The sequence below is a fragment of the Pyxicephalus adspersus genome, chromosome 2 (genome assembly GCF_032062135.1).
Source record: "Pyxicephalus adspersus chromosome 2, UCB_Pads_2.0, whole genome shotgun sequence".
NCBI lineage: Eukaryota > Metazoa > Chordata > Amphibia > Anura > Pyxicephalidae > Pyxicephalus > Pyxicephalus adspersus.
The window spans coordinates 95,483,585-95,555,673 of NC_092859.1; the positions used below are offsets into that span (position 1 = coordinate 95,483,585).

A 72,089-nucleotide genomic window follows, 5' to 3' on the forward strand; every position below is an offset into this window, starting at 1 on the left:
AAAGCTACTGAGCTACTCTGAGCTACTCAACGGAATCTTCCTAGTCAGACATGAAAGAGAACTGGTTAAGGGCTCTGCACTGCTAGTTCTGCATGAACAAATATCAAAGATATGGAAATAGAAAAACAGCTGGAAAATCTCCTCGGGGGAAACAAGGCCTATATTCATAAATAGATGTGACATATTAGTGGAATAGAATCCACAGATTAGAGATAATTATAATGCTGCTCTCCAAAGCTTGGTGTTTCAGATGACAATTATCCACAAATTAATACTTTATGCTATTTTAATCTGCAGTCATCCGTCAAAGGACATATCGATTATACAAATAAAAGGTGTAAAATGGAGATACTGCATGATGTGCAATTATCTTGTGCGTAGTGCAAGTAAGGGGAAACACAATGTACAATGTACATACTAACATTATCATCTAAATACAATACAAACAAACAAATGACTTGGTTAATTGGATTCCAGCTAGCTTGTGATATTTATTAATAAAGGCACTTTGATTTGCCTAATGTATGTAGAGTTACATAGTTAGTCTGCTGGTAATGCTTGTAAATGTTTATAGCCAGTAATATCCTTTGCCATTAGCATTGGATTCAGCTCTTTTTTGAAACAATCTACTGCGATGGCTAGAACCATTTTGTGAAAAATGAAAGTCCCAGACGGTCCTGGCCTAGTAGTTGGCTAGTAACAAAGTCGCACACTGTAGGGTCAATCACTTCCTGAACCAACAATAAATATTTTAACCAGTGGTGCTAAAAAAATCTAAAATGTTCCACTTCACTATAAATAGTCCAAATAAGACATCCAAAATGATTTAATTAAATATGAATGATACACTAACCCTATAATGATAAGGTCTGATCCACTATAAACATTTCAAATTGTGCTTCAAAAATTAATTAATTAAACATGAATGATGTACAGCCATATGGTGATAAGGTCCAGTCCTTCTAACTAATAAATATACTTGCACTATTTATTAAATGGAAATGGAACAATTAAATCTACAACAGAATCCCCATGTGAGTAAAGCCAACGTGTATCTTCCCATCAAAATATACCCTGCTGCCAAGAAGTTCTTTAAGTTTCTGCTTGCCCAATCAAGCTTGTTTATTTCTAGCTAAATCGCCAAATAAATGGCAAATCCAACTTCAACCATAAGCTTTTCTTTATTTATCCATCTTGTAAAGGATCCAGATAAATAAGGTATGATATAAAAATGTATCCAGCCCATAAATACCATATAAATATCAGATAGCCACAAATCCACATGCAACACTCCTAAAGAACTCCAATGATAGATCACGTGATTACGTGGTCACGCCTAAACTCTGCCCAAGCTCCGCCTTATGTGTTTCATCTAAAGAGACATCATTGGAGGTGCCACCTCTGATAACCTCTAAACTACATATTAATAATAAATATGTAAAAATATAAGAATCCCAACATTATCCTTGGGGTACAGCATGCAGAGTATGAATCTGCAATCAGTACTTTCTGAATATGCTTAACAAACCAGTTCTCTGTCTGTTCACAGATGGAATTCTCTACGCCTATTGTCATTACTATGTATAATAACTGTCAGTGGGGTACTGTGCCAAATCTTGCAAAGTCCAAGTATATATCTATAACTATCTTTATAGTTGATCTTGATAGTTAACATTGGTTGATCTATATATCAACTCATGTCTTCTATGTGGTTATTTATCAGACTCTTAATCTTCACAACTTTTAGTTGTAAAATGTAAAGGTAAATGTACAGGTCTGTAGTTAAGCGGTACAGACTTTGATACCAAAATGTTTACTAGTTAGCACTGACTGCATTATACAATTTGAATTGGTGCCAGAAATAGATTTAATTGCATGCTATAGGCTGCATGAAGTAAAACAATAGAATGGCATGCTTGCAAGCCTCAAAGAGAGAATGAATCCTTATATAAATAATAGTATACAAGGCTGTGTGTTTATACATGTAGAGATGGAATAGAACACCATTTTATTAATACCCATTCACCTTATTCAACTAAAAACACCATTTTACCTAAACCACCATAATTAAGGCTGAAGTATCATTTAGCCGATTTAGGCAGGAAAGTAAGACTACGTACACACGTGCAATAATTGTCGTTGGAAAAGATCTTTCACGACAAAAGACTTAATTATACGTATGGTGCTGTTCTTCTCTATGGAGAGGGGAGAGGGAGAATGACGAAGTGGCACCCCACTGCACTCTCTTCCCTTCACTTTAATTAAGATTGTTCCTCATTCATAGATCCGCCAGGATGGATCCATGAATGGCGAATGACGAGTGCTATACACACATCAGCAGGACTGCAGAAAGGGTCAGCCCCATCATTGTACACAGCAGGCGCTGAATAGTATTTAAAAGCTGCTACTGAGGTTTGGGATGTAAAGAGGAGGAATCCGATTTTAAGGTTGTAAAATAGAATGTGTACTATATGAAATTGTATAAAGGGGGTAACGCAGGATGTAGAAGAGTTTACAATCACAAACACATTGGAGCTTTACACATGGTAGAGGATCCAGTACATGTTGAGGGTCCATGGTTGCTTTCCTGCCTAGGGCCCTTAGCATTATCCAAATCTGGCTTTGGGCACCATGTAACAAGTACCTCCAGGTATGTGCATGTCTGGTCAGTTTTCATTTAAAATGCCAGAAATATTTTAAATCCCAGGGAACACTCGTATTCAAATATAGACCCTGCTCTTCTGGCTGACAACCAGGTCCTTCCCCTATCATGTCTTAAAATGTCACTATTGGCTCATCACTGTAATGTAAAAACCCACTAGCCAACAGCCAAAATAGATGTGCTTTGATGGCACTAGGCCAGGAAAGGGTTGGCACTTGCAAGTACTTTTAATTTTCCTTTAAGCTTAAGTTTTTCTAGATGTTTTATTCATCTTATATTATGGCTACTTCTTCAAATAAAAATCTACTAAACATTAATTAACCTTGGCTGAGGCATAGGAAGATGTCTATATAAAAAACTCCTCAAACCATCAACATATTTGTGCAGTGTTTTCATAGAAATAAGCTTAGTAATCAACAAATTGGTTTACATAATTTAAAATCAGCATTAAATAAGACCGTTTTGCCCTGAACTGGTAAGGTGGTCCCAAACACTGTTTATTTGGACCAAATAAAACCTTAGTAAATGAAAGAAAGAAGAGAGGCTGAGGCTAACTTTTACATACAAAAACAATTACCAGTCTATTTATTCCTGTATATACTGTACAAATATATAAATAAAAAACACCAACCCGAATATAATTGACAATATTGTTCTAAAAACTAGCACAGCTGCCTAACAAACTATTGGTGCCATTATGTAGAGTTTGTGTATGCTTGATAGTTTCATGTAACAGTCTGTATTCCACTTATATAGAAACAGAACCTTGACGTACATGTCAAAGAAGAGTGCATAGGCTGTTTGAAATGTACCATTCACATATCTTCCATAAATAAATGATGCCATACAGTGCAGTTACTGGAAGGAGATTTTCTTGACATGTTGCTTTATTTGGTTTTAATTGACAGAGATGAATTTAGTAGAGCTTTGGTTAACTGGCTCAAAACATCATTATTCTCTCATCAGCATCTGTCATGTAGTGTGTGCTTCAAGGGTGGTCTGACTCTCTATCAGCAGATAGCACATTATCCAATTTTCTTCTTATTTCTAATATTTACAGCAGATTACATCTGTCAGCAAATAACCATTTGATTCTTTCTTTGTCAAAGTATGTAATAAGTAATAATCACCTAGGTCAGTGTCAAGACTAAATAATGAATGAGCCTTTCACCCAAGGTCACTGACATGTGACACAGGGTTGGAGCTGTGCAGTCAGCCCTATAAAATGTTAACAGCCCAGCAGCGTTCCTACATTACACTCTCCATTCAAAGCAATGGAAAGCAATAACTTCATAATTATTTCCAGCAATCACAAGGGAGACCGATGATTACTGCCAGTCCCATAAGAGACTAATTGTTTCATTTATCCTATGAATCTTATTCTATTTCTGTAAATGGCTTTGTGTCCCTCATCTCATGTATTAACAGATATTACATGTTTTTTGCTTTGTTTTTAAAATTTAAAAGCAACAAAGTTTTAACGGTTTCCACTAATTTTAATAGGAGTAGAGAAAATAGAAGTGTTTTCAGCTGTCACTATGATGTTTAGATCAGTGGTCCCAAAACTATGGCCCTTTTATCCTGCTCACGGCATTGTTCCTACTGATACCATGGTAGGGGCAGAATTTCCCCCGCTAATACCAGTGGAGCACAACACCTCCTCCTGCTGTTATCAATAATTGGACACTATTCCTCTCTCATTGGGTCATTATTTCTCCCACTGAAATCTGGAGTTTATTTTTTTATTCCCAGTGACCACTAAACCTGCAGCATTACCTGAACCCCAAAATTTTAAGTATATTTTCTTTGTTGCATCCTCTAGAATCTTTGTTGCATTCACTAAGAACATTTGTTACTACAAAAACTATGCACCTGTTACTGTATTCTCAATGCCCAGAGTGTCACCTGTACTCTATGAAATAGCCAGCCCTAAATTTATGCAGATTTTTTAACTGTTGCAGAACCAGTGACTGAAATTAGGAGGAAATTAGGAGGAAGGTTTTTACAGTAGAAGACCAAGCAAGATCTCAGAGGTGATTAACTTTCACATTCACTCCATTTCACTTTCACGCCATTTCAAACTTGCAGCTGAACACTTGTACTCAGTTATGCTCCCATTCAAAATAATAGGAATGGTTGGGAACCACTTGCGCATACCTTTGCATGCGGATGTGGCCATTTATGGTGTAGTTCCTGAAAGCATCACGTTGCATATTAACTTGTCGCACCTCAACTGCACTCAACTGCATGACAAAGTGGTTGTCAAACTCTGCAGTTGACAGCATAGTATTTGGCAGCTGGGGGTGGCAAATAGCTGTGCTTTCCAACCGTAAGTCCGTAAAGATTGTAAGGGTCTATTATTAAAGAAGAATGGCTGTAGACTCCATCATTGGAGCCTGTCATATGACTGTAACAATGTCTGGTCTCACCTCCAATTATTAAGCTCTTTGCGACATTGAAAACATTCTGCAGGGCTTACTACCCCCCCCCCCCCCCATGGCAGCTTCAGAATGGTGCAGAGCAGCTTGTTTGTAAAGAACATTATTTACCTTTAAATTATTTTTGTGTGGCACATTAATGCCTCTGTGTTATAAATTAGTTCTTCCAAAAGTTTTTTACATTAAAAGAACCTGTGATAGCACAGTATTTTTATAAATATTTCTAAATAAATTATATTTTTATTTAGACTTTTATACTTGGTGACATAATTCTTTTTTTAAGGTAATTGGTTCCTAAGAATAGAATTACCCATGCTTACAGGTGTATAGCCTATTAGTATTTTCAGACAGGAGTTTTAATATTAAATGCTCCCAGCTGAAATCTGCTATAGCAGTGGAATTGTACAACCATCAGCATGTAGTCTTAGCAAATAGAAGTGTAAATGGCGCCACCCAGCGGTTAACAACTAAAAATGATGGGAGAAGAAATAGGATTTAGTATGAATTTTATTGAGACAAAAATTACCGGTATGTTTTATCCTTTTACTCCCGAACAACTGAATTTTTCAACTTTAAAAGTCATATATTATCAGGTGGTGACTAGGTAGGAAATGTACTATTATAGATGATCCTGATTTACTAAAGCTCTCCAAGACTTGAGAAAAGACTATTGTGGGTGAACTTGGGCAACTCAACAAGCCTGGAATGGATTACTAAAAATCATTTGCTATTACAGGTAGACAGCGGGTTACATACGAGTTATGGACTGTAGGTTTGTTCTTAAGTAGAATTTGTATGTAAGTTGGAACAGGTACATTATTTTAATAAATGCAATTAGGACAGATGTTTGTCCCAACATATTATTAGGCAGCATGGTGTCAGTTACTGTATAAAATCCTCACTGTGCGTTAACCCCCCTAGTGTTCTAATTCTGTCCGTATTTCCACGCAAAAAACGTTAAGCATTTTTTTGCATTGAAACTTAATTTAGGCCTAAAATTTTAGTCAGAACTCACTGAAATATGTCCAATATTTAATAAATTTAATAATAAACTTTAAAAAAAAAATCTGAAAAAAAAAAAATTTGAATCGTAATTTAACTGCACAGTAGCATGTATTATATATATATATATATATATATATATATATAAATATATTATAAGATTTCTTTGTGTTGGTCTCAATATAGCTATTTTGTATTGAATCCAATACAAAATTATTTGAATTTCCCGCCGCTACCACTGCCTGCACCGATGCCCCCGGGAAACCCCGAAGATGGTCTTTGCAGTTGCCGGCTGGAGATCAGAGGAAGAAGACGTGTCCGGAGGAGTTGCAGGGACCAGCAGGACGCCGGGGGACGCCAACGGAACAAGGTAAGTGCTTTTTTAAATGTTTTTAGCGACCCCGAGTGTGACCCTGGATTACCACTTTTTGCATGGTAAATCCACCCAGAGTCACACTTGGGAATACTGCTAGGGGGGTTAATCACAAACAAAGCAAAAAAAAACTTTATGAAGCCTTTATGCACAAAAAACAAAAAAACAGCAGAATTTGCCTTGGTCATTAACCTCCCTAGCGGTATTCCCGAGTGTGACTCGGGGTGGAAAAAATTGCAAAAAGCGGTAATCCCGAGTCACACTCGGGGTACCTTTGAGGGTCCCTCTTACCTTATCCCCGCGCTCCAGCGGCGATCTCACGATCCCGCTGTGATGGCGGGGCGCTTCTCCGTCGGGGGGCGTGGCTGGGCGGGAAATTTAAAAGCAGATTATGGAGTAATCTGCTTTTAAATACTGCCCGGGTCCCCACCACCCCGATGCACGCATCTGCAGTTAGATGCGATGCACCATGCAGGATTTCTGCTAATATAATAAATAAATATAATAATTATACCCGGGAGTTAATCCTAAGAATTACAGGCCCACAATATAAACAAAAATTTCTACGCAAAAAAAATAGGATCACTTTTTGCATCAAAAAATGACAGAATTAGAACGCTAGGGGGGTTAAAGTTACAAGAGGCTGCAGAAAGAGATCATCCCCTAAAATCCCCCACAACTTCAGCTGTGTTTAGCAAATGATTTCCTCTGCAAGTCATGCAAACTGCCCCTCCCCCTCTCAAGCCTTTATTCCTCTGCACAAAGCGAGCAGGGAAGACCAGTTTGTATCTAGGAGTCGTCTGTATTTCGGGTGTCCTTAACCTGGGGACTACCTGTTATTGGCACATATTTTCAATCCTGGACCAGATTCATTCTAGGTTTGCTGGATCACCCATGCTCTCCCAAAATAGTTTATCTTCTCCAGTCAGGGTCAGTGGGAAAACAGACTATGTGGTTAGGTACCTAAATGTTTATGGTCACTTAGAAAACCCAGACATGTGCACAGGAGACCAGATTTGTTTTCTTTTACTAAATTGAAAGCAGATGAAGGATTCCTAGACAGAAATACAATTATTATTATTTTTTATAATTAGCACACAGCTTGAAGTACAGTGTGAAGAAGGCAATGGGCGAGTACATTTGTTTTGTATCACACAGCTGCCTGCTTACAATTTATAATTCTCTTTTATCATGAAAGGCTTGGAATAGGTCTGGAGTGACTGGGCCCTGAAACTTTGCTCCCATTACTGAGATTCCTGTACAGAAATAATAAATCTGTCATTGCCTCTCCAGGAACAGATGATAATAAATTCATTAATAATTATCATTCTGCTGAGCACACAATATAATGGAATCAGAGCAGGAAGATTCCCTGCAATGCAGCAAGAATCCCATCCAGCGGCCATGAGCCCAGTGGGGTGACATTTCTACATTGGCTTCATAGTGTCTCAATTCACCTTGATATGAACATTTATTCACCTATGGAAATTATTTCACCAGTCAGCCTCATGATAATAAAGGCTGCAGGTGATAGCTGACATTGAGTGTTACTATGAAGTAACCCCTGACAACACTCCTATCTCTGTGTCATTAGGCGGGGCAGAGCGGAACATTCATATATCTGTATTCCTCCCTGCCATTTTTTTCTGTCCTTCAGCGCGGGCTACAGAAAAATGGCGCCCAGTTCCCGCATGACGTACGCCTGTCTGACGTCGTATGAACGTAGTCGCCAGGTGATGACGTATGAGAAGCGGCTCTGCAGCTGGCGCGTTTGTTTCTTTTACTGTGCGTTGCCTGAGACGGACTGCTGCGGAGCTGTACTATGGCGTCAGCTTTAGAAAATTATATCAACCGTATCCTGACCGGAGTATTGGGTGCTGGGATGGGGAGTGATGTTCTGTGTCCGGGGTTAGGCTTTTAATTTGAAGTATTTGTGGCTGCGTGCGTGATGAGCTGTGCACACAGCAGCCGGTCCGTAACATTGTGCAGAGCATGGTCCTCTTCCTGTGTAGTTTGTGCTGGGATTATGTGGTGAGAGGAGGATGCTGAACTCTGGCTTCAATGGTTTTATTCCTTTACCCAGGGCAGGCATGGGATCTGGTCACATCTGTAGCTAAATATTTTCTCTAGAAATCACTCTGACCTGAAGCTTGGTACCTGGGTCATGTGATCTCTGATAAGGGAGAGAGATTGGCCAATCTGATCACTTGTTCAGAAATCACATGACCAAATGCTTAGTTTTTTTTTTCAGGTTCCTGTACAATATCTAATGTAGGTGAGGTGCTTACTTAATATACAGGTAGTCCCGGGTTACATACGAGATAGGGACCGTAGGTTTGTTCTTAAAGCGTACCTGAACTCAAAAATTTCACTTTACATAAAAGGGGAGACAACCCTTTTATGTAAGGTAAAAGTTATGTTGTTTGTATTTTTTTTGCAGCACTGCCCCCTAATTCTTGATTGCCTGGGTAATTGAGAATGAATGGGAGCGCAAAGCCTCCCAGGACACCTACCTGACCTACAGAAGGCTCCTGGGTGCTTCTGCGCACATCTGAGCATCTCAGGCATGCGCAGAAGGAGCCTTTTCAAGAAAAGGAAAAAAATTGCCGAGCTCACACATGTACAGTGAGATCGGCAAGTTTTTTTTCTATCTACGTAACCCAAACTCGCGCCTGGGTCGGGTGACTTAGAAGGACCCGGAAGAAGAGAAGATGACGGAGCGCTGGCACGAAGACGGATGCCAGGACGAGATGGAGGACACCTCCGGACCAATCTAATGTGTTGCGCGATTGAAGGGAAGTGGAATTTTTTTTGTTTTGGGTACTTTTGAGTTTTGTTCCTCTTTAAGTTGAATTATTATGTAAGTTGGAAAAGGTACATTAATAAATAAATGTACATTTTAATAAATGTAATTAGATATTTGTCTCAACATAATATTAAGCAGCGTGGTGTAAAAATATGTATAAAAAATACTAAAAAAAACTGTATAAAATCCTCACTGTGAGTTATTCACAAACAAAGCAAAAAAAAAAAAAAAAAAAACTTTATGGAGCCTAGACATTCATTATCTTCTGGAGCAAGCTGTGCTTTGATATGCAAAAAGAAACAACTGCCGAGTTTGTCTTGGTCATTAAAGAGTTACCAGAGGCTGCAGATCTCACCCCCCTATGATCACCCACAACCTCAGCTGTGTTTAGTAAAAGATCTCCATATCTAGGTGGCATTGGTATGTTCAATGTCCTTAACGCGGGGACTACCTGTAGTGTGTTTGCAGGGGGCTGGCTCATTTATTGTCATTTACCGATAAACTTGTCTTCTAATTATCATGGCCAGACAACACTCTCTTTGATACGCCTATTCTAGAAGGCAGGCTCTTAACAAATCGCTGCACTGTATAAGACAAATAATCAGTCAATTAAAATCAACATCATTTTTAAGTTCTTTTTATAGTGGAGTTATTGATTTTAAGTATTTTGTTGATCTTTGCTAGACTCCTAACTGTGCCAAACTATATGAAGGCTGTACAGACATCTTTTCATCTTGGCATCCATAGTAAATAGAATACCAGAAATAAGACATGTTCCACCACCAAAGGAGATTCATGTTACTAACACCTAATATGGATCAACTTTATAAAATTTGCTGAGTGGTAATCAATACAGGGCTGTGACAAATTTTTATTTTATCATGAAATTGACACATCTATTAATTTTATAGCTGTGTGCTTTTTTCACTATATCACCATTATTTGTGACCATTGTTTATCTGATGTTTGCTTATTTAAATATGTTGGAGTGTCAACATTTCCATGAGTTGTTCCTACTTTATCTCATATTTACAAAAACCTGGCCAGATGATAAACACAGATCCCTAGCTGTGCATGTTTTATAATACATTTTCTTTTGAATGAAATGTTTTGTTGAAAATCCATTTACATCCTTAACAGACATTTTTCAGGAACGGTTGCTGTTATTACAGCTGATGGGAGGATGATTGTGGTAAGACTTTCTGTAAAGCCGCTCTCCACAAACCTGTGGGATAATCGGTGGGGAAGTGTTGGGCCACTGAGATTGTTTTTAGGGCTTGCTCACATCCCTGTATCTTCAACGCACACATTTTGAGTAAGCTTTGGGATTACATTGGGGTCTAACCTAATCATAAAATACAAACTTGAAGTATAGTAAATGTTGCCATTTCTTTTTTTGAACATCTTGCACTTACCCCTTTTATGAATAGAACAGGCCTTGGAAAAACTCCCATCTAAAATCCTTTTTGTAAAACAGGAAACGGTCAATGGGGGATATTGAATGGTAATGGTAATTCTAGGGTAATTTCCATTATCTTCTCATTGCTAAAATTATTAAATGTATCAAGACAGCCTTAATGGTTCCAGATTTGAAGATATGGTAGACACCGTTTGGGTTTGGTTAATTAGATTCATTAGACTGCATTGGAAAAGATAGACCAGGAAACTTTGAATGGATTTATTAAAAAATAACAAACTGATGAGAAATGTTTTCTATCCTGGACTAGATCTATTCCAGGTTTGCTAGATCACCCAGGTTGTCCGATCTTAGTCTGTTTTCTTCTCCAATCTTTGAGAGCTTTAAATTATTAAGGGCCAGAGCATTTGCACCACAGTAATCCCATTTCCTTATTGTAGAATAATATTAATAATAAACAGTATTTATATGGCGCCATCATATTACACAGCACTGTACATGAAATAGGTGTTGCAATTGACCGACAGATACAGACAGTGACACAGGAGGAGGATAGGACCCTGCTCAGAAGAGCTTACAATCTAAGGCTGCGTACACACGTGCAATGTTTGTACAGCTTGTGTACCACGCTCGTCGTCCGAACAACCATCCTGGCAGATCCACGGACGACAATCATAATGAAAGTGAAGGAGAGATTGCTGCGGGGCGCTGCTCCATCCTTCTCCCCCTTCCCTCTCCATAGAGCAGAACGGTGCTGTATGTACAGCGCTCATTCATGCATCGTGCAATCATTTGTCGTTGGAAAGGATTGTGAAAGATCCTTTGCAACTACAATTATTGCACGTGTGTACGCAGCCTAGAGATTATGAGAGAGGAGTAAGTAATACTTGCCTAATAACCCTCTAAGATTTTACCTCAAGTGTAAGTCAACCATACCAAATGTTTGCTTCCAGACACGGTTCTGATGTATTCACACAGAAACACATGCATCCCTCCACACAGTGAGTAGGAAGTTATCATTGCGTGTATCTGACTGCACTTCTGTAAGTGACGTGTCATCGTGCTGGCTCCAGACATTCACTGTTCTACTCGTTTACTTAAAAAGTTGTACAGCACATTCTCCTCTTCCTCTAGTGTGTGGTGAGAGGAATATGGTGGCTGCAGATGCTAAATGCAGTCCCTAACCCTGGCAAGCTGCACTACAGTACAAGTCCTGCTCGGGTCAGTATTTCACAAGCTGGAGCCTCAACCCTTTAAATCCAAGTTCCTTTCTTCATCAAATCCATATGCATCCAGTGAAATGATATGAATATTCAAGGCAATCTGTACTGAGAACTATGTAGGTGGACATTTCTAAGGGCTTCTTTTAAAAGAAATTGCCTGTCAGGCTGGTCTAGTGCCCTTAGTTCTTTTCATTCACTAACTTGGAACAAGAACACAGTAAAAAGATTTCACTTGCTACATTATTCTTTTGTGTGATTCATACTAATGACAGTTGTCAGAAATAGTAGCCTATGTATTTATTTGTGGATTGATGGAGATATTTCACTTTTTTTCCCAAGGGAACACTCAAGGGTTTTGATCAGACAATTAACCTAATTTTGGACGAGAGCCATGAGCGAGTATTCAGCTCTTCACAAGGAGTGGAGCAAGTTGTATTGGGACTATACATTGTACGAGGAGACAATGTGTATGTATTATTTACTGTTTATTACTATATAGTTTATACTATTTGAATCTTGAAACAAATTCTGTTGTTGTCTTTTATACTTACTCTGTTTTTATCTCTCTACAGAGCGGTCATTGGAGAAATAGATGAAGAGACAGACTCTGCACTGGACTTGGGGAACATCAGAGCAGAACCTTTAAACTCTGTTGTAAATTGACTCTTGTGTGTATATACATCAGCTGTACATGATTTTATTCACTATGTTTTCTTACAAGCTAATGCGTTTGGATAAAAATGACATGTAATATTGTTAACGTGTCTAGTTTATTGTGTATAATAAAAGGTTTGTACATTTTTATTTACTAAAAGACTGTTTCTTCATGTTACTATTGGCTGCAATTAAGCCATTTGTATTATAATCTAGTAAATGCACCAGAATTTGAAGATGATGTTCTTGCACAAGCTGGGTTGGAGTTCTTCCAGTTTAATTTTTATTTATTTTTTTTAAACAGCAATGCAGATATAACAGGTCCCTGTTTATTGGCAATAAATTAGAACCCCATGTACCTTTTAATATTTAAGCTACAGGCTATTTTTAGGTGCTTTTACCCAGGATTTTAATTTTTGCAATAGGAAAAGGTGACTTTTATATATTACCCGCTCTTCTTGGGATTTGGGACGAATTAGCACTCTGTACACTGCAGTAAGTTGTTACTGGAGAGGTATACACCTTCAATGGGGTTATTGGTTCCAAGGGCAACTAACGGCGATAAATTACCCCACTTTTTTTTTTTTTTTTTTTTGTCTCCCTTTACTTGCCGATGCAATGTGATATATAGTTGTATGTAAAAAAAAGAGGCTGTGTCATAAAAGGGCCAAACTAGACAATTTGTATAAACTGTTTATTTGGTGTCATCACAAAATTGGTATATTTCTTGTAACATAAAGTTTATAATCTTGCACAGTAAATACAAAGTCTTGTAACCATTTTGATGAAATGGACAAAGAATAGAAAAAGGTTTAATCCATTAAAAAAGTGTTATGTTTTAGCAACCAAGTACGGTTGCGCTGTACTAAAATGTACCTGTTTGGACTGCTTTTAACTTAAAATAACAGTCTCCATAAATATTGAGGCAGTCTAGACTAAGACAGTATGAGGCAGATTGTACCAAAGGTACACAGTACATTATATGCAAATATTCAGCAACTAAAGCAAAACTGTACCGTCTCCACATCAGTGTATTAATAGTTCTCTATAAAAATACATAGCAAATCTTTCTTGGCACTAACACTTTAGGTAAATACTGACACAGGATGAGCTAGATACACAATGCATAAATATTGGAATATACAAGGAATATATACAATAATATTCTGAAAACAAACTGCATTTTACCACATAAGAGAACATACATAGTTTGGTTTACATAAACTGCCACAGCCATGTTTGTGCAAATACACTTGCCATTAAAACCATTCTCCCATGTAGAAAAGCTAAAAATCAAGACAAGATGCATTGTTTACAGGTAATAGATTTGCAGAGACTCCCATGGTGTTGTATATTAGCTTTTTAAAGGCAAAGTATAATAAATATATTTTGTTCATGTACGCTCTGCTGAGAAATGACTGTGTGGTTCAAGGTCATTATTTTAAGTTCAAGAAAATACAATAATTTGGTACATTTTAAAAAATATATTAAAATAGATTCCCACAGTTAGTACCAGATTGAATTCATTTGATGTTTCTGTGAGTTGCCTATGCAATAATATATATGCCTTCCACAAAAATAATTCAACATTTGTTTTTAAAAGTCTTTACCTCCAATGATGAGAAAAAGGTGTATGTAGACATGAAACTTTTCACAATGCTAAGGTTGCCTTGTGCTAAAAGCCAGTTATTACTGCTAATTAGTCTGATGTACTAGTGTAAAAAGAAGTAAGTGTGCTAGAATTCCCTTCCAATCATCTGAAAAGCCAACTCCTTTCACCTTTGAATACCCAGACGTATGCAGAATATTTAGGTAAGCAATTTACTTAAGTAAGAAGTTTGCTTTTCACCTAATGAATAATTGAATACACAAAGTATTGCGTGAAGTTTTCAGCCTTATCTGCAAAACCTTTTAGAGAAAGTATGATGTATTTTCCATGAGCACCTATTTTAGGTTAATTCTGCATGTTTACTTGTAGTCATATTTTTAAATTGGGTACCAGGAGCAGCGTAGCCTAGATGTTGCAATAATTGCTAAACTGCTTAAAGTGACTCGTGGAAACTGAAAAATCAGAATAGGAGCTGTCCCTAGAAAGAAACTAAATAAAGTACTCATATTTACACAACTGTAACAACACAACTAACAACTTTATAGTACACTGTAGCAACATTTTGGGCTGGAAGGTAAACCCCTGAGCACAATGGATGACAAAGAGCTTGACACTACTGAGAGTCAGTTAATGCAAAGACTTCATGAGATGCTTTCTCTGCCATAAATGGAGATTTAAAGCTAAATATTTAGTTTCCTCTGCAGGAATGGCTTTTATACTGATTGATATATACAACATTTGCTTTAACAACTGCCAAGGGCATCCACCACAAAAGTATATTGTTTTTAATGTGTTGCTTAACTCAGACATGCAGCATATGAAAGATCACTAAAGCCAAATGCCACATTTTTTTACATGGTTAGGAAAGGGTTGGCCTCAAAATAATTAGCTTTGCATGTAAAAAGTTTTTACTGTAGTTGGGCTTTAAAGGAATGTTCATTAAATAGAATATGGAGGCTGCAATGATGACAAATTTACTTAAGTCGCAGACACCAAGGAAAAGGTTACATTAAAATAGAATCAATGAAATTATGAAGGCTTTTCTCACTGCCTTGCAGCATTACTTTAGCAAATATGGCTGCCTCAATTACATCTCTATAAACTACATGAATAGGAGGAGGTGCTTTTAAAGATTTTTTTTTTTTTTTACATATACATACTGACAACATCATAAAGTTGATCTCTTTACCAGGTGTACATAAAACCCATTGAAAAAATGATACAGTCCTTTTATTCTGGAGTGTCCACAAATGCTGCTCGTTGCCAAGTAAACATTCTAGACGGTGAATAGCAAGAAACCGTTGGAAAGTTTTTTGAACATTTCTTTAGATAGTGATGCTTACTAAATGTTGCTGTACCCTAGCACAACATCAACCACACTATTCGGAGTGGACATGTAGCCTATAACAGTGGCTCAATGGAAGGAATGGAGTAAAACATAATAAATATATAAATAAAAACAATTCATCACAGCTCCATTAACAGTCCCCATATTATGTGATTTGAGTGCAAGTGCAATGTGCATCTTTGCAAACCAGATGACTGGCTAAGACAGCATTAAGAATTTTCACATTAAGACTTAGATCAAAAAAAATTACTGTAAACAATTTCAAGTTTAAAATATTTTAGTGTTTAAATCTTGTAATTTTTCTTTAAAACCTCCAGATACTGCTGTCTTGCTTGGGAAACAAGATCCTGGTCATTGCTTAGGTTTCTCATGGAACCACCTGTTGAACCCACAGGAGAGACTCTGGCACACCCAGTATCCAGATCTGCATTTGCTGAAAATAAAAATTACAAATTTAAACATGCTATATGAAAAGAATGAATTAGGTACAACTCTCGTTTGGCCAACTAATTATATCACAATATTTAGTACAGATTCCTTTTCTAAAGCTGCGTACACACTGCCAATTTTTGTCGTTGGAAAGGATCTTTCACGATCCTTTCCAACGACAAGGGAGTGCACGATGCATGAACGGTGCTGTACATACAGCACCGTTCATGCTCTATGGAAAGGGGAGGGGGAGAGCGACGGAGCGGCACCCTGCTGCGCGCTCTCCCCTTCACTTTCATTACGATCGGCTGTCGTCCATCGTCCGTGGATCCGGCAGGTCGGTCGTCCGGACGATGGACGACACCGACTGTACACACGGCAGATTTTCGCCCGATAATTGGCCGATGCCGATTATCGGGCGATAAAAATCTGACGTGTGTACGTAGCTTTAGTGTTTACTGCTGATCTGAATAAATTTTCTTATCAGCAGCAGCTCTAAAAGTGCTCATCATTGCACTGAAATCTGTAACAAAGGAAATTCCTGGATTCTAAAAAAAGATAATTCTTTTACCCCCCCCCTCCTGTGATAGTGAAGTAAATAGATGTACATTGGACTAACATCATCCTCCCTAAAGGATTTCCAACATTACAAGCACAATAGGCAGCAGATCATCGTCATCATACCATGCGTCAACTGTTAGTCTGGGAATACTGTCACTAAAATCTACAGTAACAAACAGCCCTTTTAAACATTTTCAATGTTAAGTAGCAAAAGCAATAAACACTAGACCAAGAAAAACATTTCTCTCAACATTCTGCTCCCGTTATCCCATTCCAGATATACTATAAGTGATTTTAAAAGACGATAAAAAGTTAATGTATTACCAATATAAGCAACCTTTGTAAACTGGTTAAGTTACCCATCTCATTAGTACACCCTAGTAGTAGCATGTAATGCTGTCCTGTTTATAAGGAATCAAAAACATTTTGGCCAAAAGCAAATAATCTGTTAAAACAATGTTACAATGTGATGCCTTACCTTGGTCCAATTCTTTAGTGATATTCTTTTCCAGCTCCTGCTGCATCTGGAATACATATTTGCACTGCTGGTGAGTATAAACAATTTAAAATGCACATTGCATAGACAACGAGAGAATAAGGTTTACATTTATTACGATACATCAATTCAAACACATTTTGAACGTTAAAATGCTTCTTATTGATAAAAGGAGTTGAGAAAAAAGTCACATGGATGTTTTGCAAATATCACTTCTGCCTGTAGAGCTTCAAGCTAAATATTTCCTCATAGATGAAATATATATATAGCAGTAAGATAACATGCATGAGAGACGAATTATGCAGATATGCCTATGAACAGAATCTGTTCATACGGATCAGTTTCGAGGTAATCAATTACTATGTTTCTCTGTTTTTGATTTTTTTAAATCCTGCTCAGATCACACATACTTGATAAGAACTGTGACCTCGTGAACTGTGAAAAATCATTTACAAAAAAAAGAGAGCTGTAAGGTTGCCTATGAACACTAAAGAAAAATCAGATATGCTGGTATATAGATATAAATAGGACACTGGGGTAAGCAGGTGGTGCTTGCACAGGCTATTTTAGTAAGATGTACAACCTGTGTGATTGGCAGTAGATAGGCTTAGATCTGGATCTGGATATAAATCTAGAACAGCGGCTAACAGGTGTCTGCCTTAACCCTGTGGGTGATAGTATAAGATTTTTATTTGGAAATTCCTCTCTTCCATTACAAGAAGGGGGCTCAGATCACTAGATAAGTAACAGTGAAACAGTGAGACCAGTTAACTTGTCTAACCATGCAGTATGCTTATCAAGACTTATTTTTAATTTTTACTGTATCCTTACATTTGATGTAGTCATACAATGACTGCTGCCTGAATGGACACCTCTTGTAGTTTATAACAATTTAGATGGAAGTTTGGTCATCACTTTTTTAGGTTCAAATGAAAACACATAACAACTTACCTTTACAAAGTAAGCTCCCATTTCATTAGCAGTAAAACCACTACCAACTGGATTGAGAAAACTCCCTCCAAGTCCCAGACTTCGGCTTAGAGCTGGGGTACTGCCAAGACCTCCAAGTGTACTTGTATCCAAAAGCGGGTTTCCATTTAGACTTCCATTCAAAAAACTGCTTGCAAATAAAGATTTGCTCCTTTGCCGTTCATTAAGTAGCTTAGCATTGGCTTCTGTAAGCCTTTCATTTGCTCTGTAAAATGGTAAATAAGATTTTTTTTTGTTTTCTGCAGAAGTGGTTAAACATAGCTTTTACAGTTACAGTGCTGCATATGTTAATAAATGTTGCTCACCTTTCTAGTTTGGAAGCCAGTGATTTTCTCATTTTCTGCTCCTCTGCATGCAAGTCTTTGATTCTATTGAGCTCAGTCAGAGTGGAGTCTTTATGGCTCATATTTTCTTCCTGTTTATTCTTAATTTTGCTTAGTTCCGATTCTAATTCCTGAATTCTCTGTTCCATCTGATTCTTGGCTGTTGTATCATTTTCAGCTCTCAACTGTTCTAGCTTGTCTTTTGATGCAGCTTGTGTCTGGAAAAAATGTGCAGTTACTATCAATTGACCTTTTTAGTATTACATAATTGTAAGATTGCTCACATTCGCAAAATTAACATAAAATAAGTGAGCTCCAGTTCGTTAGTGTTGCAGCTTTAAAACAGCTTTCAGCTATTTGCAAAGCTGAAAGCTATTCTAGACTTCTGCACTGTCATATGTTTAAGACTTCTACATTGTTACATGTTGCAAATCTTCAGTCCCCTGAACAAAGTGCCAAGCTAAAACTGGACCATGGATTTAGTTTAGTTTACAATAAAGACAGCAGCAGGTGAGGTGATAGAGAATCTATACAAAGTTGTATACTGTAGGTAGTATACCAAATTATTATGAAAAGTATCAACTGGTATAATCTCTGCAAGTAATTCTTCACTGTATACCTGTAGAAATATATTGACCTCTTCCAGCTTTTGTCGTAACTCTTGCCTGCTTCTTTCATCAATTTCTCTTTTATACTGCTCCATGTAACTTTGATCTATTTTACTTGAACTGATGTGCCTTCTTAGCTCAGCCACTTCCTCTTCCATTTGCCTCTTGCTTCTTTCTAATCGTTCATGATTCTTGTGCAAAGTTTTCATTGAAGATAACTGTTCATGCAAGTCACGATTTGAAGCCTCTAGTTGAATGTATTTGCGGGATTCTCTTTCCAAATTTGCGGAAAGTTCTTCAATCTGAGAAAAGTAATAAACATGTTAGAAAATTACAAAACTAATTAAAAAGAGGTTGCTAAAACAGAAGAGATTTAAACAAGACTGTTAGGGTAGGTTCACATGTGACTCTACATTGCGTGACTGGCACCTCACCTTCTCTGTGTGCCCCTCTTCCCTGAGCTAAACTAACCCCCTCTTCCCCACCACAGATTTATAGTTACAGAGATAAGTCTAAAGGCTGTAATGGTAGGCACGGCAAAGGTGGTTCTAGATGTTGACAAACAGCAGAACCCGCCTGGAAAGGTTAGTATAGCTCAGGGGAAAGGGACACATGGGGATAACTGAACTGTGTTTACTACTATCTTACTGCAAAACACATGTGTATACACATGTGTATACACACACATACACACGTTATGTAAAAGGTGCCGACAACCATAGTAACAGAATAATGTTTAATTTTGAACATTTTGCATCTGACCCTTAACGAAGTATTATGTAACTTTCATCTGTGTTGTTGTTCTCTGAAACGCTGCTCAGTTTACATTGTCTTTCATAATGTCTAGAAATGCTTTCACAAAACCAGTAGAGGCAAGACAGAATCTGGCATTTATGATGTTTTAGCCTCTGTTGGGTTACATTCAAGTCACTTTGTCAGTATGAGAGCCACTAAAATTGGATGGCTAGTGGCTACCTGAATAGTAGTGCCTGCAACATTTACATCGGCCTAATTCAGTACTCCACAAATCTTTTTAGGTCTGATGTCCAGGGTTGGAGGATTTGAACTGCAGGTAAGTGATAACATTACCTTTTCCTTTAGTTTGAGGACTTCACTATCTGTTTCATGGTGTCTTCTGTTGGAACCTTCTTTCCGACTGGTTGACTGTTTTTCACTATTTTCATATTCCTTCAATTTTCTCTTAGTGGTCTTTAGGAGTTTCTTCAATCTAATGTGACATAATAATTACAATAGGCAGAAAAGTAAACAAACATAACAATACATAATATGAAATATTTGTAACTGCAGTCTTGTGAGTGGGCTCGCAATGTGACCCTGTGTTCTTGCACAATATAGCCAGATCCAAAAAATTTTCTAGCTACAGCAAAAGTCTTACAGTTCAACTCAAAGAAAAAAAGTGTGACCCAATTTCCTAATAAATGGTCAGTGCATCCTTACTTCAGTTTCCTTACTTCCTGACCATTATGTATATCTATTGATATCAGAATCCTGTGATGGTCTTCACAAAACACAATGGGGAGTAAAAAAGGATCTCTTAAAAGCTAAGGGATATTCCTTTAAAGACCTTTTTCACTTTTTCACCAAAACAGGTTTTCCCTTTGGAAGTTTCATCTCATAGTCTTTTTCTGTGACAATAAATTTTAGATATACATGGCGTTCTGTTCTGTAGACAATGATCGAAAAGACCAAGGTCACAAACAGGCACCTAGCAGAAGAAAAACTCAGGAAGTATAAGAAAGGTGTGGGTGCTGAATCTGTGCAGTAGGTGTTTTCTGTTAGTACGGAGGGAATAATTCCTTATGGAGTGTTCGCCAACTTGGCTCTTTATTTGAGTGGGGACTGGGTTTGGAAGGATGAACGTGCCAAAACATTTTATTTCTTATTGTAATAGATTTTTTTTATTCAGAATACCAATTTATAATGTCCCAATTTTAATGAGAGAACAATCTAAATAAAAATGAATTTGCACTATATACAATCTGCTTTTTGGTTCTAACCTTCTTGCACACACAGAAGTAAGAACCCAACCCTTCCCTATCATACATAAAACAAAACTAAAAAAGGTTCTGGCTGTACATGTACATTAAGTTAATAGTTAGGGATGTTTCAGTTAGAGTAAAAAGAGAAAAGGTGGTTCTGCAAGTATACCAATGCTGCAAAGGTGTGCATAAAATCCTAAAGTGTTTTATGATGAGTTTGGGAAAGGGAAGCCTAACTAATTTCACCCTTTTAAGTAAGCTAATGTATTTTTCAATATTACTATATTAATTGAATATACAAATGTATATTTTTAATTTATTGCATTATCCTTTAACAATTCGTTTATTGACGTACCCAGATATTTCATGCTGTAAGTCATTGTTTCTCTTCATTTCCTGATCAAATCGCTCCTCCATAGATTTCTTCTGATCGAACAATTTCCTTACTTTCTTTTTCTCATTTTGAACCTTGAACAATAAACAGAAGAAAAGAATAAAATCACGTGAATGATAAACGCCTAATATAAATTTTAACTAATGCCTCAAAGGTATATAATGCGAAATAAAAAACAGTTTAATAACTTTTATAACTGAGAAATAACTTTTGCTCCTGACAAAGATAATATGACCAAATACGTTCTGGACTGCTCTGCAATCAGTTGAAGGGCCTTTAAGAATCAAAATAAAATTCCTTCACCAACAATAGTATATAACCTACCTGTTCAACTAAATCTGCATTTGATCGATCAAGCTCTGCCAAGCGAACGCCTAATCGTGAACGTGACTTCAGCTCCTCTTCCCACAAATTTTGAGAGTCTTGTGCACTTTGAGACAGCACGGTTTGCTTATGCACCTAGAACATTGAATACATACAATATAAAGTGTCTTGTTTGGCAGAATGATATACTTAATATAGAATCAATATGAAAATATTACCTAAATGTGCTCAATGTCCTATAATACTATCTAAGTTCATGCGGGCGGTTTGGTGTGGATCAGTTACAGCTTCCCAATCCTAGCAGTACTTCCAAACATTTTACTAGCTTCAGACATTTATAACTTCCAACCCTTTTACCCTTTTATCATAACAGAAGTAAACTCACTCACTTTCTGTTTTCTTCCTACGTCACCCGATCCCGCGCTGCGCAGATGGGAATAAAGAATGCCGATCTCACTGTGCATGCGAGAGATTGGCATTTTTTTTAATCCCATTAAAGAAAAAGCTCTTTCTGCACATGCCCGAGAAGGAGCAGCCAGAAGCCTCCTGGGATCCATGACGTACGATCAAAACAGAAAGGGGCTTTACTGTTTTTTTTTTTTTTTTTTTTTTTATAAACCTCTTATAAAAACTTTTATAAAAAGAAGATCATTTTTATCTTATATAAAAGGGTTGTCTACCCTTTTATGTAAGCTAAAACATTTAGCTAAAACAACCATATCCAGCATCTAGGACTAATGGAACTGCCCTTTTAAACCAATATTTATATTACTTGAACCCATGCTCACATTTTTAGCTAAAGTTTATATACTAAAGTTCTAAACTGGACTCTACTTACCTGTTGGTTTATCTTCTCTTCCAAACCAATTTTTGAGGTTTGCAAACCAGTTACTAAATCTTCTAGCCGATTCCGAATCTGTCAAACATGTTGAGGATATTAGTGTACAAATATAGATCTACAACATGTGTATACAAATTAATATACTGTAAAATAGTGTACTAGTATATCAGAAATTTGCCATCTTGCCAAAATAAATGTTAGAACCTTCCACTGTAATATTGCAGAACATGGGGAAGTAGGAATCACACATCTACTTTCCTACAAAAGCAATACTCCTGGAAATATGATAGATTTAATTGAAGCTGTGGACTGATGTGGTCTAATGTTCTTCGTAAGTTCATCTGTGAGTTACTTACAGAAATGGATTCCTGAAGTTCTTTTTGAAGTGTGTCAATCTGTACAGACTGCTGTTTTGCAGTTGCTTCGATCTTGGCATTTTCAATTTCAAGCCTGGAAAAAAAGAACATACTGTGTGAAGAAGGATTGATTAGCCCTATCAGAGATTTTCTAATAATTCTCTGTAAAAAATAATGATCACTGTAGACCTGTGTTTCTTCAACTTTTTAACATTAAGGAACCCCTTGAAATGAGTTCAAGGTCTTCAGGGAACTAGTAATAAAATTCCTATATCCACAGCTCACAGTGCATTTGTGTGGTGGTCAGTGGGAAAAAAGCCTCTTACCGAAAGCCAAAAAGATCATTGGTATCGCTTAAACTTACCTGAGAAGCACAGACTGCTCATTGTTGAAGGAACCCCTAGCAACCTCAGGAGAACCCTAGGGGGCTGCCTAAAAAACACTGCTCTAGATATCAGACACTTTTAGAATTTTTAACTTAGAAAGCACAAATGGACTTGATCCTTATCCAAACATTGCACTGGACTATTGATTTGGGATGGAATAAGCCCATGTATAGCCATCCAAGATTACTGTAAAAGACAATGAAAAGATCCTAATAAGGTACTTTGCCACAAATTTTTCTCTGTCTATAGAAACATTTAACTACAAAATTAAAACACAAAACATGTACATATGCATTATACATGTATATATGTACATGTACATTATATACTCATTTTTAGTACTTTACTGCAACTAAGTAGAACAATACATTACAATTCCAGTAAAATTAGTAAACATACTTCTGTATGTGTTCCTCCAGTTGCTTAAATGACTTGTCACTGCCAGCTGTTGCAGCCGAGAGCTCCTGCACTTTTTGGAATGCTGCAATCACTTCCCTCTCTTTATCGTCTAATAAATTCTTTAACTGATGGTTACGTCTCTCTGACTGAAGGAATTGCTCTTCTAGATCCTGCACCTGCAAAAGGAAACACACAAATAATATTTAACTATCCCTATGTACTTAAAGGACCAAGAACCTTTTACATAACCTCCACTTAAAACAAAAGACTTTTTATATACCTTAGTCCTGAACCTTTCAAGTTCTTTGTGAAGGTGCTGTTTCTCTTCTTCTAGGTCATTCCGATAACGTGTTATAACTTCAAGTGATGCCTCAGACATTGACAACTTCTTCAAAGCATCAGCAAGCTCCTGTTGTAGCTGTCTTACAGAACTCTGAGAAAAAAAAATCTTTAGCTGACACCAATAGCATATGTTAGATGTTTCACCATTTCCCTAACTACACCTAATTGTATTGCACCATAGCCACCAATGCAGAATTTTAGGATGGGCATAACTTCCAGACAACTAAATTTCAGGAAGCCAACAATAGACATGATAAGGTAAAGCTACATACACACTTCCAATTATTATCGTTGGAAAACGAACGACGAACTTTCATGCACGATATATAGAACGATCGTATAGCACCGATCCTGCACATAGAGCTAACGACACGATCGTTCATAGATATTGTACACACAATAGATACGATCGTTTGAGCGATAGAGGAACTATGTGCACGACAGGAAAGTGAACGGACGTTCGTTCATCACGCATGCTCTGAACATGGACGATCAACGAACGACCGTACACACGAACGATGCTCAACGATCGTCGTCCAATCCGATCCGTCAGTCCGGTCGTTCGTTTCCAGCGACTTTCCTCGTTCGTCGGCGTCGTTGGTTACTTTTTTACCAACGATTTTTTGCCCAATCGATCGTTCGTCGTTCGATTGGAACGATAAAAATTGGAAGTGTGTACGCACCTTAAGACTGAACTCCAGACAGATATTAGGATAAAGTTTTGGGAGAGGTATCACTTGGGACCTATTGGGTGTCCTGCATTTAAATGTGCCGACAAGGAACATTCTGAAAGAAGGAAAAGCCTTGCAAGTTCTTTGCTGCCCCCTAATACTCCAATACATGCTACAGTGGGGAAGTGATCAGTCTGTGAAATGTCAGGTTACCAATTTGGTTCTGCTGTCTGACATGGCCCCAGGACTGAATGGCTATAAATACATATTCTCATGCAGAAAGAAAAACAACCATATGTGTGTTTTGTGTATTTGGCTTTTTTTTATGCCTGGAGTTGAACTTTAACCTAAACACATGATATGGAACTATATAATGGAATAATATAATCAGAACATACATAACATTATTAAAAAAAATGGTTACCTCCCGTTCAACTTTTTCGGTCTCCAGCCTATAAACTTGTTCTCGGAGCTCATTAGACTTATTGATTAAGTCCTTGTTTCTTTCTTCAACTATCTGAACTTGCCTCTCAGTGTCAGCTCGCAGCTTGCTGAAAATATCTGTAAACCTGTCTTGTACATCACTGACTGCTTTTTCCTTGATGATGCCTTTATTCTGGGCATCGTCTAACTGTTGGCGGAGCTGCATGTTTTCACTAGTAATTTGGGCCAGTCTTTCCTGCATCGTCTCCTGTTTTATACTGCTTTTGTTGGTCTGGTCTCTCTCTGCCTGAAGTGATCGTTCAAGCTCTTTTATTCTGCTCTGCGTTTCTTTCAGGTCTCTTAGAGAACTCTCTAGGAGGAGATTTTTTTCTTGTAGAGATAAGCCAGTTCTATGAAGGTCATTTTCAAGTGCATTTGATTTAGCTTCAACTCTGCTAAGCTGCTGGGACAGATTATTGTGGCTTTCACGCAGGCCAGAGAGATCATGATTCAATTTGTCTTTGGATCGTAACCAGTCATCACGCTCTCTTTGCAAGGTGCGCTCTGCTTCAGTTTTTGAAATCTGACTCCTTTCAAGATCTTGCAGGGCAGAGTTCAACCGGGAACGGACAGACTCTAGTTCAGTTTCCAGTCTTTCTTTGCTTTGCTTTTCATGCTCAAACTTTGAACACAGCATGTTTGTCTCGGTCTTTAATGCATTAAGCTGTCCATTGCACTGGATTACAGTTTGAGTTAAAGTTTCCTCATTTACTTTCAGATCTTTCCGTAGATCATCAATCTTTTCCCTCAAGGCTTCATTTTCATCTAAGTATCTACTCTCCTCTTCTTGATAACGAGATCGTACTTGCTCCAGTTCTTGTTTAAGCACATGGATTTCCTCTTGTATGGTTATGTTTTTCTGTGTTAATTCTTTCACCTTTACATTCGTTTCCGAGGGTTCACTTAGTACCTGCTAAAAAATTAGGAATGAGATCAGCTAGCCAGATGTTATGTCCTGCCAGCCAGAAAAGTAATGTGATTGCAATGCAATGTAAATGGCTCAAGATAAAGCTGGAGGAGGTGGGATTTGCAGACAAGGAATTCCCATCTAACATGAAATACCCCTGTATTGTATGATGGATCACTGTAGTCTATTCTTGTTATTACATAGAAATACCTTTTAACCATAATCATCAGAAAGCTTGAAAGAATTATAGAGAATAATTGAACCCTCCTTTAAAAAATTTGCCTTTCTGCTCTCTGCAGCAATACATGTTAGGAAATAAGAAATCCTATGGACCTTTTGTACATCAAAACAAGTAAATACCTACCCATAGCGTCAGAGGATAAAGGTCTGCAGTAGACTGCCTCACAGGGAGTACTGGCACAAAACACCCTTCTTGCCTTTTACTCCATCAATATTAAAAGGAAAGAGTTAGTAAATATTTTTGCAGCCCCTTTTTACACTATTTTGTTCAGTGTATTTTCTTCGTGTAGAGTAGCCATTTTTCCTTTTTTGTGTTAGACTCTCTAAATTAATGAGTATTAGTCTGATTTGCATACCTCAACACTTTTAGTAAGCAGTTTTTTGTTTTCTTCCTCTTCAGTTCTTCTCCTTAGGCTATTGAGAGCCTCTTCCTGAAGCAATCTTGCACTATGTTCTTGAGTATATAATCGCTGTGATTCATTGCGTTCTTCTTCAACCTGACAAAATAAACAGGGAGAATGGTTTTATAATACTTCTATTTAAGTGAAAAAAAACAACAACAATCTACACTAATAATGGGATTTCACAAGATAGATTATGAAGTCATCATATTTGTATAACACTTAGCAGAATGATATCCTAGCAGCTCTGCATACGTAGACGCAACTATGCCTACAGTGCTGTTAGGCACTCTGGGTACTGGAAGAAATCCTTAAAAAAAATAAAAACACTGTAATCACTATACGGTTGTAGTAATTGTGAAATAAGTGAAATTTTGCTTGACAAACACCTTGGGCCCGATTTATTAAAGCGCTCCAAGGCTGGAGAGGATACACTTTCTTCAGTGAAGCTGGGTGATCCAGCAAACCTGGAATAGATCTGGCCCAGGATTCAAAATATTTGCTAGGAAAAAGCAAATGATTTTGAAGAAATCTATTCCAGGTTTGCTGGATCACCCAGCTTCACTGAAGAAAGTGTATCCTCTCCAGCCTGGGAGTGCATTAAAAAAACAGGCCCCTTACCTCTAAATTCTCCTGCAGACTCTAGAAAAAAAATTTTCATCCCACACAACTGGGTTAAAATTACAATTAGAAAATAAAAAGTCACTATGCCAAGCTAACTGTTTTGCATACTAATAGCCTTTACTACATTTCCCTGGAATTGTACCAGTTTCATATTGTTCCTCAGGCTTCTCATTTCAAGTTCTAGGTTTCTTAGTGTCAGTTCCAGCTGTTGCTTCTCTTCTATTTCATGTCGGCACTGTTCCTCCTTCTTTCGGAGCTGCTCTTTACTCATATCTTGTAGCATTTCTGCACTCTTTCTCTTTTCTTCTTCTTGCTTGAGAGAAGATCTAACAACAGATACGGAAATACGGATATATGGAATACACTTTACAATGCTTACAGCAACAGAAAGCTATAATAAAATCAATATACTTATTTTAGGCCAAGTCAGGTTCTCTTTAAAATGTCCCTAAAAGGACATAGCTTTGATTACTTTTAGGTGTAGTGATACTCCGTAACGTACTCACCTTAAGCTGTTTACATCACTATCCCATTCCACTTTGTTGTACTCCATCAATGACTTTAGCTCTCGGTTTTTTTCTGACAATTGCTGCATTTCTTTTCGCTCTTCGCGCAGTTTTTTAACTTCTTGGGCAAGTAATGCATGTCGTCTGTTTTCTTTTTCTATTACTCGTTCATACTCATGAATAATATTTTGAATTTTTAACACATTTACTGAATCTAAGAAAAAAAATAATAAAGAAACATATGATATTCGCTCAGAAATACCTGACAACTGATGTATGAAATTATTTTCCATCCATTATTTAGCTTAAAATTATAGTCCAGAGCAGGGGTGTCAAACTCAAATACACAGAGGGTCGAAATTAAAATCTCAGACCAAGTAGGGGGCCAAACTTAAAATTTATTTAAATAAATAGGAAGTAATTCCTTCAAATTAAAAATAAAACATTTTTATATGGAACAAAGAGTTATTGCTTAACATGCAATCTGGAACAAGAAAATACTTGGCAATGCAATGTAAGCACTAATTGGCCCCTAGCTACAGTTCCTTAATAGATTTGAATAAAGATGGCATGAATGTTAATAATCAATTGACACCAAATAATGAAATGAATGTTACACATGTATAAATTATGCGCTCATATCGGATATCTACAAAACTCTTGTTAGAAAAGAAAAAGTAAGTTATTTACATAAGGGACAGAAAAGAGTGACATCTATTTTTGATGGTTTCACACATTTTACACAGATGATTACCTTGTACTTTTTTGTTTCCTGCAGAACTGAGTAATTCTTTTTCTCCTGCTGTGTGCTAGGAATAGCAACCGTTCTCAGAAGAGAAACAGAAGACAAGTGATGCTGGGACTTCAATTCCCAGCATTACTCGCGTCTATGGAACAGCCCAATGCGGAGCCGCATAGGCAGACAGCTGTTTCATAGACGCGAGTTCCCGGCATTACTTGCGTCTTTAGAGCTCTGTGGACGCAAGTGATGCCGTGAGTTGTGGTAGCGGCATCACTTGCTGCAGGAGGCTTTGGCGGGCAGGCGGGCCAGATGCCATTAATTTTCCCAAATTCTCGGGGGGCCAAACAAAATGACTTTGCGGGCCAGATTTGGCCCACAGGCCAGAGATTGACACCCCTGGTCTAGAGTTATCACACAAACAACACTCCAGAGGGAAGGGGGAGGGCTTCCGAGATGCACATCGGGGGCATGAGCAGACACTTTGTAATCCCTTTTATTGGACAGTTGCAAAAGTTTATTGTGGTGAGGAGAGATTATTGTGTTGAGACCTGTTAACTTAAAGGTCTCTTCTAGTTTTGTGACAGTGACATGGGTTTAACTGTAAATAATGTTAATTGTAGTTATTTATAAACATATTAACCCCACTAGCGTTCTAACTCTGTCCGTATTTTCATGCAAAAAGCATTACATTTTTTGCATGGAAATTAGTTTACATTGTAGGCCTATATTTCTTAGGCATAACTCACCGAAATATGTCCAATATTTAATAAATTTAATATTAAACTTTAAATAATAAAAAAAAAAAAAAACACACAAAAATCTGTTAAAAAAAAAAAATAGAAACCTGTAAAATAGGCTGTACAGTAGCATGTAATAAATAAATTATATATATATAATATAATTATTTATATATAAAGATTTCCTTGTATTGGACTCAATACAGCTGTTTTGTATTGCATTCAATACAAAATTATTTGAATTTCCCGCCGCTCCTCCCATCTCGCTGAAGATCGAAGAAAGAAGACGTGTCCCGAGGACCTGCAGGGACCAGCAGGATGCCGGGGGACGCCAAAAGAACAAGGTATGTAGTTTTTTTTTTTTTTAATGTTTTTAGCCACCTCGAGTGTTACTCAGGATTACCACTTTTGCAGTTAAAATCCACCCCGAGTCACACTCGGGATTACCGCTAGGAGGGTTAAACAAACACATTAATCTGTAAATCTCTCTTCTTTATGTCATCTGGCATTTATCCAGACTGGACAAAATAAAAAACACAAGCCTTTAGTATAGAACTGTCCCGACAGTACTCATTTACATAATCCAGAATAGTGAGCGCATACTCTAAGCGCAGGGCATCATATCTTTGTTCTCTAGGGGAGTGTCACCACTGTGCCTCTAATTCCCAGTGTACTGGTGAAAGAACGGTGCCGGCCTCACTGTGGATCAACCAGCATTAGCCTTCAAAATACAAATAGCAAAAGGGGGGGGGGGGGGGGGGGTAATTTAAAGCAAACCAATCCAATCATCAAAATGTTTACTTTACTTTAAAGAGGTAGACAACCCTTTTTATAGAAGGTATGGGAGTGCAGGGATGTACCTACATCATGCATCCCAGGAGGCTTCTGGCTCCTTCTGTGCATACCCAATAGAAGGTATATGGAGAAGCGGCTTTTTCCTACTAAGGAAAAAAAATGCCAATCTCATGCAAACCTGCATGTTGGTAGAACAATAGAGGCTGGATTGTTCATGAAAGGCCAGTTATCATCTACTGCCTGTAGACCATGCCCATTCAAAATAATTAGTTATGGTAGTATAACTAATTTCTTGTATAGTATAGCATTACAGTACTAGTAGTCGTATATTCTACAGTTCACTTTTTAAATACCTTGGCCTTCGAGGTTAAGTTGCTCAATCAAAAGCATTGCATTTCTAAATGCGGAGGTAGGCACTTCATATTCTTCAGTTACAGAGTCTGATGATTGAGAAGAATCATCCATATCATCCTCATCATCATCCTGAAAAAAAGAAAAACAATTTTAGATTCTGTACTTGAATTACTTCCTTTAAAATTTTTGTAAAATATTTTCTAAAAATAAAGGACTTTTAGAATGTGCTAACGGTTTTTTTTTCCATCCCATGAATAGTTGCAGTAGTAAACTTAAAAAAAAGTTTTTTGTTTTTTTTTGTGTGAAACAACGTAACACTGTAAACAACCATAAATAGCCTTAAAAATGCAGCTGACAGAGGATATGACCCACTTGGTTAAATCTTTGGTTTCTGTTAATATATTTCTGCTTTTCCAGGTCTTCAGGTGTGGAAGACAAGCCCAAACAAGGTTGACCCCATGTTTCTGCATTTTATTGTGGTAAATGACACTACATTGGGAACTCCCAAGATGGGAAGATGTAACTTGGAAAGGAGATCACACCAACAGAGAATAAAGGGGTATAGGAAGATTGAGGATGACTCAGATCAGCAAACAAAACAACAAGAAAGATCACATTTAAGACTGATCCTTTGATAGTAAAAATAAAACACATATAAAAATATACCTTAGGCTTTGCATCAACAGGTTTAGTGGTTGTCCTAAAAAAAAAAAAAAAAAAAAAAAAAAAAATAAAAAAAAATAAAGAATTTAGAAATTCTGCTTGTATTGTACTATAATGTTTAAACATAGATTACACGGCGAATTCTTCAATGGAACACTAAATTTACTACAGTAAACACAAAATTCAATATCTATAGAGCCCAATTTCTCTTTAGCCTTCACTGTGTGTACAGCTGCAGTAAGTCTTTGGAATTTCAGTGAAATCTGGTGACTGTAACTCATGCACATACGCTTTGATCTTAGCGTTAACCATGATTGCGACTGTAACTGAAATTTGGCAACTAAAAAAAACTCATCTGTATCTGACTTCAATATCACCAAACCACAGTGGATCAAATATTTCTAGTGCATTAAAAAATGTTTAAAAGAGAAGATTTTGTATGGCAGTCTGCTTTCTGCTTTCATACCAGAGGGTTGTTATTACAGAAAAACTGAGCCAGTCAGACTTACCTTATCTAAACTAAGACAAAGAGGGGACTGAGACTTTCATCTGAGGAAAATAGTAAAAGTTTTCCTTCATGACACCTTTAATAGGTGTCTATTATAACAGCATTAGAGAAGTGCATATTCCTGAAAAGCTGCCACAGACTACCAGACCAAGTTGTTCAATATATTACATTTAGTCATATACCTTTTGCCAGGTTTCTGTGATGATTCACTGAGTGTACTGTCATCAATTCCATCAAGCATATCTCCATTTTCTGTACGTCTCGGTTTAGAAATCTTCTTTATATCTTCTTGCTTTGATCCAGACTGGACAATTTCTGCAACAAGTTTACCATTTTTTCTGTAAGGAAAGCAAAACAGGCCTCTGTGAAATACTATGAAATTCTAAAGATGGCTGCAGCCAAATACTTTGTTAAATTACTGAACGCCGCTTGACCACTGAATCAAATTATGTGAATCATTCATATTTGACATTTTTTTGGCCATTGCATAATGTAATTGGGTAAAAATATAATTTTGCCATTGCTAAATCAAGTAAAGGACGTGTAAGAAGCAGTGTTAAAAGCTTTTTTATAAACAGCTAGAGGTAAAAGGATGGCTATCTATGGAGATATGCCAAGCACTGCAGTTTTAGGAGCTGAACATACCTTTGTTTTACAATACTTGCAAAAATGGAGACAAAGAAATATTTTATTTACCTTAAAGCAAGTTTGTCTATTTGTCTATATGTCTACCTAAACATAAAAATACATACTGTCAAAGGGCACAAATATATGCTGCATACATTTCTTTATACTAGTCTTTAAATCAATTCCTTTGTAAGTCTGAGGTAAAGAGATGCAGTAATACCTGGGTTTGGAAAATAAAATTTAGTCTTAAACCTTTATACATCTGCAGGCCTACTTGTGAAAAAAAAATATTTTGCTTCATTGTGTAGCTAACCTAATCTGCCCCAAGAAAACCATAGACCCTTAAGTTAGCATGAGTTGTTACACAGATGTTTGTAACAGTTGCTCTGCCATTTGAAGGATTTCATGCTGTTAACACACCGGTTCTTTTACAAAGGAAAAATAATTAATGTGGATGTTATTTTCATTTCCCATTTGACTGAAAACAGATGTCACCTTTATTTATTTGTATTTTAAATATGCTATTAAAACATTTAATAAACAATACCATCATTGTGTGTATTATTCCAAGTTTTATTTATATTTTCTACATTTACATACTGACCAAGTTGCCCAGCAATTGACTGGACAAAAGTTAACACTGCTGGGGGTGCCAGAGCCAAACAAAATAAAGCCCTACTACAACAAACAATTTTACCTAGTTGTATCAACTTTTTGATTTTGTTTTAAATATATTAATAAAAGACTACCATTGTAAGCATCTCTGGAAGTGTTACATGGTTTATTACAACTGCTTTTGCTAGACAGATTGGCCTGGTAAAGGAAAAATGAACAAATCTAGCAGCAGGTATGTTTTAGTGGGAATGATTATACTTAAAAAAGGGCTCTATATATTCCTTTACTACCCCCCCAGAACTAATGTATTAGGCTTCTTTTAACTCAGTGTGGCAAAGAACATCTTGCTAATAAATTACATAAACTGTACTGCACAGTTTATTGTGAACACTGAAATGTTATAAATATATTGAAAGCTTTTGGATGAGCCAAAATATATTTAGAACACAATATAAAAATGAAATCACTGAAAGATTAAGAAATTCAGGAAAATTGTCTTTTACATATCTACTTACTCTTTATGAGAACTGGATTTTGATTTGGGTTGAATATTTGATTCTGACTGCAGCTCACACTCATCGTCACTGCTTCTTTTGGAACTCTCCAACACCAATTGTTTTTTTACATTAGTCTTTTCTCGTTCAACCTGTAAATTGGGAAAATTAATTACTTTATGAAATAACTTTACTTAATGAAATACTACTTGCAGTTTCCTATGCACATGCATCTATTAATGATTGAAAAGTGAAGCACGCACACAACATTGAGACAATGAATTTTAGCATTTATTTTAAATTAATGAGAATCATCTGAACCCAATAAAGCCTGATTAACAAAAGAAAATTTAAAATTTTCATGATTCACAATTAGAATGCAGCTTCAAGATGAGAATGAGACAATGTAACTGAAGAACACACCACAGCAGAAGGACAGTGGGATGATGATGGACTGAAGGTAAAGATGACACCCAGAATATATCCACAGTGCAGGATCCTTTCAAATCTTTTTCTACAGGGCAACAGAGCTGAACATTATTTTTTTTAATGTTCAGAAAGAAGCAAAGAAAAAGGCCCGAAGAATGCACACCTCTACCTCTTTTTGTAGTTGTGACCTCTCTCTTGTCAAATTCAGGAATTCCAACTGTAGCACTCCTACCTCATTCTTAAATCTTCTCATATCTTGCTCCAGTTGCTTATCCAGATGCTTTTTAGGCGTATCATAAGACAAAGGTTGTGGCAGATGTTCTTCCCGATGATGAAGACCGTCCCTAACCTTCTGACTGGAGACTATAGATTGTTGCACCTCAGTTTTCTTCTTATCCACACAACCAACTTTATCACTAGATTGCGATAATGTATTGCTTAAAAAGACTGGATTTAAAAAACTCTTCTCCATGTGTTTGGTAGATAATGCGGATATATGTCCTACATTCTTCTTCACTGGAAAGTTGGAAATGGCAAACATAAAAGGTTGATTTTCTTTTCCATGCACATTAATAGAGTCTAAACCTGTCTCGCCATGGGTGCGACTAACCACATATTGTTCCTGTGTTTTGCTTTTTGCATCCCCACTCCAGTCAGTCGATTCGCTGTTTCCAAGACTCTTATCATCCTTATCCACACTAACTGGATACATTACAATATCAGTCGAAGTTTTTGCTCCTTCTCCAAGATGCTCTTCCAGACCCAGAGAGCTATGGCAGCTCTCCTCTTGACTTTCACTAGTTTTAGAAGAACCTTTTTTCTTCATTTTGGATATTTCCCCAAATTTCTGTTTCAGTTCTGCAGTTATGTCTTTAAACTGGGATTTTACGTCTTTTTTTTCATTGTCCACCCACATTTTTTCATATTTTTCTTCCCAAGGAAGCTCTGAGTCAGAAGACTCTTGGTTATCATCAGCATTTTCTACGTCAACCAGGTTCTCAAGTGTATGTTGGGAAATCGCCTCCTGATTGACTGGCTCAGGATTCACTTTAAAGTTGGACGCCATTAACATATGCTCATTCTCCATTATATATAGAAATACAAAACAATCAACAATAAAACGTTACATGCTGTTTAAATTACGGGTGCAAATTCATTATACTTTAATACATTAAAAAATAGTTTTTAGTGATATAAATTCATAACTTTGATGGCATGCTATCTTTGAAAGCACACAAAATACTATGTGCTCTATTCATAAAACAAGGTATCTGATTTGCCCTCCAATATTCCCTTGTGGGAATCACCCAGGTCCATGTGTTTGAGGGAATGTCTTTTTCCCAGTTTTATAAACAGGGCCCTACGTATAACTTTTCTAAGACATGTTTTTGATAGATGAATAAATGTCAGAATGCCAAAGGGTGCATGTTTTACCTGGGCTGACGGCTGAAAATTTTTGATATTACTATGTTAGAACAAAGACCACCCCTGAATGTGTGTCAGCCTCCTAATGGACAAGTGGACTTGCATGCCATATTAGAACAACTATCACAGGTACCACATTTCTATGTGTTTACCAAGTGGTAACACATTCACCAAGCACCTAACCAACATTTTTGACAGACCGCAAAAATCATTATTAGATGCTCCTGAAATGCTTTCCAAATGCTGTGGAAGCATTTGGGAATAAACCAATTGCCTTTAATATAAGTGATAGGTAGTATTTCAACACCTGCTGAATGTTGCTTGCAACATCAAAACCAAAGCACAATGATGCAAAGCAATGCAACAGAATGTCTTAAATGAAGGTTTGCATTAACACACTCACTTAGATTAGCAAGATTAGGCAAGACATTTCGCCAGAGCTTCAAACACCTATTGTAATATGTGGACAAGCTTTGCAGCAGGAGCAAAAACCTCAGTGGTGTGGTCTTAACTGTGCCCCCTCCACCACAAACCATCTAAAACCTTGAAGCTGCCTGAAGGCCTGAAAACATAGAAAGTATTGTGCAATGCAGTGGGGCCTCCACAGGCTTGCAGTTTTTAATAAAAGATTCCACATATGAAGTTATTAAAGACATATTTAAATTATTCTTAGCAGTACTGTAAAATACACCTGACACTGCAAAGCACTGATAGACTCAAGCATGTTAACTTCAATTTGTCCGGAGTGTTCACTAATCGATAAAAGGTTGGGCATAACTGTGTGACCTCTATAAATTGGGTGATTATTGTGACTGTATGTAGCATTTTTAATAATAAAAACATTTTTTTAAATTATGGCTTTAGCCTGCTTGATTGCCTTGAGTTCATAGCATAGGGTCAATTTAACAACATGACTGAGGTTGAAGTTTACTATTATGAACAATACTAAAAAAAACCCAAAGCAATAAGCAATATTTAAAAATATTGTGCATACAAGAAATTAATTAACTGATTTGTACAATTACAGCACCTGCTAGGGGTATTTACTGACCAGCTTTTCTCAAGTATTTAGTAACAAGGCACATATTCTATGCTTAATAACATTACTTCCACAAGGTTCCCACTGTTAATATTATAACTTACCTTTTGGTGATTCTGATCATTTATTATGGTTTTCCCATTTAGTAAACCTAATAAAAATAAAAATGTTGTTTGTTAGGTATCTGCTAAATCTATCTTGAAATTTACATTATGTGAATGTAAAGGTATTTTAATCTTTCAATCTTTGAAGAATCCTCTGCAAATTTTCATGTATTATAAAATACAATTGTAATTATTGTGTAATTTTCTGCCACCCACCAGCAAAAGTTTTTAAATACTGTGCAACAATAACGGAAACTGAGCTTGGACACAGGAAAAAACAGGAATCTACCCTACAGAAAACACATATATCTTTCCTCATTCTAAACAAAATGGTAAACCTGGAATTCTTCTTCAATGTGAAATTACAAATGACAGCAAATGTATTAAAAAGAGCCAGCAATAAAATATGTTTGTACAAGTTAAAAATAATAAACTGAACACCAACTATTTTAGCCCTACATGCAAATTAATTCATATGAAAAAAAAGAAAAGTTACCATTTTCCTTATTCTGTGAATTATGTGACATGTTCTTGGATATGCTTTGTATGTGATCTTTTTGAAGCACACGATCTTCATAGTCATCTTCCTGTACTGAACTTAATGTCACTGGCAAAGCTGACGCAGTCTTTGTTGAAGAACCGTCAAGCACAGTTTTAGGTGTGCTTTCATTAATTTTATGGTGGGATTGAGTGGCACCTCTCGGAGTATGAGACGAGTACTGAAGAGAATGGCTAGTCGAGTCCCAATCAGATGCATCTAAACAAAGCAGAATGGAAAAAAAAAAAAAAATTGAACAGTTATCTTATAATGTGAACTTTACCTATCCTAAAAGTACTTATAGTAACAAGTAGTATAGAAGTTCAGACACCCCGTGCCTGGTGTACACACAGCTTTGACTTCTTTTCAAGCTGAAATGAAAGTGGAACTAAATATTCAAGAGATAAAAAATGTGACCAGGCAGGTTGTTTACTGCAGAAGGGACATTGCCTGTATAAACTGAATAAACTTACCTGCGTGTTTGAAATTCATCTCTGCTCGCTCTGGCACCACCATCATCAGTGGGATCTGAGTTCGGGTCTTTGGCCATCTTGTTTGGCTAAGCTGGAATGATGTAATTCCAGTGCATAGTTCTCCCCAGCCCGTTTTTGGGGGGTGGGCTGGCCACCTGCTGTGATTATTCCGCCCGGCACATTTTTCAGCAGCTCTGAACGGACACTGGAGAGGCTGCTCTGTTCTCCGCTGATAAGGGCCGATTGCTGATTAAAGCTGGGCGGAGTAAGGAGAGCACAGCTATGAAGAGATCGGGACACAGGCTGTCCCTCCCCCTCTCATAGCTGTGCTCAGTCTTTTGAAAAGTGTGTGTGTGTGTGTGTCACAATTTCAGCACCCCAGCTTTTACAAAATTCATGATATGGGGAATCACAATTGTAAAATCTTGTGAAACTACAACATTGGGGTTGCAGTATTAAAAACAAGTGTGCCTTAAAGTCCTAAATTAAAAATGCAAATTGGGGACCCCCAGGGCCACTTACATAGAAAAGAGCGTTGGGAAAGGGCCCCTAATTTTTTTTACTTATCTCTCACAAATCTATTACCTGTCATAATGTTACCCATCTGCTTCCGTTCTTTGAACCCCAACTTCCCTAGAATGGGGAGGTGTAGGAAACATCTGTGGATAACACCCCCTAAAGTTTTATCACAATGGCATCATTAATACATAAAAAACTCTGCCCATCAAAACAAAATTTTAGTTACTGGTGGGGTACAGTCATGTGTAACAGGGCAGCGTGTTTTGATGGGCGGACTTTATGTAATGATGCCACAGAGATGTAAGTTTGGGGGGAGTTAGCCACAAGTGTTCCCCACTAGCACCTATAATTCTGTTTACCTGCACCTCTCTGTTCTAGAGAAATTGGGGTTCAAGGTAGGGAAGCGGACAGTTTGATGGGCAGAGGTTTTTATGTTCTAATGATGCCATGCTAATGAAATTTTAGGGGTTTATACATCTGTTCCCCACTTGCAGCTACATTTTCAGTTTCCTGCACCTCCCCATTCCAGATAAATTGGGATTCAAAGAACAGAAGCAGAAAGGACAGCAAAGTATTACAAATATATCTTGGTGAAAGGTAGGTAAAATATTTAGGGGCCCCCACCCCAATACTTCTTGCTATGTAAGTGGCCCCAGGGGTCCTTAATTTGCATTTTCAATTTTGAGCTCCTAGGTACACTTTCTTAAAAAACAGCAACTCAAATGTTCAATTTCCACAAGTTTTTAAACTCGTGATCCCCATATTTTAAATTCTTGAAATTAAAAAATGTTGGTTATTAGTAGCTATGAGAGTTCCCTGTGTACCCTAAAAATTTTAGGTAATTACAACCAACAATTTAGGAGATCTAAAGGATTGAACACAATGAGTTGTAAGGCTGCACAATCTGACAAGCAGACTTTACACACAGAGCTATCACACTGCGGGAGGATAAATTTCTCAGGAAGTTTTTGTTTTTGGCAGTGATGAGGAGAGCACTGGCTGTCCTGCCCCCATCTGCGATCACATGCATGGTGCTCTTTGTGTTACCTAGGTATAGCGCTAGGAGGTGACATCTAAAGGTAGGCTGAATTCACATTGGCAATAAGGTTGCATTTGCTGTGTTTACCCCTCTCTTTCCTCTCGCCAGGAACCAATTCTGCTCGAAAAACTGCTAGGTCTGAAAAGCATAGCACTTACCGCCTGTTACCAATCCCAGGTACCCAGCAGTTATCACCTGTTACCAATCCTAGGTGCCCAGCAGTTATCACAGGTTACCAATCCCAGATGCCTAGCAGTTGCCATGTAGTCACTCAGGAGGGGCATTTTTTTTTACTGCTAACGTGAACTAAGCCGAATTTGTTAAGCCACATTGATCACACACTGAACCAAACTGACACAATAGCAGGGGTTACTGGATACCCATGGCATAAATAACTTGGAGCTTCATTTTCCTGTGTCTAGCCCTGCCCACTTTTTTTTACCACCTGGCTACAGTTTCCTCTACCCGGCTGAAAAAATTTCTGGGGAGAACACTGAAGCATATGTGCCCAGGACCTAATTCATTCCTGGCAGCTAGAGGTATTGCTGGGATACCCAAAAGGATTCAAATGATGCTGGGATACCCAAAAGGGCGCAATCAAAAAGAATGGGAACTGGCAGGAATGTTTTATTGCAAAAGAGACATCGTTTGTCGTTTCTGCAATTAAAAACTTGCCTTTTTTTTTTTTTTTTTTTTTAATGTATAATTCCACTTTAAGCCCAATCCCTTGCTATTCAACTGTCAAGTAGCATATTGCACATAAGCATAAGAGGTATAAAGCTTTCTGAATTGAATGACAGAAAGAAAAGCTTTATATATGAAATGCTCTTTCATATATTGAATATATTGCAAGAAAAGCTAAGAATCTAGTCTAAAATAATATTGAACATTGAATTATAAAAGGCTTGCAAAGACCCACCAAACACTGAGTAGTAAAGATATACAAACCCTAATACTGTCCACTTTCAGTTAGCATGCTGCACTAAAGCCCAGTGTTCTCCCCAGAAATTTTTTTCAGCCGGGTGGTAGGAAGCTGTAACCGGGTGGTAAAAAAGGGGGTGTGGCAAAACACGGCAAATTTAGTGCAAGCCCAAAAGGTATTACTAGAATCTGAGCAAGAGCACAGCAAAAATACTTCAGACTAAATATATTGGTATTAGTATGGCAGCGATGTGAGATTTTAGTACTGGAAATGTGTGGAATTTGTTCATAACAACCTATAAATTCAGGTCTATCCATCTAGGGGAATACAATCAAGAATAGACCAAAATAAACACCCTAAAAGGGAAGTAACTTGACATCAGTATTAAAAAAGACCCCACACTATCAAGGCACTACACCATACAATAAGATCATGAATGTGATCAAAAAATTGCATACAATACAAAGACACACACACATTTATACATAAAACATATACATACACATAAAAAATATTACCTTCAATATCATCAGCGTCATCTAACCCCAAATCTGCCATAAGATCTATAATAAACAAAATATTTTCAGCAATTTTTTTATAAATAGGTTCGAAATTAATCAAATTTAAAAAAAATACCTGATTTACTGTTTCTTTCATTTGCTTTTGACACTGAATTAGTGGAGGATCCATTATTAAATTTCAAAACGGTTTTCTGTGGCTTAATAGAGAGCAGACAATAATATCATGATATATTAATAACAAATTTTTGAATGTACATATAGTAAATATAAGTAAATGTTACCTTGTTAGTTTCTGAAGCCGCACTTTTCTCAGAAATCTCTAGAGAAAGAAAAATAAGACAGATTTTAGTTCTTCTAATCTTTACAGTCAGGCATCATGCAAAAGTTGTGCTTTGTGCTCAGAGTAGTACCCAGTAGAGTTTGTTGAAATATGCAGTGCCAGAGAATTAGTATAGCAGAAACATGAAACCTGTTACTATTGCCATGCATCTAAAAGATTTGGCTTTTAAAATACATAATCATACCGCTCTGTTTATAGAGCCAGTCCTCATCCTGCATCTTATAACTTCTTGTTAGTTTAAGAAAGCAAGGACGGTAATACATATCTGATAAGGAAACCAGAATTTAAAACATTTTTTTCTGTAAACAGAATATGTAAATTAAAGTATTGTAAATAGCAACAACTTAGTGATCCAGGGCAAATGGAGAGGTCAATAAAGTCAGCTATGAAATAAATATGTGAAGTGTCATTTTCCTGATAATAGTTTCCAGACTGTCACACTGATCTGAAATTAATGTTTTCAATACACCTGGAATCATATTGTACATGAAGATAGGCGATGCATACCCTCGTGCGACTCCTCAGAAATACACTGCATGTGGACTGGAGCAGCAGGTGTAGGCATGTCACTAGTAGACTGCTTCCTAGGACTGTCCGAGGCAGACTGAAAGTAGAATTTACAAAAAGCTGTAAATAACTGGATATATGACATATTAACATATAAACACATACAGATACTTCAACACAGAAAGAATACACTACAACATTAAACACATTTTGTAACCCTACCTCAGAATCCCATGGCGATTCAACATCATCATCTTCCAGTCCAAGTTCTGACATAAGTGCAACTACAGAAAAAATAGCAGACCTAAAATTTACAGGGCTGTCATGCCAATACTAAACACATCAATCCACTAAAATATTGTAAATTGGTGCAAAATTGTGTTTAGAGGTAATAATAATAAAACATATCCAACAGCTACAATATCATAATGATTCAATAGTTTTTGTTCTAATGAAGGTTTTATACTAACAAAATGATACTTGCCCTTTTATTCCTGACATGGCCTATGCCCCCACTGGTACTTAATTAGACTGTTTACTACAATTTGAACATTTAGGCACATTTAGGAAAAATTTATACATACCTTTCCTACCCGCAACATCTCCACCAGCATGTACCTTTGCTTGTCCAGAAGTATTTGTTGTGAATGAATGTTGAGAACTTTCACTGTCTTCAATATCTTCTTCATCCTTATCACTAGAAAATGATGTTTCCTAAAAAAACAGATCAAAATAAATATCCAACAGCAATTCCAGAAAACAAACTAAATCATACAGTGAGCTAGCAAAGCTACCAGCAAACAAAGCATATGGAACGTTCACTCAATTTACCTTATTTCAGAACACACAGCCTCATAGAAGGTCAGAAGGAGAACAATAGAAGTGTACTTCCTGTGATGTGTAACTCTCACCATTTTCCCTCAGATCTCTGAGTCTGATTTAAATCTGATTGATGGCTAATAGAAACTTTATAGTTCATGCATTTTTTGACATTATGCTTGCTCTGGGTGGCAGCAAGGTGGGTTAACCAGAATGTATGATGCATGATCACCAGAATATGAACATAAGAGAGTGCTATAGTATAGCAATATCTGAATGAAGAACTTAACTACTCAGTTGGTAGATGGTGTTTCCTGTATGCGTCTTAAAGTTTATTTAGACTGGAGTATTAAGAGGTTTAATTGGTCTAAGCTTACAAGTGCCTGTTTATTTAAGAATGGTAAGAATACAAAAATGTTTTCAATGCTTTGTCTGGAGATTAGGTTGGATACTGCAAAATAAAATATTTAAGATAATAGGGAACAGAGAATGCACTAATAAAGAAAATAAAGTTGGCCTAGTCTTGTCAATATTACACATATAACTACAGAGACCCTCTAACTATACTCCTAAACATGACTTGTAGCGGAACAGATTCCTGAGAACAGTCTGAAGACTGCAGAATGAATGCTTTCTTCAGGGGCAGAAGCCTCTAAAAATGTTATTATTGAACCATACCAGTGCACGACCTTGGTCTTAAGCAATATTCGCTAATCAGTATTACAAAACTTGACATTACAATAAGTAATTATATATATATATATATATATATATATATAGATATAACAATGATTACATCCATTATTTACTTAAGTGTTATTTTAATTTAAATGAGTCAACACAACTGAACAGTATAAGTTTTAGTAAAGAAGAAAAAAAGCAAACAAAGCACATACATACATGTATATGAACAAGGGACGCCATAGGGTATTTCACAAAATAGGCACATGGAAAGCAAAAGAGGAATTGCACTTTCTATAATCTAAAAAAAGGAAAAAAAACTCACAAACCTCAACTCTAAGCAGACAGAGTCATTTACTTACATGATCTTGATATACACTAGCATGAGTCCCTTGTAAGCATGTTACATGTGAATCTATCTCTGTATTTAGTTTTAATTGTTGAAAACTCTCAACTTCTTGACATTCTTCTATTACATGCATGTCCTTCTTATTACTTTGATCCTTATCCTCTTTTTGCCCTTCTACTGTACTTGTAACTTCAATGCTTGCATCGGTTATGATGCAAGCCTTTACAGAATTTGTCAAGGGGGCTGCTTCATGTTCAGTAGAAATTCCATCTTCAGAAAGCCCATATATTAGTGATACTGGCACATCATTACATTCAGGGATGTCTTCCGCATCGTGCTCAACTTGAGGAGTATTCAAACACCCATCACAATAAGAGGCATCAATACATTCATTGCCATTTGATCCAGTAATTCCACTACTTTTTCCATGATCACCTTGAGCAGGATCTACACTTTCTACAACTTTATCTTCATGGTTATTTTTCACACCATCATCTAAACTATCACCATTATGGCTATACTGTTTTATTTCTGGACACAGTTTATGACCTTCATCATCACAACTATTTTTATCCTTATCATCCTCTTCACATTCTTCTTCTTCCTCCTCCTCCTCCTCATCTTCTTCACATTGTTCATTTTCATCATCTAAAGCTTCAGACTCTTCTTGATCTTCCTCACTCTGGTCATCATGACTTTCACATTCTTCTTCCTCTTCCTCATCATCCGAAGCTTCAGAGTCGTCTTCCTCTTCCTCACACTGGTCATTATTCTCTTCACATTCTTCATCATTCTTTTCCTCCATTTTATCTTCCTCTTCATCATTCAGAGTTTTCTCAGACTTTTTAATAGCACTGACTTGTGGTTTTGTTTTATCTTGATTTGAAAACAATCCATAATGAAGCCAAATAAAGCAAGAAAAAACAAATTAATGAAACTGATAATTGCCATTGTTTGTGAAACATTTACCTTAATAATGCTGTGGAGGGAACCAGAAGCCTGTTGGGAAGGTTTTGTAAAGGAGCCAGATGTGAAAATCACAGGATGAGGAAAGGAACGGATTTCAGGAATAGGCTTAGGAGGGGACGGAATGTTTGCATCTTCATCTTCACTATCTGATTTACTCTGTAGAGCAAAGCTTTTAGCCTGTGCTGCTGCAAAACTACCTCTTTCATTAACTAAAGCAAAAGAAACAAGCACAAGTCAGTTAAAAAAAAAAGATATATATATATCTCAGACAATACGACTACTTCCACTTAATAAAAATTGTTTTTCACTAACCATTTTTTTTGGAGCTCAGCAGCTGTGTTAGATTTGGCTTAGATGTTTTCTATAAAACAAAATAATAATAATAAAAAAAAAATAATGTTAAGTTTGCGGATTTAAACCATAGGTAAGAAATTAAGATGCACACAAGTTCAAATGTATGAAATGTATATATGTTCAAAAAAATGTTCCTGCAGATATTATTTATATTCAAAACAAAGTATGGATTCAAAATCAAAAGTAATTAGCCTTTTATTGAGCTTTAAGAAGAAACAGTGCGTTGTGCCCAAATGCAGTAGGTGGTATTCTACTCCAAATACCCTGCATAAATAATGACCCTAAAATTACTCCACTATTGGTTTTGTCCATACGGTTTGTTTGCTAGCAAGAACAATACAAGACATTAACATGTATACCAAAAACCTTCCTCAGGAAAAAATACATTCTGTAATTTCTCCCATTCATGCATGCTTTCCTAATAGTAACAATATGAGTTGCAGTGGCAACTTAAAGGATCAGTGTGCAAGAATTATGCTGCTGTCCAAGCTGACCATTAAGTTTTCTTTCCAAGCTTCTACATTGATAAAGAGTTGGAATACAAATACTGCAATTTGTCATACATACTTGGCTGCAATGATTATCACTGTTGTAATATGGACAATATTTGCAATGTTGTCTTTTAAACGAATGGCTTGACATATTACCTTTGGGCTGAAATCTAAATCATCTTCATCAGAGGAAGGCCAGGAATCTGCTTTTCCAGAAACACTGTAATGAGAATGTATGTGCAAGGTAATCATTGTAGATCACCAGACTAAATGATAAACATTATCAAAAAGTATCTCTCTTTGTTTAAAAAAAAAGAAAAGCTTGAAAATGTTCAACTAGATTTAGAACATATTACTAGATAAAATAAGTTTTTAGTTTATTCCAAGGATGTTTCCCTGCATATTCAAATTTAACAATTTGCTAAGAAATGTATAGTGAAACGAAGGCAGAAATAATTACTGCAACAACAGCAGCTATTGCAGTGGCATTATATTGCTCTACCTTGTATTTTAAGCAACATAGCAAACTACATTTTGTAGTTTGCACTAATATGTATATATTATAGCATAATGAACTATAAAGTAGTCAATATTGAACGCTGTAGGTTATAAGCCTTTGGTATTGTCCTGCTGCAGAACATTGATATGATTCTGTGTGCCTGACACAGCATTTCCTAAACTGAAATATGGCTCAATTCTAATTATAAAAAAAAGCCACAATTTAAAGACATTTGTAATAGAAGGGTACCTGTCAAAAAAGAGACAGAACAACAACAATTTGAAGGGAAACACAATATTTCTCTTATGGCAGATGTGCTTTAGGTTTACAAAGGTAACTGTGTGTAGTGAAAGGAATTAATTTTTTTATTATTAAAAGTCATTTTAGGAAAATATTACAAATTCTGCACAAAATATCCCAAAGTACTTTATCTCCTAATATTGCAGACATACAGAAAGTCAGAAAAATAATTAAAGCGTACATAAACTCAGAATTTCAACTTTACAAAAAAGGGTAGACAACCCTTTTATGTAAGTAAAAATTCTGTTTTTTTTTTTTTTTTAAGGTGCAACACTTTAGGCCTAGGCGGTCGAGAATGAATGGGAGCGCAAAGCCTCCAGGGATAACTACGTCAGGCATGACGGGAGGCTCTTAGGGCGCTCCTTCTGCGCAGCGAGATCGGGAAATTTTTATTTTTCATCCTATGTCATCTGATCTCGTGCCTGGGTCGAGTGACGCAGGATCAAGAACCTGGAAGAGAAGACGAAAATGGCAGCGCGCTTCGGGATGACGCAGAACCCGATGCAGGACACTCCAAGGGTGATCGGACTGCCCTGCAGGATTGAGGTAACTGTATTTTTTTATATTTTTTTTGAGTTTAGTTAGTCTTTAAATACATGGTAATGTTTTTAGTCTCCCAGCTATTAATAATTTATTTCAGCCACCTCTTAAAGTCCAGTGTGCTCACAGACTATGAATGAGCATTACCCTAATAGTGTGCTAAGCCCAAAGTAATTCCCACCACGTCCTTGCATGTTAGGGGGAAACTCAGCAAAGCACAATTAACTCATTAACCTATTTTAGCTTTGTTACTGGTAGTGAAGAGAGTTAATTATCTAGCAAAATAGCACAATCAAGGCATGTGACACTTTATGTCCATGTGCTGCAAAAGATCTCCTTAAAATCAGAGGAAGTAGACCTATTATTTACATAGGAGTACAGGAGTACAATATAGCAACAAAACAATACCATTTAAAAATAACCCTAAAAAGCAAATCACAGGTTACAGTTTAATTTAAATATTTAAGGATGAAAATAAAAGGAGGAAAAAAAAAAAAAAAAAAAAAAAAAAAAAAAAACTTACTGGGATTCAGAGTCACCTTGGGAAAGGTCATCAGTTCCTACATGGGAAAAAACTGTATGATAATCACTACGAAAGTGAAATACATAAACACAAGCTAATACCTCGAGATACCAGGGAAAAAAAGTCTAAAATGGACAAAAAAAAGTTCAAAACAAATCCTGGATAAAACAGCCATCATCACAAACAGGTGCTTTTGTTAAACTAAGAAAGATGGAATTTTGTTGACGATATGAAAAAGGCTCATATCTAAAGCTATTGATTCTTTGGTATGCAATTCTGACCAGATATATTTTTTTCCTAAACAGTGTTAGACTAGCATTGTCTATTTGTTTTGGATTATACGTCATTGTCAGTGTATTGTTGTAGTCAGAACTGCTGACTTGACTTTGGGATATTATAGGGGGGTCTATAAGCAAAACAAAGGACCATAAAGGTGCTTATGACCCTCTGTTTGACTCCAATTCTGTTACTATCTGTAAGTAAATTTCATCATCACTAGATGAAAGACATAGTAGGCCCTGCTCATGGATAGACTATAGCTCTGTACTAAGGATCTTTACATCTATACAGCATTTACCAAGTCTTACCCGATTTATTGTTGTGTCTTAAAATTACAAATTACATCTAAGGATTGCCAAACTTTAATAAACTATTTTTAAAGCCACTTTGACAACTACTGTGCGCTCACTACATAATACCTTTCTCTGAATTCCTTTTTCTTGACTTTTGCTTTGAAGTCACTTGTAACTCTACATCCAATAATGAAAAGGCATGGAAAGAACAGAAACAAACATGGTAATCATACCCTGGACATTAGAAGAGTGAGCTGCCTGAGACTATTATAAATGAATAATGATACATGCATAAAATGAATTAAATCAGGACACAAATGTTTGAAAAACAAATGAACACCTGTTATGTGTTTAACCACCTGGGCGTTACACTGATGTCTAGATTTCTTTACCAAAAGCGGTACACTGTTTTTCGTGAATTTTTTTTTTTAAATTGTAGATCTGTAACTTACAGAAATATGTCCGAACAAGGGTCTAGTTGATATCATGAATATAAAAAAAATTTACACACATGTAAAAAAAAAAAAAATTTACTTTTAATAAAATTAAATAAAAAACACAAAAATCAGCCTAAACAAGAATACATAAATAAAAAATACTGAAAATGCAATAATTCGGTATATTGTATAGTAATATTGTAATTATGTGGTTTTGTCTATAGGTATGTGAGTCCAATGTCACATACCTATAGACAAAACCACATAAATATATTTTGTATTATTTTGTATTGGATTGGATACAGGACTTTGTATTGAATCCAATACAAAATATTTGAATTTCCCGCTACGACCCCCGTGGACGGGCGCATGCACGGACATCATCAGGAATCGCCGAGGGACGCGTATGCGAATGCCGGGTGTTTTAATTCTTTCCCAACTTCTGTACTTCCATGCAAAAAGTGTTAAATTTTTGGCATGGAAATTTATTTTAGATTGTAGGCTATAATTCACTGAATTACTCAATAATTACTTATTATTCACCGAATTACCGCATAACTCACCGAAATATGTCCAAAATTTTATAAATTTAATATAAAATTTTTTTTGTTATAAAAAAAAAAAAAAAAAAAAAATCTTTAAAAAAAAAAATAGTGTATAATGTAATGTACCTGTACAGTAGCTTATATATATATATAATACAATTTCTTTCGATTTCTTTGTATTGGACTCAATACAGCTTTTTTGTATTGAGTTCAATGCAATGTAATTTGAATTTCCCGCCCCGCCTCCCGCACCGACGTCACCGGGAAACCTCGGAGATCGTCACTGCACACGCCGGATGAAGAAAGAAGAGAGAAGACGTCTCTGGAGGAGCCGCGGGACAAGGTAAGTAATTTTTTTCAGTTGTAATCCCATTGTCATACAATCTTGTATGACAATCGGATTGCAATGTCACGCATGTTTATACTTTTAGCTACCCCGACCTTGGTAGTACCGATAGTAGCAAGTTTACTTACCCCGAACCAAGGTCGGGGTAACCGCCCAGGTGGTTAATAAACCACGAGTAAACAATGATATGAAAATGACCAACATTCTAGTACCGTTGTTTTATTTGCATTTGTGAATTTGAGTTGCGTGTTCCAAATAGTCTTTTGAGCAAAACACAGTGGCTTAATGGAATACGTTTTTAGATCAGAGGAAGATCTTATGGAATTCAAATTTTATACAACTCAGACTAAGCAAACTTGACTCTGAAAGTGCATCTATGTTCCTGAGGCACCCCAGAACCAGCACAGAGGCTCCTGCAACAAAATGAACACCCCCATGGCTATAATGGTGCTACACGTCTCAACTCAAGATAACATTGCTCCTATGGGGCCCCATCTCTTCCAAATAAGAATACTTTCACAGTGGATGGTGCACAAAGCTCCATCTAAACCATAGGTAAGCAGAAAGTATATAAAAACTGTGCACATAGAAAAAACAGTTCATAAGCTACAAGGATATTAGGTTATTTTCACTAGTATTTCTCTCCTTGCTCTCTGGGCTGTTTTGCTGAAAAAACTAGTTAATCTTCTAAATCAGCCTTTGTAGAATACTAAGGCAATGAAATACTCCCTTTGATTTACAATTGAAGTAGAAACATTAAGCTAAAATACTATCCTTATTAAAATAAATTCAGTGAATAGCAGTACAATTTTTTTATAATTACAAATTTAATAGAATTAGTGATCTGGTCTTACCTTCTTTATGTATAGCTGGGCTGCCCAAGGTAAAACCACCTTCCACAACTCTGTCAGGACTGCTAAATACTGCTGTGCCTTTTTTACCCCCACCATACAGGGACGGGCGCCTATTCCTTGAACCATGTTCAATAATTAAATGTGAACAACTGGAAAAAAAAATTTAAATGAAACGTTTACATCTAACTACATAAAAAGTTTGTCCTTATCCTGGGTCCTTTGAAATATTTTTAAGGGTCAGTAACTTAAAATTTTTAAAATATAGGATCTACTGCAAACCAGCCAGGAATATAGCCCGTTCAGAATGAGGTTGGCAGCATTGGCAATAGCAGCCTTCAGATTTCTCACATAATGGGCTTGATTTAATAAAGCTTTCCAAGGCTGGAGGGCCTCCAAGGCTTCACTTTCATGAGTGAAGCTGGGTGATCCAGCAAACCTGGGATAGATTTCTTAAAGGTCATTTTCTATTTGTTAGAAAACTATTTTTATTTCCTGGACCAGATCCATTTCAGGTTTACTGGATAACCCAGTTTCACCGATGAAAAGCTTTAAAGAGCTTGGAGAGCTTTATTAAATCAGGACCAATAGATGAAAAAACTGTTATATTTGAGTTCCGAGATATCTTTAAGATATATCAGCCTTTTAAACTCATATGAAAAAGCCTTACAATAGAGAACAACTACAATAAAGAGCCATCATCATCACTACTAGAAAGGCATTCATTCTACACAATAGAAAACAAACTGTTTCCTCCTCATAGCTATTACTTTTTTTTTTTTTTTTTTTTTAGGTTAATGTTTTTTTCATTCTCATATACTTTGTAACCTGCTGTATAAGTATATAACTTTGTATAAGTCATTTTAACAGAACAAAATAAAAAATAAAATACACTTTTTATTCATAAAAAAGCTGCTTAAAACAACATTATTCCAAATTAGAAAAATGAACTCCCCCCACCCCCCTCATTAAAGAAAATATGTTTACAAAACAATATTGCCAGCCTGGTCCATGTATAAACAGGCCCATACTGTACATATAAAATTGCTCTAGTATAAAACATGCAAAAGCTGAAATGGTAAAACTTACGCATGATGGCCATTCATAACAGCATGATCATCAGCAGTCCATCCAGTCTGGTCTTTTACAAAGATATCAGCATTATTTTGTAGTAAGTATTTCACTAAACTGATATGGCCGTTGCCTGCAGCAACCATTATAGATGTCCTAAAATACAAAAAAGAAATGTACAACTGTTACTAAGTTAAAACCCCCATCCTGCTCACTTTTTTCTCTACCCTGCTCTTAACCAAGTGGCCACAAAATTCTTTGACAGTCTTATACGTGCAGCAACTTTGGGGGAATTCTAAACCAAAGTGTGGAAGTATGTGAAATCGTACTAAATTCAAAGATAGTTTTAGCAATTTATTAGATTCACTCAGTGTTGGAAGGGTCTATTTGGGAGGCAGGTCTGTCATACTGTACACATTTACCAAAACAGACTTTTTTTTCTTGTGGTTAAAAGTTTGCTTTAAAATAACCCGGTAGGGATTTTAAACAGAAGTACCATCTACTCCAAGCAGCTACCTCTACAATACACCTTGATGTATACCACCATGGCACTCCACGCCCAAAGCTAGGGTGCTGTGTACTACAAATATCTATTCGTTTTCTGGTCCCTGGCACGGGCAATGGTTATCACAAAGATTTAACTGAACCTTTGACTGTCTAAACATATTTTTCATACTGTATTAATCATCACCACAAAATGTGTGAGTTCTTTGCTAAGCATACAAAGGCTCTTTTCTAATCCCATTTCTATAAACACATGCAATATTACCTTCCATTTTTGTCCTTAGAATTCACATCAGCACCTTCTTTAATTAAAAATTCAACCATTTCCTGATGATTTTCAGTAGCTGCACAAGAACTTCAATCAAAAAGAGCATGCAGGTATACATGGGATGATTGCTTTTCATTTTTTCACTTTTCAGGAGGTAAAAAACACTTTTTCATTATGATGTGGGGTGAAGTTCAGATGGGCAGTGGGAACATTTGCACTGATTCCTAATGATCCAGAGCTTCAACATTTGAAAGTGGTCAGTACTGAACACAGCTTACTGCTGCTCCCAATAATGCTTTATGGGCAGCCACTGGCCAAGTTCATCGGCACAAGGAAGCGGTAACTGCACTGCAACCTCCCCATCCATCTGAACTTAGCTTAGGAGTACCAATTAATTTGTCAATAGATGTATACATTTTTATATACTCTAATTATATTAGATGTATGACATGTACATTTTTACTAGAGCTTTTAATAACTCTAAACAGCATCTTTTTTTTTTTGTAAATACTCAACATCTTTTTCACCTGTTCTGGAGAAAACGTCACACATCTATTCTAAATTGATAATCATTTTGAAGTTACCTCTCATCTTGTAGGATAACCACTATGAAGGATAATTTGAAAATTGCAGCTTTTATCTTCCGCTACATTTCTTACATTAGTTAACAATTTTGTTCATACAAAGTAATACTTACTTTATTTACAGCATCAATGCTAGCTCCATGTTCCAGTAGCTGATTTGCTACGGTCAGAGATGGAATAAGAGCAGCAAGATGAAGGGCTGAATTTCCATTAACATCCACAACATTGGGATCTGCGTCGTACTCTAACAAAACAGCAGCACAGTGTTCATGCTGACACTGAATAGCCTAGTAAAATAAAAAAGAAAATAATTATATTTGGTATAGAAGAACAACTCTTGGACTCTTTTCTAGAAAACAATCAATAAAATTCTTAATGCATTCAATAAGTACCTTGATCAAAGGAGTTCGACTATCATTGTCACAAAGATTTAACTTTGCTTTGCTTTCTACTAGCAGCTTCACAGCATCCAGATGTCCATTGGCACAAGCAAGATGCAAAGATGTCCTAAAAGAGATTAAACATATGAGGCATCAAATTACACAGTCATTTTCAAAATTTACATTACAATTGCCAAGGTTTATGGGGAGCCTATTGTGTTTTTTTTGGCAAGAGCTCATTTTAGGTTATTATGATAGTAAAGGAAAATAATTATATGTGCATAGGTCCTAAAGTCTATGGCCAGCCATTTAATGTGTTTCTCTATTGACTAATAGGAATCCACTAAAATTGACTATCACCATTTAACGCAGAAAGCACAGCATGTAGTAAATATATATACAGAATTAAACCCAAAAAGTAAAAAAATTGATTAATTAATGCAGCATAAAGTTCCTATACAAAATATTATTAACCTTATATGTTTTGATGTTTTATAGGTATCATGATTATTATAGAACATTGGATATAACTGGATTTTTTTAATTTTTTTTTTGCTGTTTACCTGCAAAAATAAACTCTTTCCTGCCAAAACCAATCTCTCAAAGACTAAATGTGGTTAATGGCTAAGTTGTAACAAATAAAATGATGTTAAACAGAAATACGTAGACAGTAGCCCATATGCTACAAAAACAATACAATATATTGTGTGTAGGTGGAAGCGGAACCTGGTGCTGGGTTCCAATGTCAGTGTGAAGTATCTAACATTAATACTGATCTCAGGTTTCTATAACAACCATGTTATACATCTCTGTAAACAACAAGATAAAAAACAAATTGCAGTTGCTGTGAATTGACAAGCTAATGAGTTGCCCTAGAGAGTTTTGTGTAAACAGTTTGGTAATCGGAAGATTCATTGTCTGAAGCACAACAGTTATCAGCATCTGATAGAACCAACTGAAAACAAAGATAATGTTATCAAGAATAAACCCCGGCAATATGATGCACCAAAGTCATTTACTTTTATGGTCTTTCATAAGAAAGGGGGAAGCAAACTTTCAACCAGGCAAAATGTCCGTAACAAAGTAACCAATAACGAGTCTCGCAACAAGGGGGATGTAAATCATATTTGTAACAAAGTCACGTGACTGGCCTCTCCTCCAATCACGTATCTCTGTCTGCACCATGGCATGCATTTTATAAATGGTTTATGAATGCAGGTGCTGTAGAGTGTAAACACCATTGTGTCCAAAGCAGTTACTATAGGAGTGTCCTCTCTCTATTTTAAATAGCCCCATAGGCCTTGTTAGCTTATCTCAAACACCCACTTTGCCCCCATGTTTTTGGAAGCCATTAAAAGAACCCCCATAGCAACTGCGCAGTCTACAGAACGCTTTGTTTGGGGTAATTCTAACACAGACTGCTGTTGTGCTGTGTTTCCACATATTTTCTGAAATTAAAGCCGAAGCATGCCACATGGGACTAGGCCTCAGTGTCTGCAATTATATCGATATGAACCTAACATCACCCTTAACTGCAGGAATGGAGGAGCAAGGGGAAAGGCTAGGTACACATGTGCAATAACTGTCATTCGAAAATGAACAACTAATGACAGATCAATGATTATTCACGATCATTTTGATCATATAGTGCACGATTCTGTACATGCTGTAACATATGATTATTCAAATATAATACCCACACATTAGATACGATTGTTTGAACGATGCAGGAAGAGACATGTACAGGAGGATGTGTACTGCAGAACCACCCACGATGAGTACTCACAATAGATAGCGAATGATCATTGCCCAAACGGATCTGCCAGGATGGTCGTTTGTTTCCAGCGACATTCCTCGTTCATCTGAGAAGCTGGCCTTTCGATCAGTCTTTAATCGTTTAATAGCAACAACAATTATTGCACGTGTGTATGTAGCCTAACACTGTAAGCAAATCAACGCTGTACTGCTTCTCACTGCCATCAGTCCCCCGTACAGAATATTCCTACAGGTGGGAGAGCAGATGGATGACCTAATCAGTGTACATTTGCTCCTACAGTTAAGTTTACATGGACTGTTTTTCCAGCATTTGAATGTAGGATTTAAGCATCCATGTTTGAAAATCCCATTTATTCCATTGGGCTAGTCCAGCATGAAAAAATGCCTGAAAACTCCTAAAAAAGCCTACGAAACATTCCAAACTCTCTCAAGAATGGGGTGTTTATAGGCATTTTTGGACATTTTAAAGCATTCTGAATTAGGCAGAGCTATAAAATTCTGTGGAGTCCAATACTATTATTCACATTATAAAAATGAAGCAGAAGTGATTAGCTAACTGCAGTGCTGAGCTCCATGTACAGCATGTAGGTAAGGACAACGCTGATGTAGGTCTAATAACACATTGGAACATTTAGTTCCCACAGTCCTTTCCCAACACCATTCCAGGGAGTTCTTTTTGAAATGTAGCGAAGAAAAGTGATGTGACCAGCCTAGGCATGCAGTCTGGCATGGATGCCTCGATCTCAAGAAATCAGTCCTTCAGCATTTATTATTATTATTATATGTTCAGTACATCTCTTTACTTATAGGTTGAGCAAAACAGCAATAACAAAATTTAGCTGAATCATAAAAAAAATTCTTGGCAACAAATGAAAGGTTTTAGGGAGCTAAAAATACTACCTAGAAACCAGTCCCATTTGTTTCAGTCAAAATGTTTACTTTTGTAAATTGTGAACGACCCTCTAAATAATTAGCACTAACTGCTTCATAGAGAGCCATTAGGTGGTCATGGGGGAAGCACTTTCTGAAATCCATGCTGTGTAAATTCCTCTCTCTCTTTTGTTGCATGTGATTGTTCATTCTAGTTTTTTTTTTAGATTTTAAGCCCCAAACATACAGCAGCAAAAAATGAGCACTGCAGTCCTGTTCTATGGGGATGGAAGGGGGAGGACAAGTGAGCAGCACCTTGTGAGAATCCCATCAGTCATTCCTGATCGGTCATTATTTCACCATGGTAGACTGATGAACAACGTCAGGGGCTGCTAGGTTTTCTCCCAAGACTAGCACATTTGTTAACTTCATGCAACAACCCTGGCATGTGTACATATCTTTAGAGACAGCAAAGTGTGTGTGTCAGGATTACCAGATAATAGACAAGCAATTCAGTAATGAAGGTGTGAATAAGAAACTGAACTACTTAGAAATCAGGCTATGCCCCATGTTCGCATGTCAGGGTTCAATTTTTTAGCTTTGACCTAAAATCCACTTTTAGGAGGGATAAAAAATCTGATTAAAATTTGTGCTGTTTTATTCTGCCCATCCTTGAAGAGATTCTGAAATTGTAGCACAGATACTATATAACAAGACTCCCGGGAAAATAAAGCGAATAAAAGGCAGCTGGCCAAGACGCCCTTCTTACAAGGTCCATGGAGATAATACCATGCTAATCTTAGAATTACCTTCCGGAGCCTGCAGACATGTCTGCTTTATTAGGTCAGGTCTACAGATTGTATAACATAAAAATAATGCAGCTAATACAGTAACCTAATAGCATTATTTATATTGCAAACATATACAATCATGTATGCAGGAGGATGCACAATAACTGAAATATATAGATTATACAGTAAATGGTACCAGAAGGCATTTCTGAGGAATGTGATCAAAGTATATGGACTGGATCAATGCTTTGACAAGACCTGTGAGGGCACATTAATGAGCACCTTGGATATTGGACAAAAGATGTTTGTAGCGGTTACCATAGCAGCTAGTACACTGAAGATGCCCCAGTAATACAAAGGAATGGTGAGCTGAAAACTGTGCCGGTCATTAACATTTCAAGTGAAAACAAGTTGCACAACATTTGGAATAACTGCTAAAGAACTGCACACATAATGCTACTGATTTGATTACAATTAAATAGACTGAAAGCAGAGCTCATATCCTTAACTACAGCGATCAGTAACTAGAGGATTTTATTGTTACTTGCTATTTAAACTGATATTTCTGTCCTACAAAAGTGCAATGGCCACCAACACAGCAGTGATCCCTGTGCATGTAAACATAGGATCAGTGGGCTGCCATTGCTTTTGGTAAAACCTCTTGACCACCTTTTCCCATGGTGGTCTGTTTGACAAGAATAGTCACATGGCAACACTGGAAGTGAATGGGCTATGCAGCAACTGTCACATGTGGCAGTTACTACATTGATGTTCCCGATCAAATCTTTGCATTCCAAGCATAAAATCCAGAAACAAGCCAGCAACTGTCAGCTTTAGAAGGTTGCCAGTTGGCAGTAATGGCAGTTTGTAGGACTTCCTTTTTTTTTAAATTTAAAACAGAGCGTCGTTCAAAGCAGAAGCAGCATCTCCTTGGACTTTAGTGTATGGGCAGCCTGGCACTAGATCTGTATTAGCTAGACTAATATACTATTTAATGTACAGCGCTACATAATATGTTGGTGCTATATAAATCCTGTTTAACAATAATAATTGGCTGCAAGCATAGCAGGAGGCTGCAGCTTTAAAGAAGATGGGTATGGAGATGATAGAGAGGGGACCCAAACTATATATTGAAGTGATTAGGAAGCAGGGCAAGGGGGAGCTTTTATTGGAAGACATACATGATGCACCACCCGACACTTTCTCAACATGGTTGCTGAAATTTGAAGATTCGTTTCTCTACCAAACTAATAGCTACAGAGGTGAATTGCTAAAAAGTTATTTTACTCAATATACAGAAAATGCAAACACTTAAATGTGCACAGGTTGGCCACAAGTTCTCTTTAAAGAGTAAGTGCACTTTCAATGTACACTGACCTAAATACCTAAAATACCACCTTGGTACAAAGCCTGTTACCCCATTTATAAGGCAAGCATTTGAAGACTTCTAATGCCCTGTCTTCTGAGTGCATCCAGCCCCAAACACATCTATAGTTGGTATAGCATAAACTTACAGTCTTTTCCGTCTTAAAAAGCCAACCTGTGGACAATTTTAAAAAGATAAAGACTTAAAGAATAACTCCACCTTTTCCAGTAAATAACCCGTATAAGGTTGACCATGATAATTTCCCTCTTGTAGTGCCCTCCCTATTGCTATGAATATGTAGAAACATGCAGGGTATTGTGCTGATGTGATAGTTCAAGCACTCAGATGGTAACAGTGGCGGCTCCCAATCAGTAAAGCTATATTCAGACTGGAAGGAAGGTTGTGGTTTGGTTAATTCGTCATACCAGTGAACAATTGCCTCGCTACATGTAGCTTCTACCCATAGCAGCCCAATAGAGAATGTGGGGTGGCAGTGAGAGGTTCTGTACTGGTCACTGATCTACGGATGCTATGGTGAGATGCCACGCAGGATCAATTGTTTCCACTGCAGGTCCGAACCTGCCAAACATATAACTGAAGTTTGTACCTCTCTTTTGTTTTATCCAATCACTGGCCATTCTCAGAATAGCAGGCACTCTGTGATTGGTCAAGGTGTATCACCCAGCAGACCAGCCACTATCAGTGTCATTGCGCCAGAGGTACAGCACATCTTCATGGGGTCTAAACACTGCATGTTTCTACACATGGGCCTGGGTGGGAAGACCACAGGAGAAAACATTTATTAGTAATACAAATCTGGGCTGTTTAATGTAATGATTGGAGTTCTATAAAATAATCTATAATCAAGAATGATCATTTTATTGTCAGATCATGAATAACTGGTACCAAAGTGATTGTCTGTATATAAAATATCATGTCTGATGAATAATCTGCAGCTCTCAAACTATTATAGAAGTTCTACAAGTTCTGATCACCTGACCACCAGCCCCAGGTGCCATGGCATGGAAGAGCCTGGTCCTAGAATGTCAGTGCCATGTGATGGGAGGATGTGATGGGGGGATGTGTGGGGACTCCCTGCTCACCGGTTCTCTTTATCCACTTGGTTGATGTCCTGCTTGTGCAGCAGCTGTCTGATCTTGGGGACATCTCCGGTGGACGCCGCTCGGTGTAACTTGCTCAGCTCCTTGTCCTTCAGCTCATAGCCCATAGACAGCACACTGCCGGTCTCCGAGGGGCTGGGGGAGGGCCCGTTCTTCTTTTTCTTGCCGATACTGAAGAACTTCTTCATCTTGTCGTACTGCAGTGAGCGGGGTTACAGCGTGTTGCACCGTGCACCGATAGCCCATGCCGTGTGCAATGTACACCCAGAGCAAGCTGTCAGCTACACCCCATACAGAGCTCCTTGCCCGGCCCGGGGCATCACAACACGGCCCTCTGCTACCCGTTACTAAGTCCCGCCCCCACGCGTAGCTCTGTTACCAAAGGCACCAGCCAATCAGAGAGCGCGTTTCTTTCATGAAAACGCGTGCTGTACACACAGCCTGCACTTCCGGTCTGACTCCCGATAGGCATTGTGTGGAGTGTTGTCACTGAGTTGTATGGCGGTGGCTGGTTGTTTCATAACGGTCCTTCATTAGCTTCATGAGCTGCCCGTGTAGGCTTCGCATTATTCTGCTGGTTATAATACAAGTGGAGCTTCCATGGTGAGGTATTTCTACTTTATTGCGGAACAAGTTGATGGCAACTGATGCCGTGCATGCCGAGCTTTTACCCAGATAACCGGAGTGATCGGAGATAACGAGGCATTAATGCAGAAAAGACGTCGCCTGTCCCACTGCCTGATTGTGGATTCCTAAAAGTAGGAACTGCTGTAAAGTGGTACCCATGCAATTAGTGGAAGAATCTGAGCTCTGTAATCAGTAGGGAACATGAGCTTAGTGTTTGCTAAAGTCCGACTCAGTAAGGAGGTGTCAGATTTTTGCACAGAGACCACTGATTTTTTTACAGCATGAGTCCCACTCTGAATAAAAACAAACCCTAAGACATTGGACATCTTTTACTTTGCTGCACCTGGAGTATATTTCCATAATTTAAAAATTCCTTTGAGCCTTAGGGCAGCTTCACACGAGGCTTTTCATTGCATGGCTGACACTTAGCCAGCCGTTCTAGCACTCACATGGCGGAACCCCTTCAAAAATAACCAGCATGTGACACACTAGTACTTCACACTGCACCCCCTATTAATTCCTTATTGGGCTGCCAATTTGGGAAGAGCTTATATATATATATATATATATATATATATATATATAAGTCAAACACAACCATGTATAGTGACCATTATGGGTAATCTAATTAGATTCACAGGGCTAGAAAATTGGATAGAAAATTGTCAGGGGTCCTCCACACAACTATTCAAACACTGCCAGAATGGCAGACAGCTCTTGCCAATATAGGCAGATAACATTTATACTCAGGTATAAACCAAGAGATTTTGTTTTTACTTGAAAATGCCATAAGAAAAAGAATCTCGGTTTGGTTGCAGTCCAATAGATGGCGCTGTTCCTTGTGTTAGGTGAGAACAAACTCTTGCTGTCTTAGACAAGGTTTGTAACATTAAACGTAAGGACACAGTGCCACCTACTGGTAGTTTACACCCAAGTACAACAGACCATTTAAAGGTGAACTTAATCTCAAAAAACAAGAAACCACCAGGAGGTAGTACTATTTGACAAAAGAGACATGTGATGCCTCCTATTTAAAAATAAATAAATATATACTAACTCCAACTAACTGGAAGGGACAGAAGTGTTTTTATGGTTCAGCTCTAAACTTCATCATCCAATGCCAGAAAAGGATCTCTTTGTTCACAGCAGTCCACCATGGAGCCAGCATTGAGGATAGCGGCTCCCTAAGATTCAGCAGTGATAGCTCCTGGACCTGTCATCGCTGCCATATGACTGCAGGGTAAGTGTGTGCCATAATTATCAAGTATGCTGTGTATACATGCTGATTCTGGCAGAAGCTTACACTCGCCAACGAATTTAGTGACCCATCATAACCAACTAAAACATACAAAATACTTTTACCCATAAAATGGGGAGAAAACATTAGACTGAACTCATATAATAAATTAAGAAATAATCACACCATGGATGTATTTATTCACATTAATTGTATTGTCATTTCTGTTGATTACGGTTTTGAATGTTAACAGTGATGGCTGCAATTTGTGCACTTTTCCTGTTTTCTGGTAAAAGTAGGTACCTGGGTTTATATTTGAGTACCATGTCTCACCTCAAAACAGTGCTTTTCACCATTTTAGGGTACATTACACCTATTTTGGTAAAAGCAAAATACAGCTTTAATAAAGGCCTATTTACTGGTAAGTGTTGTTTTTTATGAGTTGGATGTGAGTTTATACTTTATATGTGTATATGGTACGTCTCCCATTCTGACAACTCTCAGCCCTGTGTATGCAATTGTTTTCCCCTGCAACCCTCATCTGATTGTATATGGTACGTCTCCCACTCTGCCAAATCTCAGCCCTGTGTATGCAATTGTTTTCCCCTGCAACCCTCATCTGATTGTATATGGTACGTCTCCCATTGTAGATGAATTTATTGCACCAACTTTAATCTCCCCGTGGATTTATCTGCTCACTATCCCTTAAGCTGCGTACACACCTGCAATTTTTCTCTTTGGAAAGGATCTTTCACGATCCTTTCCAACGAGAAAAGACTGCACGATGCATGAACGATGCTGTACATACAGCACCGTTCATGCTCTATGGAGAGGGGAGGGGGAGAGCGACGGAGCGGCACCCTGCTGCGCGCTCTCCCCTTCCCTTTCATTAGGATCGGTCGTCGTCCATCGTCCATGGATCCGCCAGGACGGTCGTCGGACGATGGACGACGACCGACTGTACACACGGCAGATTTTCGCCCGATAATTGGCCGATACCGATTATCGGGCGAGAAAAATTTGCCGTGTGTACGCAGCTTTAGTTCCAGCTGAGTGCACATTGATATTTATTGCCCTGCCAACCCCTCCCCTCCCCAGGTTCAACTGAAATCCCAAATTCCTTGTTACTCTAATCCGTCAATTCATATTCAGGGCCCAAAGCACTTCTATTTAAACAACAGGCAGGTCATGTTGGGACCCTGGTCACGTGCCCAAATCTTAAGTGCCAAAATAATAAGTTCAATGGGAATTAATCCAGGCAATTGACACAAGAATTGGACATACAATTTTACTTTGCAACTCCCATCTACTGCCTCTGGACTGATTCATCCATCTTGTCTCCAACACATCCTCTCCTGCTGCCATTCTGAACTGGTATTTCATCAAAACATCTCTGTGACTGAATCAACATATCCTACTCCTGGAACTCAACTAGCTTAGAAGCCTCACTACAACCCATATTATAGGACCGACTCTCATGGACTTTAGTTTACCACATTGTTTATTGCACGCATATGGTTCACAATTATCTGTTAAAATGTATTATTCACCCTGCACTCTTTTTTCTGGCTCTACTCCCTGTCCTCCCCAGTCTGATAACTCATTGTTTCTCTGCTCCTTCACCCTCCTGATTTCTCCGTCTGTGCTCCTGCACCTTTTTTCTCTGCTACTTTCTGGTGACATCTCACCCAACCCTGGTCCCCCCACAGCCTCTCTCTTCCATACACTCTCAGTACGTTTTTACCCCCTTTCTCTGGCAGTCTATGGAATGCCAGATCTGTTGGCAATAAATTAACCTCCATACACAACCTTCTCCTTTATAAATCTCTGAACTTTCTGGCCCTCACTGAAACTTGGCTTTCCTCCTCTGACTCTTCTGCTGCTCTCTCCTATGGAGGCACTTCACACATACCCTTAGACCTGGCAACAGAATAGAGGGTGGTGTGTGTCTCCTCTCACCTAACTGTACAGTCTTTCCTACCCCACCCTCTCTCATTTTCACCTCTTTTAAAGTCCACTCTGTCCTTCTCTTCAGCCCCCTACCCCTCATTATTGCTGTTGTCTACCGCCCCCCGGCCCAGTATCACAATTTTTGGATAACTTTGCCTCTTGGCTCCGACACATTCTTTCCCATGACCTGCCCACACTCATCCTCGGTGACATTAATGTTGCAGTGTATGAGCCCAACCATCCTTCCTCCTTTACCTCTCCATTTGGACTCACACAGAACTTCACTGGCCCCACACACATAGCCGGAGACACTTTGGACCTAGTTTTCAAAACTCTGCAACCTCACCCTTCTTGACAACTCACCATTTCTCCTTTCTGATCACAACCTTATCACCTTCAACCTATCGAACTCCTGCCCCCCATTACCACACTCCAGACCTGGTCAACGGCAGAGAGAAATCCGTAACCTTGACCGCAACCTTTCCTCAAACTGCCTTGTGTCCCTAACTCCCACTCTCTCCAAAATCACCTCCCCAGATGAAGCTGCCACCCAGTTAAACCACTCTCTTTCCTTGGCTCTGGATAAAGTTGCCCCTGACACCTTCTGCTAGCCCTGCTCTGCCAACCCTTGACCCTTGCACAACAATCACACCAAACAGCGCCAGCTAAAGACTGTTCGTGCAGCTGAGCGTAAGTGGAGAAAATCTGGCCTTAGCACTGACTTCATGGACTACAAAGCTTAGACACTGAACTCACTGTTACCAAGCAAAATTATTTCTCTGCAGTCATTTCCTCTCAAGCTTACAACCCACGCAACCTCTCTGTTGAGGTTCAACAACCTTCTCTGCCCAAGACATTGCCACCTACTTTAGAGATAAAATTGACAAAATCAACATGATGTCTCTGCTCACCAAGCCACTCCAACCATACCCACCCCTTCCATCTGTAAATCATCACTGGGCTCCCCCAGCCCTGTTACTGTGGATGAAGTTTCTTCTTTTCTATCATGATCTCCATTTATTACCTGTCCGCTTGACCCAATTCGCTCTGATCTACTCCGTGCCCATTCCTTCACCCTGGCCCCTGCCCTAACCAAACTATTCAACCTCTCCCTTTCTACTGGTATATACCCCTTCGCTTTCAAACATGCCATAATTCTCCCTATCCTGAAGAAACCTCCACTGGACCCCTTCCTACCCTCAAACTTCTGTCCTATCTTCCTTATCCCATATGTCTCCAAACTTCTTGAACGCCTTATCTACAAAAGACTCACCCATTACCTGAGCACCAACTCTCTCCTTGATCTTCTCCAGTCTGGTTTTTGGGCTGCCCATTCCACTGAAACAGCCCTTACTAAAGTGGCCAATGACCTCATCAGAGCTAAGTCTCAAGGCAACTTTTCTCTCCTCCTTTTCATTGATCTTTCCTCTGCTTTTGACACTGTCGATCACCCCCTTCTAATACAAACCATGCGCTCCATTGGTATCAGTGACACTGCTCTTCCTTGGTTTGCTTCCTATCTGTCTGAGCGCTCCTTTCAAGTTTCTTTCAATGGTAACTCCTCCTCACCCACTCTCCTCCCTGTTGGTGTTCCCCAAGGGTCAGTCACTACTGCAATATCCTCCTCTCTGGTATTTCACTAACCCGACTCTCTCCTCTACAATCTATTATGAATGCTGCAGCCAGACTCATCTATCCTTCCCTCCGCTCCTCTTCTGCTGCATCTCTTTGTAGTTCTCTTCACTGGCTTCCATTTCACCTTGGAAAAAAATTCAAGCTCCTGTGCTTTGCCTTCAAAACCATACACAGTTGTTGTCCCACTTACATTTCTGACCTGGTAAAAAAAAAACTTCCCCAGCCGCTCTCTCCGCTCCTCCAATGATCGACTACTGACTTCCTCACGCATACCCTCATCACACACATGGCTACAAGACTTTTCTAGAGCTGCCCCAACTCTCTGGAATGGTTTTTCTTGTCCTATTCGGCTTGCTCCTACTTTCTGATGATTTAAAAGACCCCTAAAACCCATTTTTTCAAACCCACCTACCCATCTTCTTCTGTCTTTTGAAACCGTCATTACTTCCCACCACTACATATCTCACCTCCTATTGTGTATTACTTCCCCCACCTTGTAAGCTCTTCGGGGCAGGGTCCTCTCCTCCAGTGTCACTGTCTGTATTTGTTTCTCATTTGCAACCCCTATTTAATGTACAGCGCTGCGTAATAAATGGGAATTAGTAATGTGGATAATGGTTCTGTGGCTGTGTTTGATTTTGAGTTGTATTTGTTTTGATGTAGCTTTGTTGTTTTACTGAGATATGTAGGCAAACAGGTCAGAAAACAGCATACAAATGTACAGAGTTCTGTGCCTGTCCTTTCAAACCATGAACCACTTCAATAAAGCCAATACAAACTCCAGTTGCTTGCATTGGGTACTGATCACCAGCATTTAGCTTCAGATGGCACAAAGTTGGTTTAATAACATCTTTCAATGCTGAAAGCAATGATCTGCAAAAAGTGGTGGCTCTGCCTAAAAATGCTGATCCTTTCAGCTGATCACCACTTTCTGATATCTGTATATAAACCAGAGTCTGTAACTCAAATTTTCTTTAACCACCTGAGCGTTACACTGAGGTCTAGATTTCTGTACCAAAAGTGATCCACTGTTTTTCATGAAATTTTTTTATTTAAATACGGAGGACGACGCTGGAATACGAAAACGATGCTGGATGAGCACAGGGGGACCAGGTAAGTAAGGATGGGAAAAATCTCGGGGTTAACCATCCTTGCAATTTTTTTTTGCCCGAACGAAGGTCGGGCTTAACGGCAAGGAGGTTAAAATTGAGCACAATAGTGTCACTTTTATAATGTATGCTATGGGCTCAAACATAGGGCCTGATTTTTTAATGCATTCCAAGGATGGAGAGGATACACTTTCATCAGTAAATCTGGGTGATCCAGCAAACCTGGAATACATTTCTTTAAAGTCATCTGCTAATTGCTGGTAAATGTTTTGAATCCTGGACCAGATCCATTCCAGGTTTTCAGGATCACCCAGCTTCACTGATGGAAGTGTATCCTCGCCAGCCTTGAAGAGCTTTATTATATCAGGCACATTCTCTTTCTTTTCCAAAAATGCACATGCTATTCAGACTTTTTCGTTAAAAGTCAATAGTCCCCATGTTTTCAATTTTAGCTCTAACCTTTGCCTCTGGTTCATATGCAATGAACATGGCAGTTACCAGAGGAGCAGAAGTGCCTGTTACATAGTGCCTTTGGGCTGACACCTTTTTTGGGAAAAATACCAGCATCTTGTTTTTCCTCCAAAAACATTCCCATGTATATTTTATGATTTATTTATTATAACCGTACAATGTTATACGTAATTGAAAAGGTATAAATGCCCATTCAGGATGCCAAAAGTACCTCTTAGGGTATGAACGTCCTAGTGTGGCAACACTGGTCAGAATCATATTGTAAATATACCCCTCTCCCCAGCATTGGTGATCAGTAGCAGACTGTAAATATATATCTCCCACCCCTACACACACACACTGACAATGGTGGTCAGTAGCAGACTGTGCTTCCTAGCATTAATGGTTAATGGTTGGCAGTAATAATAATTATCCCTTATCATTTGTGTTTAGTATTTACTTCTACACACAATGTTGGCTTCTTTCCATGTTAGCTATTGGAATACAACACCTGGCACAGCACTGTCACTCAGCATGTTAGGCATAGGTTGCCCCAATGCCACATAGATTTCAAATTCAAGTCATTCTTCAGGCCACCTTTTTGGACATCCCAGAATGATTGGAGAACATCATTTTGAGGTATACATTCTGATTATTGCACAGATCCTAATGACATGCTTAGTTATAAATCGTTTTTTTAACGTATCTGTATCCTGCATATATAATATGAAACACAGACAAACACACAAATGCTTCTGTTGATTTATGTTTATATTTATTTAGGTTGTGCCATTTGTCACCCAGTTTGTGTAAAATCATCACCTTATGTTCCAATTTTACTTTATCATAAGGTTATATTTTATTATGTATGTAATTGTTTTCAATATGTGGTCTATGCTGCACCTGTATTTACCTATATCCTCCAGTTTGTATATATTTTCATGTACTTCTGTTTTCATATTAAACTGTTACATACTATGATGTTTGTATGTATAATTTTGCTTTTTGCAAAAGTTTGTTACATACATTACCTACATATTACTTGATAATGTTAATCTAATCTAAAATGTGCCAAATGCACTTTTGTCCATGCCTTAAGCTGCATACACACGCGCAATTATCGTGGTTGGAAAGGATCTTTCACAATCCTTTCCAATGACAATGGATTCACGATGCATGAACGATTGCTGTATATACAGCACTGTTCTGCTCTATGCAGAGGGGAGGGGGAGAATGAGGGAGTGGCACCCCGCTGCCCGCTCTTTCCCTTCCCTTGCATTAGGATTGTTCGTCGTCCATGGATCCCCCAGGACGGTCGTTCTGACAATGGACGACAGGCGCAGTACAAACGCCAGATTCTCGTCCGATATCGACCCTGAGCCACTTATCAGGTGAGAACCATTGGACGTATGTACGCAGCTTTACTATTAGCTGATATAAGATAGAAAAAAATGTGTTATTTATTGGGCTAGCAGCATTTAGAAGCCAAGAATGACAAGCCAGGTGACAACCCAAGCTAAGTGTGTTAATCCTCTGAGAAAAAGTAACCACATTGTTAAAGCTTGTGTGAAATGCCTATAAAGTGTTTGTAATGTAAGTGGATAGGAAGTTAGATCCTGTAGTCTATTTGAGAATACCTGAGTTTAAGGTATTGGTGGGATGTATGAACAGCTCGTGATCTACACTGTAGCATTTCACTCAGCATAGGTACAACACACTTTAGGAACAATGTCAGTTGCATTTTTGTAATTCTACTGCCAACAATTCCTTTACCTGCACAAGACAATTGTTTGTGGTATTCCTGGGTAAAGATCTAGCATTAGTACAAGAGTCTTTTGATGTCACTTAGTGATCTTAAAGTGGAAGTTTCATTTAAAAAAACACTTTTTACTTTTGAAAAGCCTCCAATCCTTCCACAATCCGATTCAAGTCAGTCCTGCACTGTCCTGGATTTCTGTTCTTTTCAGCATTGAGGAACCAGTGGGCACCATCAACTCCTTCCCACTTCTTTCTTCTTCTGCTTAGGTCACCCAATCTTGCAGTTTGGGAAAGCCCTAAATCTCAGGCATGCACAGAACGAGCAGCCCAAGGCCTCCTAGGAATTGTATGTATCCCAGGAGGCTCAGGGTTTCCCATTCAGTCTTTACCGTGGCAATGTTTATCATTTCATGTAGTTATATCATATAAAAGGATTAGCCACCCTATAAAATGTTAAAAATGTCATGATAGGTCCGTGCCACATTACTAATGCCTGGCATCTACCAACTGGTTTTGTTTTCTATTGGGGAGGACACAGAGGGGTACCTGCTGCTCATCCTACCCTATTACTGAAAAAGTTGCCTTTTATCATAAATATTGAGCATATGGTTCCAACTCTGGTGTCAACACAAAAACAGAAACACAGGAGTGTGTGGTAATGCAAGTAGCATCACTGAACTCCCATGCAGGGTAATATTTTGCCTTTACTCTTACTGCTAGTAACAGTAAATTTACCTCCACTATTAACAGTGAGGCTTAATTTCTTTTCTTAGAAACCAAGGCTATGCACACATGTTAGATAACTGTCATTGGAAAATGAACGATTAACAACAGATCAAGAATCGTTAACGATTATTTTGAATCATCGTATAGTACACGACTCTGTTCAAAGATAATCCGGAAGTGGCGAAAAGTGAATCAGAAGAGGTAGGACAGAGAACAACCCTGGAAAGTGAAAATAATGACTAGATATTATATTAATACACACAAATATATATATATATATATATATACACACACTATATCTATACACATGTGTAGAAACATTCACATAACCACTTGTACCTGTACGTAGCCAGAGGCACTTCAACAATGGAGCTTTTTTTTACTCACATTGATACTAATGAAGGGGCTAATTTTAGTTCAAATGGTACCAACAATGGTGGGTACTTTTTTTTTCGAGTTATACCAATGGTTTTTGTTATTTCAATAAATATTTATTAAGAAAAAAGTAGAAAATGTTAATTTTACACACAAAAATTAAAAAATTAAATAAATACAAATAAAAGAGGGTACAGGTAATATTTCAATGTGAATAACACAACAGGAGTACAGAGTTGTACTTTTGATATAACACTGAATAAACGCGGATTACAAAGTCAGGGCGGTCTCTGTCACAGTGCTTGACCCCTCAACACTTAAAATATTATAAAAGGGGGAGAAATATTGGGAATGGGGTGAGGGGAGGGGGGAGGTGTCCATATCAGGGCAGAGGTTGAGCGGAGGAGCAGTGAGCGATCCATGGGTCCCAAGTAAGCTCAAAGGCATGTGAGGTATCTTTTTTTTTCAAATATTTTTTTTTTTTTGTGAAAAAACATCAAGGTTCATACAAAAAATGATACAATCGTACAGAATGGGTCAAAGTTACACAACCAAAAATACATGTAAAGTGCAATAATAAAGCCATAAACAGGATCAAGTATAACCAAATGAAATGAGTATTTTCATTTTTCATTTTTTATAAAACAAAGGAATGGAATATAAAAAGGAGGGAGAGAAAAAGAATCTGATCAGTTACATAAATCTACTCACATTCAATACATTAACCACCAAAAGTCTATTATATTCCACTGATGTAAAAAAATGTATCCAGTGGTATCAAGTCTGGGCAAATTTGTCCGCTCTCTTGGGATCAGTGGATATCATATCTTCCATTCCATAGATATCAGTTACATTTCTGAACCAGTGACTTACAGTCGGGGGAGAGGTGCTCTTCCAGCAAGCAGGTATACACGCTTTAGCAGCGTTCAATAGATGTCTCAAAAGGGAATTCTTGTAAACCTTGAGCGAGAAGTCAGAGACATGAAGAAGTGCCAGGGCTGGTTTGGCTTTGATATCAACAGCTGTAAGTTTAAGGATAATTTCAGCTACTGAATTCAAATAAAATTGCAATTCGGAGCACTCCCAAAAAATATGCAGCAGCGTGACCTGAGCTATACCACATCTCCAGCAAATGCCGTCAATATGTGGAAAGAGCTTGGCAAGCCGATCAGGTATCCTGTACCAGGGGGTAGCCAGCTTGTAGTTAGTCTCCTGATATCTATTACATATAGATTCTTTATGACAAAGGTGCAGCATCATGTCTTTTTGTTTGTCTGAGAAGCGCGTGTTTAGTTCAGCCTCCCACTTAGACACAAATGTAGGGATTCAGGGGCATCTATGGTTAGCAATGTCTGGTATGCATATGAAAGTGTGTCCCTCTGGGAGCGTTCAGAAATACACAAAGACTCAATAGGCAAAAGGACCGGAAGAATAAACTATCCCTCGGAAGGGACTGCAACACAAAAGAGAGTTGTATATGCCCCCAGAGGGACAATGATGGCAGCTCATTATCTGATTGCAAGGTCGGTAAGTGGGTCCACTCTCCACTGTAGAGGAGGTATATAGCTCTGTAAAGTCCAAGTCTACGCCAAGAACTAAATATCAGGTTGGAGAGTCCAGGAGGAAACTCCGGGTTGCCCAAGATCAGCGAGAGAGGCGAGGGATATGTAACTACTCTCTGGGTGGTAAAAAATGTGGAAACTATTCTTAGGGTCTCGCAAATCAGAGGATCTCTGGACATAGCGGCCTTAACAGACACCAGTGCCCACACCAGTGAGTCAATTAGGGTTTCGGAGCATGCGTCTTCCAACTCCACTTATAGTTTGTATTTAGCGTTTGTGCACGATTTCAGTAGTCTGGACAAGTGTACAGCTTGGTATGAAAGTATGGGATCTAGGAATGCCAGCCCACCCCTAGCTTTAGAGAGACTCAGTATGGACATTTTCAATCTTGGGGTATCAGAATGTCAAATTAACTTTATGAATTCTGAGCGAAACTTTCACAGTATAAAATTTGGAACCCGTACCGGGAGGGCATGTAGTATATACAGTAGCCTGAGCATAAAATTCATTTTTTAACACATTACACCTCCCAAATCATGTAAATGCCAGCTGTTTCCACTGGTGCAGGTCTTTCCGAATTCAAATAAGTAAAGGCAGGAAATTGAGAGAGGACAAACAACAGGAGGGACAGGGTGCAGCCCTGTCTTGTCCGATTGGTGATTGCAAAGCGATCTGAGAGTTCTTCATTCACTTGTACTCTAGCACTGGTGGGTGAGTAGGGGCCATCTATCCATGTTAAAAGACTTAGAGGTATGCCCAAGTGTGACAGGGTAGAGTGGAGAAACGTCCAATCCAGCCTGTCAAACACTTTCTCCGCGTCCGTGGAGAGAAGCATGAGAGAAATCTTGTGGACATGAGCATATTCAATGATATTTAGAGTACCTGTAGCTAGTGCTAGATTGGGGGTCTTTGTCGGGCTTGAGTGTCACTGATATGTGGGCGGTCAGTGTATCTCGTGGAATAGCATGGATTGAGAGAGGACATTCAATGCCGTTACCAGCTGCGGTCCTACGATGGGGAAGAATTGTTTATAATATGTCAAAGTAAGGCCATTAGGGCCCTGCGCCTTCCTCGTAGCTGCGCAACAAAGTGCTGACTGGAGTTTCAATAATGTGATTGGTTTGTCTAGTTCCTCTGTAATTTCTGAGGTGAGTATAGGGAAATCAGAAGCACTGAGGTACTCTCGAATTTTGGTTAACCGGTCTTGTGGGGCCGGGTCATTCTGGTCAGATCTCAAATTGTAAAGTTGGCTATAATAATAGTGGAAGGTTGGAGCTATGTCAGCACTGTGGGCTATCTTTGACAATGCATGTGAGTTTATCATTCACCATTATCCAGTTTAGTTTTACCAATAAAGGAGCCATTGGTATTGAGGTAGATTTCCAGGCTCTGGCTAGCTTGAACCATGTAATTACAAATTTTTTTTCTTATATTTAAATGGTTTCTTATATTTCAGGTTAAACACATTTTTCCAGTATTCTTGTGCCAGCGGGCAGGACCAACAGATATGCTCTTTGTCTCCTATCCCTCCACATTCCCTAAAACAAAGGGTAGAGGAACCAGAGAAGCACTTGGCTCTCTTGGTAGGGACAAGGTACTAGCCTAACATAATCTTGAAGTTCATTTCGACCAGATTTACATGAAGTGAAACCTTGGATATAATATGGGTAATTTGTAATCTCAGTCCACTCTTCCAAGTTCCATGATTTGTCTGTGTCCCTTTCCTAGGCTGTCATATAGAGACGTTTAGAAGAGGGGGCCGACAGTACTGAATAGAGAATTAAAATCTGACCTTACGAGTCAGCTAAAGACTTACAAGTACTTTCAAATCAAGTTTTACAATATGGAGGGGGAGTTTGAGACATTTTGGATCTTACGAAAGAGCGAAGCTGTGAGTAATGGAAAGCTTCAGATCTGGGTATATCTTTATTTTGAACCTGGTGGTTGAAACACAGAATGTGCCTCCCCTATATAAGGTCTCCTACTCTAAAAAATCCATGGCTACTCTGCCAGTTAAACCTATGTGGCGGCATGCTCAAAGAAAATTCAAGATTCCCCCAAAGCATAGCAAGAGATGTATAGGCTAAACTGACTTCTGGGTGGTGTTTTACTCTGTCCCAGATTGATAATGAATATTGTAGGGAAGGGCATGAGATCTTTGTCTGAGACGATTAGATAACCACATTATGGAAGAAATATCTAATTCTTCAGCTGCTTTTTTTTTATCATCTGCAGGAATAGGGCTTATTTTTGGACCCACTGACCAGCAAAGTGTCACTTTGGTACTGACATGTGACTTCTGCACTCTGTAAACTGTGCTGCAAGTTAAATAGTCCAAACTTAAAATATTTGTTTAAAAAAAATGTCATGTAATCCATTGACTAATTTAAACATGTTTTTTTTAAAGTGCGCCTTTTCATGAAAAATGGAAAGTATACTTTTTTCTATT

At 37.9% G+C, this 72,089-nt stretch overlaps 2 protein-coding genes across 2 annotated transcripts; one reads left to right on the forward strand and one right to left on the reverse strand.

Annotated features, from left to right (window-relative positions):
* The first annotated feature begins 8,202 nt into the window (after positions 1-8,202).
* Positions 8,203-12,735, forward strand: LSM8 (LSM8 homolog, U6 small nuclear RNA associated). Its single transcript, XM_072401564.1, has 4 exons — positions 8,203-8,328; positions 10,433-10,473; positions 12,261-12,388; positions 12,494-12,735. The coding sequence occupies exons 1-4, from the start codon at positions 8,298-8,300 to the stop codon at positions 12,582-12,584; spliced, it is 291 nt and encodes a 96-aa protein (XP_072257665.1). The 5' UTR covers positions 8,203-8,297; the 3' UTR covers positions 12,585-12,735.
* A 520-nt stretch (positions 12,736-13,255) lies between these two features.
* On the reverse strand, positions 13,256-58,562 carry ANKRD26 (ankyrin repeat domain containing 26). The gene is made up of 42 exons (XM_072402986.1): positions 58,194-58,562; positions 52,300-52,414; positions 52,007-52,194; positions 51,321-51,410; positions 50,570-50,707; positions 49,484-49,632; positions 47,428-47,478; positions 46,730-46,766; positions 45,024-45,087; positions 44,335-44,383; positions 43,992-44,231; positions 43,067-43,929; positions 41,789-41,918; positions 41,427-41,488; positions 41,205-41,301; positions 40,882-40,962; positions 40,639-40,676; positions 40,473-40,554; positions 40,355-40,399; positions 36,842-37,102; positions 36,346-36,392; positions 33,947-34,858; positions 33,370-33,500; positions 31,795-31,950; positions 31,108-31,141; positions 30,441-30,570; positions 27,814-28,027; positions 27,450-27,633; positions 26,639-26,779; positions 25,077-26,048; positions 23,920-24,072; positions 23,640-23,815; positions 22,855-22,948; positions 22,496-22,573; positions 21,658-21,792; positions 21,295-21,407; positions 20,029-20,167; positions 18,951-19,241; positions 18,314-18,549; positions 17,970-18,213; positions 17,001-17,046; positions 13,256-15,965 (listed from the first exon to the last, which is right to left on the reverse strand). The coding sequence occupies exons 1-42, from the start codon at positions 58,397-58,399 to the stop codon at positions 15,817-15,819; spliced, it is 7,761 nt and encodes a 2,586-aa protein (XP_072259087.1). The 5' UTR covers positions 58,400-58,562; the 3' UTR covers positions 13,256-15,816.
* Positions 58,563-72,089: the final 13,527 nt, after the last annotated feature.

What these genes read in the sequence shown, in the direction of transcription:
- LSM8 (XM_072401564.1), top strand. Translation starts at nt 8,298, where the DNA reads ATGGCGTCAGCTTTAGAAAATTATATCAACC. An exon ending in CTGATGGGAGGATGATTGTG is followed by an intron (nt 10,474 to 12,260) that starts GTAAGACTTTCT and finishes TTTTTTCCCAAG; the next exon opens with GGAACACTCAAGGGTTTTGA. An exon ending in ATTGTACGAGGAGACAATGT is followed by an intron (nt 12,389 to 12,493) that starts GTATGTATTATT and finishes ATCTCTCTACAG; the next exon opens with AGCGGTCATTGGAGAAATAG.
- ANKRD26 (XM_072402986.1), bottom strand. Translation starts at nt 58,399, where the DNA reads ATGAAGAAGTTCTTCAGTATCGGCAAGAAAAAGAAGAACGGGCCCTCC. An exon ending in AATAAAGTAAGTATTACTTT is followed by an intron (nt 51,411 to 52,006) that starts GTATGAACAAAA and finishes TTTTGATTGAAG; the next exon opens with TTCTTGTGCAGCTACTGAAA. An exon ending in TCACAGAAACCTGGCAAAAG is followed by an intron (nt 31,142 to 31,794) that starts GTATATGACTAA and finishes TTTTTTTTTTAG; the next exon opens with GACAACCACTAAACCTGTTG.